Genomic DNA, 72,089 nt, shown 5'->3' with positions numbered 1-72,089 from the left:
TATATGTAAATGATTGAAATTGACCGGCCAACCGGTGAATGTAATCCTCCCTCGGTTCTTAAGGAGGACGTGAAATGCGAAAAGAGTGTGGAACGAGTGCACTCTAAACGCAAACGAAAATGGGCCAAAGAGCATAGATTCAGGCCTTGCAATGCATGAAAATGCAGACAGTGAAATCATTAGTGTGACATTATAGTATGAGGCAGAACAAGAATAAGGGGAACCAACTGTTGGAAATATGAGCAAGTTATTACGAGATTTAATCTGAATAATTAGAAGATAAATCATGACTACAGTAGCAGAGATTAAACTAATCATGCGAACTAGCATAGCAGATGAACAGATCACATCTAGGGCACATACTAGAAACATGAATTTTACCACGATCTCAAACAGGAAGGATAGAATCACATACGGTCCAGCGGGAGCAGCACCGCCGGCGTTGACGTTGTCGCCCATGTCGTCAAGGATGAGGTTGCCGAGGTCAGGGAAGAAGTCGTCGTTCACGAAGTCGTCGCTGCCAGCAGTCGCACGAGTGCGCTCCCCAAAAACCTGATCGCCCCTCTCCCGTACAGGATCACGAGAGGCGGGGTTCTGGAGGCCTGCTGTCCCTTCTCTCGATGCACGCCGAAAGGAGGGATGGAGAAGACTTGCTTGACGACGCAATGATTTGGAATGGTGGTGAGAAAGTGCGGGCTGGGCAGGTCGTGGGAGTAAACCCCACGTTCGAGTCGTCACGATCGAAAAGAATCGGAAACGGTTCAGTAATTAACGCGTCCATTAGTTATTAATTAATGACTCATTAATTTTTCCCGAGTAGCAAAAATATAGACAACGTGCATAGCTCTGTCCTCGGCTCGGCTCAATCCCGCAACGCGGCGCGGCGCGGCGCGGCGTGGCGAGCGAGGAGGAGGAGCGCGCGTGTAGGTCTCCTCTTCTCATGCTCATACAAGTGGTAAAAGAGCTCACCTTATAAAGAGGTGCAACTCTCTCTCAACTTCTGGGGTGGGACTAAACTTTAGCCTCACTCACTCCACTCACATGTGTGCATGAATGGGCCAAGAGAATTTCAGAATTTTAGTTGGGCTTTGGGCTAAAGGCCTACTAGCAAAATTCCAACAATCCCCCACAAAGTCTCATTGGCACATCTCATCATTTAGTTCCAAAACATTGTTTATATACCGGTGCTTAGTGGAGACTGTGAAGTTGAACTTCCACTTAGAGATTTATGCTACACTAGATCACAACTTGAATAGTGGACTATGCCTTGAACTACAAGTTTTCTGCGAGATTAGTTTCACACAAATTCTTGACCGATACTGGGCCGCTGTAAGGCTTCCCCGCGGGTGGAACGTATACGTCGTACTCCAGGGCCTTTTCATGAATTTATTAAAGAACACCCAATTCTCATAGACTGTGACGTTAACAGTCAAATTCATATAGGTGTGTTCCTCAGAAGATGTTCTGCAGGACAACATCTCTGCTTACCCGAATAAGCCACAATTGAAACACATTAAGATAAGTATCAACCTGCCATGCAGATCAAGAGAGTATTGCATCTTCATGTAGTCGGATAGTTAATATAGGGATAATCCCCTCTCAGCTGACCAACAGCTTGTCTCCCACTTCTACTTCACGGGATTTCCGATCACATAGAGTGGGTTACCACTATGGACAACTCATGCGGTGGGTCTCAAGCCCATCTCCATCGATGCATTATCTATCACGTTACGTGATAGACCCTTTGTGAAGGGATCTGGCAAGTTTTTCGATGTTTGGATATAATCCAACGTAATAACTCCGGAGTTCCTGAATTTTCCGACAGATTTTAGTCTCCTCTTCACATGTCTTGAGGACTTCATATTGTTGTCGGTGTCAAAACCGGCAGATCTCGGGTAGGGGGTCCCGAACTGTGCGTCTAAGGCGGATGGTAACAGGAGGCAGGGGACACGATGTTTTACCCAGGTTGGGGCCCTCTTGATGGAGGTAAAACCCTACGTCCCTCTTGACTTATTCTTGATGATATGAGTATTACAAGAGTTGATCTACCACGAGATCGGAGAGGCTAAACCCTAGAAGCTAGCCTATGGTATGATTGTATGTTGTCCTATGGACTAAAACCCTCCGGTTTATATAGACACCGGAAAGGGCTAGGGTTACACAAGGTCGGTTACAAAGGAGGAGATATACATATCCGTATTGCCTAGCTTGCCTTCCACGCCAAGTAGAGTCCTATCCGGACAAGAGACAAAGTCTTCAATCTTGTATCTTCATAGTCCAACAGTCCGACCAAAGGATATAGTCCGGCTGTCCGGAGACCCCCTAATCCAGGACTCCCTCGGTAGCTCCTGAACCAGGCTTCAATGACGATGAGTCCAGCGCGCAGTATTGTCTTCGACATTGCAAGGCGGGTTCCTCCTCCGAATACACCACAGAAGAATTTGAATACAAGGATAGTGTCGACCCTGCAAAATAAGTTCCACATACCACCATAGAGAGAATAATATTTACACAAATCTAATCTGCTGACTTGTTTTGGCAACATGACGTTAGGTCATGGCCCGGTGATTATTCGAACAGTTTCCTTTAACTAGCCCCGCACATAACGCGAGGCAGTTTCTTGACATGTCTTGTCAAAGCAGAGATCGTGTCCCCCTTATTACGGGATTCTCATCAATACGGGCGTGGGTAACCCAACCGCACCATCGATTACGGCGCTTGGGGGATAAGCGAGTTTTACCAGGCTAGCATGGGTGCATAGTTTCGGCCGCCCTTATAAAGGGACAAGGTTTAACCTTTTTCTACCCACGCCTTCTTCCTCCTTGCTCATCCATTCTTGTGCACTCGAGCTCCAACGCCCAAGCCCACATCCTTCCCCTCAACCTTCTCCAATCATGTCTGGAGCGGGAGGCAAATGGATGGCTTCCTCCATTACGGAGGAACACATCAAGAAGCTGCACGGAGCCGGATACTTAGCCGCGAATATCGCACATTGGCTGCCCGCTGCGGGGCAAATCGTTCCTACCCCTGAACCTCACGAGAGGGTAGTTTTCCTCCACCACTTCCTCCGCGGACTGGGGTTTCCCCTTCATCCATTTGTCCGTGGTCTCATGTTCTACTACGGGCTGGACTTCCACGATCTGGCCCCAAACTTCATCCTCAACATTTCGGCGTTCATAGTCGTGTGTGAGGCTTTCCTCCGCATCCGGCCCCACTTCGGCCTGTGGTTAAAGACCTTCAATATCAAGCCGAAGGTGGTGGGAGGCCAACAAGCAAAATGCGGCGGAGCCATGGTGGGCAAGATGCCCAATGTTATATGGCTCGAAGGCTCCTTCGTGGAGACCATAAAGGGGTGGCAATCAGCGTGGTTCTACATCACCGAGCCGCGCAATACCAACTGGTGGCTGCCCCCGAGTTTCGATCCGGAATCCCCACGCGGCTCACCTCCTGGAAAGAGAAGGGCCTGTCCTGGGGTTCATCGGTGGAGCTGGACGGACTCCAAAAATGTATCCAGAATATGGCAAGCAAGAAGCTCAAGCTTGTCAACATAGTCCAGGTCATGCTCATCCGCCGGATCCTCCCGTGTCAACAACGGGATTTCAACTTGTGGGAGTTCGACCCAGCCCAGCACCAGACTATGAGCGAGCTCTTCGACACGATGCACAAAGACGTTTGGAGGGTGCTGTTCAAGGGCGCCGAGGTCCCTCCCTCTCTCACCGAGGACCGCGGGCTAAGCGTGAAGCGCCGAGCACATTCGGTGAGGTCTATACATCCGGTAGGATATTTTATTTCCCCTAGCTTAATCATGTGCGGGGTCTGAGCTCCATGCCTTTGACAGGACTGGGTGGAGACGTCGGGGTAGATTAACTATCCGGCCCCTCTGCCTGAAGACACTGTGAACGCTCTCATGACGGAGATGCTGACTCCGTCTCCTTACAAGGTGCCGGAGAAGACCAAGAAGGCCAAGGGAACCCGAAAGAGTTCCCGACGCCATGTGTTATCAGACTCATCGTTCGATAACTCCGCGACGCACTCCTCCCCCGAAGACGAGGAGGTAGATGAAGATGCTCCCCCTCCAGTTGGGGGAGACAAGAAAAGGATGGCCGCCCCAACTGGGGGGCCGAAGGGTCCAAGAAGGGAAGGACCCTCCTTCCGGACTACTCCACCACCGCCGCCGAAGGCGAAGACGAGTGGCTGCTCAGGGCCAAGCCCCTGGCGAAGTCGTAAGTATTCGGATGCCAGAGTAATTCATACCATACCTTTATTGCACTGCTTCTCCTAATGCTGAATTAACATTATGCAGACCGCCACGAGCCCGTATCGACGTATCGTCGGACGGCTCCCTGGGCTCGTCAGATATGGATAGCGATCCACTTCCGACCGCCACCTCCCCTTGCCCTACGGAAAACACCGAGGTATTGTCTCAAGAGGCACCGGGTCAAGGGGAGACGGTCTCGGAGGTGCCTCGAGGCGACCTCCCGGATTCCGAGAGCAGAGGGAGCAAGGCTCCCGAGGGCTCCGAGTTCGGCCCTCAGCCGAACACCGCGCCGGAACCTCCGGTGGTTCCGGACTTAGGCAGGCGGCCTCCTTCGAAAAAGGGCAAGACGCCTGTGCCGGTGACCTCTGTCCATCCAAAGGCACCGGACACTCTGCTGGGAGCGCTTCGCAGCGCTTCCATCAACGAAGAGCACCGCACTATTATGAGTGCGGTGATCCAAAAGGTTCAGTCCGCCAAGAGCGGACTGACTGAAGCCTGTGCCAGCCTTTTGACAGGCTTTGAGGTAAGTATATAGGAAAAATATTACCACATAGACAGTATCCCCTAATGCTCTGTTCAGTGTTCATAAAGAAAAGCCGAACAGAGGATCAAACAATATCGCAGGAGTCTAATATAAGTATGTCTATATGTGTATGCAGGCTTCGCTGCTGGCCTCTGCCACACTGACTACGGAGGTCGCCGCACTGAAGCAGGACCTCGAGGGGTCCAAGGAAGAGCTCGGCCTTGCCAAGAAGCAGCTCGAGAAGAACAAAGGTAAGTAGTACCTAGTCTATGGATATATATAAAAAGAATGCGATTGCAAAATGACAGGATCATCGTAAATTTGCCAAGGGTCACGACCTAGGTGGCGACCCTGAAGCAAGCACTATCCGAGGACAAAAACAAAGCGGCCAAGGAGCGCAACGAGTGGGAAAGGCATGAGGCATGGGTGGGCGAGGTGTAGCAAGAGCTCCACGCTCTCGTGACGAAGCACGAGGCATTGGAGCTTGACTTGAAGACGCGAGAGTCCGAGCTTGCCACCGCCCTTGAAAGTGCAAAGAGTGCCAAGGCCAAAGCACAGAAGGCCCTCCAGGAGATTGATGCGATGAAGAAGATAGCGGCGGGTAAGGCATTCTATATGCAAAGCAAGCATGTGAAAGTGAATTACTTGTTACTTACCCGAATCCGGAGCTCTCCAGGAGCATTCGCAGATTTGCTGCATAGCGTGTCGGATGCCGCATAGTTTTACCAGGCCGAGGAGGGAAGCTCAACGGAGAAGCTGTTCTTGTCTTAGTATACTGGGACCGAACACCCGATGCCTCTGAGCGACCAGCTGAAGCAACTGGTCGAGCTGCACAAGGCGGCCGAACAGGCCATGAAGGGCTTTATAGTCCGGATGTGGCCTGGTGACGGCCTTCCCAACAGCTACTTTGGCCTGGTGAGGCGGCTTGTGGATGCCTGCCCACGGCTTGAAGTCATCAAGCGGTCCGTCTGCATCGAAGGTGCACGCCGGGCTTTCGCCCGTGTGGAAGTGCAATGGGCCAAGATGGACGCCGTGAAGCTGGTGAAGGAAGGGCCACCGCAGGGCAAGGAGCATCGCCACCCCGAGATGTACTATGAGGGTGTCCCGAAGGGTGCCCGTCTCGTAGCGGACGAGTGTACGAAAGATGTAATATTCGAGTAAACTTGCTCGCATGATCTTGTATTATGAAAACTTGTTCATATGCGCTATGCAACGCTTATCTGAATTTAAAATATTACCTTCTGTTCGGCTGTTTATCAAATCTGAGAGATGGCTAGTCGTCGGCTTCTGCCCCCATGCCACGAGTGCTAGGGTGTTCAGGATAAACCTGAGCACTCTTGTTCCCATTGTTGGGTCCTTTGAGGGAGGTGCTCAGCACAACGAACAAGGCAATCGGACCGTAATGCGTTATCACTCTCACTTAGCCATAGAATTCTATAATTTTAAATTTCGGCGAAGCCCCTAGTATTTGGAAGGCCGAATTCGGGGCGCGATACACGCCTTAAGCCAGACAGGGCCGACTCCTCGCTCTAAGCGGCATAAGTCTTTAGGGATTTGAAACCTCTCGAACAACGACCAGTCTCTCGCCTTATCATGACAGTCAGTGTTAGCTTTCTCTACTGAGGTGCTTAGCCCAGCAGAACCGGGGCACAATCGCAGTAGTTCTCCCAGTGCTACCTTAGCCGATATAGCGGAACGTAAGGTACCAAAACATGGGAGCCGGGCAAACCCAACTATTGACCCAAGACATGATTCGGAGCTGATGCATATAATGCTATAAGTTCGGGGTGCCGCACTGTCAAAAGTGTTCAGACTTCTCACGCCGTATTATGGGGTATGCTTAAGCCCCTAGCGTATTGGCCGTACCAGAGTGTATGGGTGCTAGATGTCGTGAATGAACATATATATAAAAAGGAGGAATGCAATAATAGTCTTAATGCTATGCATTGTTTATTCAAAAAGGTGCATTAAAGCAGAATGATACAAGTAGTGCGATAAGCAAAAAGTAGGACTGTTTGACATGTCCCTTCCAAGGGCAAGCTCAGGAATAGTATTAAAGCAAATATTTCACTCGTTATCATAATCCACCTAGGAGTTCCATGGTGTGACGTAGCTTTCTGCCTCCTTGGTTGCTGCATCATGTGTACGGCAATCATGCTGCCGGACAGGGTTTCCAGAGATTAAAGTCCTGAAAGAGAAAAATAACAAAGCGTGAAGCCCCTAGTGCGGTTTAAGCTGCGTATTGGGGCGTGCCGTAGTTGTGCCCCCCTCCCCTCCTGTGCCCATGGTATTTTTAATGCGTAATTATGTAGACGTGGCACGAATTTCGCCGTTTGGCTGGGGCCGGGGTGGGGGCCGCATTGCTATGCGAGCTCGGGACGTGCCAGGCGGTCCAGTTGCCGATTACTTCGGGCACGCTTGAAGTTGTCCGGGTCCATAATCACCGAACTAGTGGATTGCCTTAAGAGGCTGCTTTGCGCTTCTGCTGCGAGGGCTGCAGTGTGCTCCTCCATGCGGAGAGAGCGCTCTGTGTTTCCATTGACTATGATGACCCCCCGAGGTCCTGGCATCTTGAGCTTGAGATATGCATAATGCGGTACCGTATTGAATCTTGCAAATGCGGTTCGCTCGAGCAGTGCATGGTAGCCACTGCGGAACGAGACTATGTCGAAGATTAATTCTTCGCTTTGAAAGTTATCCAGAGATCCGAAGACCACTTCCAGTGTTACTGAGCCTATGCAATGGGCCTCTACACCTGGTATGACGCCTTTAAAGGTCGTTTTAGTGGGTTTGATCCTTGAGGGGTCTATACCCATTTTGCACACTGTGTCTTGATAAAGCAGGTTCAGGCTGCTGCCGCCGTCCATTAGGACTCGAGTGAGGTGAAATCCGTCAATGATTGGGTCTAGGGCCAGTGCGGCGAATCCGCCTTGACGGATGCTAGTGGGGTGGTCCCTGCGATCGAAGATGATCGGACAAGAGGACCATAGGTTGAACTTGGGGGCGACTGGCTCCAACGCATATACGTCCCTAAGCGCACGCTTCCGCTCCCTCTTGGGGATGTGGGTTGCGTATATCATGTTCACCGTCCGCACTTGTGGGGGGAACCTCTTCTGTCCTCCGGTGTTCGGCTGCCGGGGCTCCTCCTCATCATCGCTATGTGGACCCTTATCTTTGTTTTCGGCATTTAACTTGCCGGCCTTCTTGAACACCCAACAGTCCCTGTTGGTGTGGTTGGCTGGCTTGTCGGGGGTGCCATGTATTTGACACGAGCGATCGAGTATACGGTCCAAACTAGACAGGCCCGGAGTGCTTCTTTTGAATGGCTTTTTTCGCTGACCGGGTTTAGAGCCTTTGAATCCGACATTGACTGTCGTATCCTCGGTATTGTCGCTGTTAATGCGGCGCTTATGCTTGTTGCGACATGACCTGCCATTGCCGTCCTTGGTATCCAGAGTACCATGGTTCTTTGATATGTTATTACTGTGAGCCAGCCAGCTGTCTTCTCCCGCGCAAAAGCGGGTCATGAGGGTCGTGAGGGCTGCCATAGATTTCGGCTTTTCCTGGCCAAGGTGCCGGGCTAGCCACTCATCGCGGATGCTGTGCTTGAAAGCTGCTAGGGCCTCTGCATCCGGGCAGTCGATGATTTGATTTTTCTTTGTTAGGAACCGTGTCCAGAATTGCCTGGCCGATTCCTCTGGCTGCTGAATTATGTTGGAAATATGCCCTAGAGGCAATAATAAAAGCATTATTATTATATTTCCTTGTTCATGATAATTGTCTTTATTCATGCTATAATTGGGTTATCCGGAAATCGTAATACATGTGTGAATAACAGACACCAACATGTCCCTAGTGAGCCTCTAGTTGACTAGCTCGTTGATCAATAGATAGTCATGGTTTCCTGACTATGGACACTGGATGTCATTGATAATGAGATCACATCATTGGGAGAATGATGTGATGGACAAGACCCAATCCTAAACATAGCACAAGATCGTATAGTTCGTTTGCTAGAGTTTTCCAATGTCAAAGTATCTTTTCCTTAGACCATGAGATCGTGTAACTCCCGGATACCGTAGGAGTGCTTTGGGTATGCCAAACGTCACAACGTAACTGGGTGACTATAAAGGTAGACTACGGGTATCTCCGAAAGTGTCTGTTGGGTGACATGGATCAAGACTGGGATTTGTCACTCCGTATGACGGAGAGGTATCACTGGGCCCACTCGGTAATGCATCATCATAATGAGCTCAGAGTGACCAAGTGTCTGGTCACGGGATCATGCATTACGGTACGAGTAAAGTGACTTGCCGGTAACGAGATTGAACGAGGTATTGGGATACCGACGATCGAATCTCGGGCAAGTAACATATCGATAGACAAAGGGAATAGCGTACGGGATTGATTAAATCCTCGACATCGTGGTTCATCCGATGAGATCATCGTGGAGCATGTGGGAGCCAACATGGGTATCCAGATCCCGCTGTTGGTTATTGACCGGAGAGTCGTCTCGGTCATGTCTGCTTGTCTCCCGAACCCGTAGGGTCTAGACACTTAAGGTTCGGTGACGCTAGGGTTATGAAGATATGTATATGCAGAAACCCGAATGTTGTTCGGAGTCCCGGATGAGATCCCGGACGTCACGAGGAGTTCTGGAATGGTCAGGAGGTAAAGAATTATATATAGGAAGTGCTATTTCGGGCATCGGGACAAGTTTCGGGGTTATCGATATTGTACCGGGACCACCGAAAGGGTCCCGGGGGTCCACCGGGTGGGGCCACCTGTCCCGGGGGGCCACATGGGCTGTAGGGGGTGCGCCTTGGCCTAGATGGGCCAAGGGCACCAGCCCCTATAGGCCCATGCGCCTAGGGTTTCCACCATGGAAGAGTCCATGTGGTGGAAGGCACCCCTAGGTGCCTTGGGGGGAGGGAAACCTCCCCTTGGCCGCCGCCCCCCTAGTAGATGCCATCTACTAGGGCCGGCGCCCCCCCTGGCACCCCTATATATAGTGGGGGGGGAGAGGAGGGATTTTACACCAGCCCCTGGCGCCTCCACCTTCCCCCGTTACGTCTCTCCCTCGCAGTCTCGGCGAAGCCCTGCTGCTGTGACGCCCTGCATCCACCACCACGCCGTCGTGCTGCTGGATCTTCATCAACCTCTCCTTCCCCTTGCTGGATCAAGAAGGAGGAGACGTCTCCCGTCCCGTACGTGTGTTGAACGCGGAGGTGCCGTCCGTTCGGCGCTGGTCATCGGTGATTTGGATCACGTCGAGTACGACTACATCATCACCGTTCTTTTGAACGCTTCCGTGCGCGATCTACAAAGGTATGTAGATGCATCTAATCACTCGTTGCTAGATGAACTCCTAGATGATCTTGGTGAAACGAGTAGGAAAATTTTTGTTTTCTGCAACGTTCCCCAACAGTGGCATCATGAGCTAGGTCTATGCGTAGTTCTTCTTGCGCGAGTAGAACACAATTTGTTGTGGGCGTAGATTTGTCAACTTTCTTGCCGTTACTAGTCCTTTCTTGCTTCAGCGGTATTGTGGGATGAAGCGGCCCGGACCAACCTTACACGTACGCTTACGTGAGACCGGTTCCACCGACTAACATGCACTAGTTGCATAAGGTGGCTGGCGGGTGTCTGTCTCTCCTACTTTAGTTGGAGCGGAATCGATGAACAGGGTCCTTATGAAGGGTAAATAGAAGTTGACAAATCACGTTGTGGCTTTAACGTAGGTAAGAAAACGTTCTTGCTAGAACCCTAATTCAGCCACGTAAAACTTGCAACAACAATTAGAGGACGTCTAACTTGTTTTTGCAGCAAGTGGTTTGTGATATGATATGGCCAAAGTTGTGATGAATGATGAATGATCTATATGTGATGTATGAGATGTTCATGCTATTGTAATAGGAATCACGACTTGCATGTCGATGAGTATGACAACCGGCAGGAGCCATAGGAGTTGTCTTTATTCTTTTATATGACCTGCGTGTCATCAAGAAACGCCATGTAAATTACTTTACTTTATTGCTAAACGCGTTAGCCATAGTAGTAGAAGTAATAGTTGGCGAGCAACTTCATGGAGACACGATGATGGAGATCATGGTGTCAAGCCGGTGACAAGATGATCATGGAGCCCCAAGATGGAGATCAAAGGAGCTATGTGATATTGGCCATATCATGTCACGTTTATTATTTGATTGCATGTGATGTTTATCATGTTTTGCATCTTGTTTACTTAGAACGACGGTAGTAAATAAGGTGATCCCTCATACTAATTTCAAGAAGTGTTCCCCCTAACTGTGCACCGTTGCGACAGTTCGCTGTTTCAAAACACCACGTGATGATCGGGTGTTTTATTCAGACGTTCACATACAACGGGTGTAAGACAGATTTACACATGCAAACACTTAGGTTGACTTGACGAGCCTAGCATGTACAGACATGGCCTCGGAACACAGAAGACCGAAAGGTCGAGCATGAGTCGTATAGAAGATACGATCAACATGAAGATGTTCACCGATGTTGACTAGTCCGTCTCACGTGATGATCGGACACGGTCTAGTTTAACTCGGATCATGTAATACTTAGATGACTAGAGGGATGTCTAATCTAAGTGGGAGTTCACTAATAATTTGATTAGTTGAACTTAATTATCATGAACTTAGTCTAAATATTTTACAATATGTCTTGTAGATCAAATGGCCAACGTAGTCCTCAACTTCAACGCGTTCCTAGAGAAAACTAAGCTGAAAGACGATGGCAGCAACTATACGGACTGGGTCCGGAACCTGAGGATCATCCTCATAGCTGCCAAGAAAGATTATGTCCTACAAGCACCGCTTGGTGACGCACCCGTTCTCCCTGCAGAACAAGATGTTATGAACGCTTGGCAGGCACGTTCCGATGACTACTCCCTCGTTCAGTGCGGCATGCTTTACAGCCTAGAGCCGGGGCTCCAAAAGCGTTTTGAGAGACATGGAGCATATGAGATGTTCGAAGAGCTGAAAATGGTTTTCCAAGCTCATGCCCGGGTCGAGAGATATGAAGTCTCCGACAAATTCTTCAGCTGTAAGATGGAGGAAAACAGTTCTGTCAGTGAGCACATACTCACTATGTCTGGGTTGCATAACCGCTTGACTCAGCTGGGAGTTAATCTCCCGGATGATGCGGTCATTGACAGAATCCTCCAGTCGCTTCCACCAAGCTACAAGAGCTTTGTGATGAACTTCAATATGCAGGGGATGGAAAAGACCATTCCTGAAGTATTTGCTATGCTGAAATCAGCAGAGGTAGAAGTCAGGAAGGAACATCAAGTGTTGATGGTCAATAAAACCACTAAGTTCAAGAAAGGCAAGGGTAAAAAGAACTTCAAGAAGGACGGCAAGGAGGTTGCCGCGCCCGGCAAGCAAGCTGCCGGGAAGAAGCCAAAGAATGGACCCAAGCCCGAGACTGAGTGCTTTTATTGCAAGGGAAGCGGTCACTGGAAGCGGAACTGCCCTAAGTACTTAGCGGATAAGAAGGCCGGCAAAAACAAAAGGTATATGTGATATACATGTAATTGATGTGTACCTTACTAGTGCCCGTAGTGGCTCCTGGGTATTTGATACCGGTGCAGTTGCTCACATTTGTAACTCAAAGCAGGGGCTGCGGAATAAGCGGAAACTGGCAAAGGACGAGGTGACGATGCGCGTCGGGAATGGTTCCAAGGTCAATGTGATCGCCGTCGGCACGCTACCTCTGCATCTCCCTTCGGGATTAGTTTTAAACCTTAATAATTGTTATTTAGTGCCAGCTTTGAGCATGAACATTGTATCGGGATCTCGTTTAATTCGAGATGGCTACTCTTTTAAATCTGAGAATAATGGTTGTTCCATTTTTATGAGAGATATGTTTTATGGTCATGCTCCTATGGTGAATGGTTTATTCTTTATGAATCTCGAACGTGATGCTACACATGTTCATAATGTGAGTACCAAAAGAAGTAAGGTTGATAATGATAGTCCCACATACCTGTGGCACTGCCGCCTTGGTCACATAGGTGTCAAACGCATGAAGAAGCTCCATGCTGATGGACTTTTAGAGTCTCTTGATTATGAATCATTTGACACATGCGAACCATGCCTTATGGGTAAAATGACCAAGACTCCGTTCTCAGGAACAATGGAGCGAGCAACCGACTTATTGGAAATCATACATACTGATGTGTGCGGTCCAATGAGTGTTGAGGCTCGCGGTGGCTATCGTTATGTTCTCACCCTCACTGATGATTTAAGTAGGTATGGGTATATCTACTTAATGAAACACAAGTCTGAAACCTTTGAAAAGTTCAAGGAATTTCAGAGTGAGGTTGAAAATCAACGTGACAGGAAAATCAAGTTTCTACGATCAGATCGTGGAGGAGAATACTTGAGTCACGAGTTTGGCACACACTTAAGAAAATGTGGAATAGTTTCACAACTCACGCCGCCTGGAACACCTCAGCGTAATGGTGTGTCCGAACGTCGTAATCGCACTCTATTAGATATGGTGCGATCTATGATGTCTCTTACCGATTTACCGCTTTCTTTTTGGGGCTATGCTTTAGAGACTGCCGCATTCACTTTAAATAGGGCTCCGTCGAAATCCGTTGAGACGACACCGTATGAATTATGGTTTGGGAAGAAACCTAAGCTGTCGTTTCTAAAAGTTTGGGGATGCGATGCTTATGTCAAGAAACTTCAACCTGAAAAGCTCGAACCCAAGTCGGAAAAATGCGTCTTCATAGGATACCCAAAAGAAACTATTGGGTACACCTTCTACCTCAGATCCGAAGGCAAGATCTTTGTTGCCAAGAATGGGTCCTTTCTGGAGAAAGAGTTTCTCTCGAAAGAAGTAAGTGGGAGGAAAGTAGAGCTTGATGAAGTATTACCTCTTGAACCGGAAAATGGCGCAACTCAAGAAAATGTTCCTGAGGTGCCTGCACCGACTAGAGAGGAAGTTAATGATCAAGATACTTCTGATCAAGCCCCTACTGAAATTCGAAGGTCCACAAGGACACGTTCCGCACCAGAGTGGTACGGCAACCCTGTCTTGGAAATCATGTTGTTAGACAACGGTGAACCTTCGAACTATGAAGAAGCGATGGCGGGCCCGGATTCCGACAAATGGCTAGAAGCCATGAAATCCGAGATAGGATCCATGTATGAAAACAAAGTATGGACTTTGACTGACTTGCCCGTTGAGCGGCGAGCCATAGAAAATAAATGGATCTTTAAGAGGAAGACAGACGCGGATGGTAATGTGACCATCTATAAAGCTCGGCTTGTCGCTAAGGGTTATCGACAAGTTCAAGGGGTTGACTACGATGAGACTTTCTCACCGGTAGCGAAGCTGAAGTCCGTCCGAATCATGTTAGCAATTGCCGCATTCTATGATTACGAAATATGGCAAATGGACGTCAAAACGGCATTCCTTAATGGTTTCCTTAAGGAAGAATTGTATATGATGCAGCCGGAAGGTTTTGTCGATCCTAAGAATGCTGACAAAGTGTGCAAGCTCCAACGCTCGATTTATGGGCTGGTGCAAGCATCTCGGAGTTGGAACATTCGCTTTGATGAGATGATCAAAGCGTTTGGGTTTACACAGACTTATGGAGAAGCCTGCGTTTACAAGAAAGTGAGTGGGAGCTCTGTAGCATTTCTCATATTATATGTAGATGACATACTTTTGATGGGAAATGATATAGAACTCTTGGACAGCATCAAGGCCTACTTGAATAAAAGTTTTTCAATGAAGGACCTTGGAGAAGCTGCTTATATATTAGGCATCAAAATCTATAGAGATAGATCGAGACGCCTCATAGGTCTTTCACAAAGCACATACCTTGATAAGATATTGAAGAAGTTCAATATGGATCAATCCAAGAAGGGGTTCTTGCCTGTGTTACAAGGTATGAAATTGAGCTCAGCTCAATGTCCGACCACGGCAGAAGATATAGAAGAGATGAGCGTCATCCCCTATGCCTCAGCCATAGGTTCTATTATGTATGCCATGCTGTGTACCAGACCTGATGTTAACCTTGCCGTAAGTTTGGTAGGAAGGTACCAAAGTAATCCCGGCAAGGAACACTGGACAGCGGTCAAGAATATCCTGAAGTACCTGAAAAGGACTAAGGAAATGTTTCTCGTTTATGGAGGTGACGAAGAGCTCGTCGTAAAGGGTTACGTCGACGCTAGCTTCGACACAGATCTGGATGACTCTAAGTCACAAACCGGATACGTGTATATTTTGAATGGTGGGGCAGTAAGCTGGTGCAGTTGCAAGCAAAGCGTCGTGGCGGGATCTACATGTGAAGCGGAGTACATGGCAGCCTCGGAGGCAGCACATGAAGCAATATGGGTGAAGGAGTTCATCACCGACCTAGGAGTCATACCCAATGCGTCGGGGCCAATCAAGCTCTTCTGTGACAACACTGGAGCTATTGCACTTGCCAAGGAGCCCAGGTTTCACAAGAAGACAAGGCACATCAAGCGTCGCTTCAACTCCATTCGTGAAAATGTTCAAGATGGAGACATAGAGATTTGTAAAGTACATACGGACCTGAATATAGCAGATCCGTTGACTAAACCTCTCCCTAGAGCAAAACATGATCAACACCAGAATTCCATGGGTGTTCGATTCATCACAATGTAACTAGATTATTGACTCTAGTGCAAGTGGGAGACTGTTGGAAATATGCCCTAGAGGCAATAATAAAAGCATTATTATTATATTTCCTTGTTCATGATAATTGTCTTTATTCATGCTATAATTGTGTTATCCGGAAATCGTAATACATGTGTGAATAACAGACACCAACATGTCCCTAGTGAGCCTCTAGTTGACTAGCTCGTTGATCAATAGATAGTCATGGTTTCCTGACTATGGACACTGGATGTCATTGATAACGAGATCACATCATTGGGAGAATGATGTGATGGACAAGACCCAATCCTAAACATAGCACAAGATCGTATAGTTCGTTTGCTAGAGTTTTCCAATGTCAAAGTATCTTTTCCTTAGACCATGAGATCGTGTAACTCCCGGATACCGTAGGAGTGCTTTGGGTATGCCAAACGTCACAACGTAACTGGGTGACTATAAAGGTAGACTACGGGTATCTCCGAAAGTGTCTGTTGGGTGACATGGATCAAGACTGGGATTTGTCACTCCGTATGACGGAGAGGTATCACTGGGCCCACTCGGTAATGCATCATCATAATGAGCTCAGAGTGACCAAGTGTCTGGTCACGGGATCATGCATTACGGTACGAGTAAAGTGACTTGCCGGTAACGAGATTGAACGAGGTATTGGGATACCGACGATCGAATCTCGGGCAAGTAACATATCGATAGACAAAGGGAATAGCGTACGGGATTGATTAAATCCTCGACATCGTGGTTCATCCGATGAGATCATCGTGGAGCATGTGGGAGCCAACATGGGTATCCAGATCCCGCTGTTGGTTATTGACCGGAGAGTCGTCTCGGTCATGTCTGCTTGTCTCCCGAACCCGTAGGGTCTACACACTTAAGGTTCGGTGACGCTAGGGTTATGAAGATATGTATATGCAGAAACCCGAATGTTGTTCGGAGTCCCGGATGAGATCCCGGACGTCACGAGGAGTTCCGGAATGGTCCGGAGGTAAAGAATTATATATAGGAAGTGCTATTTCGGGCATCGGGACAAGTTTCGGGGTTATCGGTATTGTACCGGGACCACCGGAAGGGTCCCGGGGGTCCACCGGGTGGGGCCACCTGTCCCGGGGGGCCACATGGGCTGTAGGGGGTGCGCCTTGGCCTAGATGGGCCAAGGGCACCAGCCCCTATAGGCCCATGCGCCTAGGGTTTCCACCATGGAAGAGTCCATGTGGTGGAAGGCACCCCTAGGTGCCTTGGGGGGGAGGGAAACCTCCCCTTGGCCGCCGCCCCCCTAGTAGATGCCATCTACTAGGGCCGGCGCCCCCCCTGGCACCCCTATATATAGTGGGGGGAGAGGAGGGATTTTACACCAGCCCCTGGCGCCTCCACCTCCCCCCGTTACGTCTCTCCCTCGTAGTCTCGGCGAAGCCCTGCTGCTGTGACGCCCTGCATCCACCACCACGCCGTCGTGCTGCTGGATCTTCATCAACCTCTCCTTCCCCCTTGCTGGATCAAGAAGGAGGAGACGTCTCCCGTCCCGTACGTGTGTTGAACGCGGAGGTGCCGTCCGTTCGGCGCTGGTCATCGGTGATTTGGATCACGTCGAGTACGACTACATCATCACCGTTCTTTTGAACGCTTCCGTGCGCGATCTACAAAGGTATGTAGATGCATCTAATCACTCGTTGATAGATGAACTCCTAGATGATCTTGGTGAAACGAGTAGGAAAATTTTTGTTTTCTGCAACGTTCCCCATCAAATTATGTGGCTCAAGTCATCGGCATCTGGTGGTCGCACATAAGTGCCCTAAAAGTTGTCGAGGAATGTGGCTTCCAGATCTTCCCAATAGCCAATGGACTCTACTGGCAAGCTGTTGAGCCAATGCCGAGCTGGTCCTTTGAGTTTGAGTGGGAGGTATTTGATGGCGTGTAGGTCATCACCACGGGCCATGTGAATGTGTAGGAGGAAATCCTCGATCCATACCGCAGGATCTGTTGTGCCGTCATATAATTCTATATTTACGGGTTTGAAACCCTCTGGGATTTGATGATCCATTACTTCGTCTGTGAAGCATAAGGGGTGTGTGGCGCCTCTGTACTGGGCTATATCGCGACGCAGCTCGAATGAGTCTTGCCTGCTGTGTTCGGCCCGGCCGGACTTACTTTTACTGTATCCGGCGTGACGATTATCGTCTCGCATGGTGGCGCGCCCTCGTGATCCGTAGATCGATCTTGCGTGTTTTTCTTTGTCCTCCAATACGTCTCACAGGTCTGGCATATTTCCCCATGCCTTTTTATTTGAATGATGTCGGGGTGCGGGCTGAGCTTTTGGCTGGAATGTCTCTCTGTCGTGGCCACGAGGTGGCCGATCAGCCGCGTCATACGCCGGGGATGTAGGTTTTGGTGCTTCCTTCTCCAGTCGGGGTAGCAACCCGCGTTTTTGGTAACTCTTGGAGGGGTGTTCGAGTTTATACTCTTCGTCCGCCAGGACTTCGGTCCATCTATCAGCTAGCAAATCTTGATCAGCTTGAAGCTGTTGCTGCTTTTTCTTAAGGCTATTTTTCGTGGCTATAAGCCGGCGCTTGAAGCGCTCTTGTTCGACGGGATCCTCTGGCACGGCGAATTCGTCATCGGCGAGGCTTGCCTCGTCTTCGGAGGGGGGAATGTAATTATCATTCTCCGCCTCTCCATCTGCCACTCTCTCAGGAGGGCTGGCTCCTCCATCCTCCTGCTCTAAGTCTTGCTGGAGGGGATTGTTTTTATCTTTGGCACTGTCCGGAGTGCTATTATCTCCGATGCCGGTATCACCACTTTTGCCTTGGTGGGACTTAGAGCGGCGCCGCTGACGCCGGCGCTTGGGTTGCTTCTTGGAGGGGTCATCCTCCGTTGTCTCGTCGCCATTGCCTTCTTTGGGTGTGTCCACCATGTATATATCATATGATGAGGTGGTTGTCTAGTGCCCTGTGGGCAGTAGTTCCTCTTCGACTCCCGCATCGTCGTCCATACCGTCGATGTCTTCAGAGTCGAAGTCGAGCATGTCGGTTAAGTCATCGACAGTGGCTACTAAGTGGGTGGTGGGTGGGCGGCGAATTTCTTTGTCATCCGCATCTCAATCCTGCCGGGCGTAGTTCGGCCAGGATCCTTCTGACAAGGAAAGAGACCTTAATGAGTTCAGTATGTCGCCGAAGGGCGAGTGCTGAAAAATATCCGCGGAGGTAAACTCCATGATCGGCGCCCAATCGGATTCGATAGGAACGAGCGCAGGCGGTTCAGAGTCCATGGCCGAAGAAGGATCCGGCAGTTTGGTGACACAGCTCTTATGAAGGGTAAGGTCGATATTCGGCTCGATCGCCGCAGAGGGTGTGGCCTTCGTGACGGGGTTTGTCCACCCGTCCTTGGATGGCGAAACAGGCTCCGAATTGAGGGTCGGAGCGGCTGGCGGTGCGATCTCCTGAATACGATCCGATGGTAGAGCTAAATCGTACTCATCGTGACCGCGTGGCGCACAAGGCAGGGGCTCGAATCCGTCGAAGATCAAGTCTCCGCGGATATCGGCCGTGTAGTTTAAGCTTCCAAACCTGTCCTGATGGCCAGGGGCGTAACTTTCGATCTGCTCCAGATGGCCAAGCGAGTTGGCCCGCAGTGCGAAGCCGCCGAACACAAAGATCTGTTCGGCGAGAAAAGTCTCACCCTGGACTGCATCGCTATCGATGATCGTAGGAGCCATCAAGCCTAACAGCGACGACACAGAGGAACTCTCAATGAAAGCACCAATGTCGGTGTCAAAACCGACGGATCTCGGGTAGGGGGTCCCGAACTGTGCGTCTAAGGCGGATGGTAACAGGAGGCAGGGGACACGATGTTTTACCCAGGTTTGGACCCTCTTGATGGAGGTAAAACCCTACGTCCTACTTGATTTATTCTTGATGATATGAGTATTACAAGAGTTGATCTACCACGAGATCGGAGAGGCTAAACCCTAGAAGCCAGCCTATGGTATGATTGTATGTTGTCCTACGGACTAAAACCGTACGGTTTATATAGACACCGGAAAGGGCTAGGGTTACACAAGGTCGGTTACAAAGGAGGAGATATACATATCCATATTGCCTAGCTTGTCTTCCACGCCAAGTAGAGTCCTATCCGGACAAGAGACGAAGTCTTCAATTTTGTATCTTCATAGTCCAACAGTCCGGCCAAAGGATATAGTCCGCCTGTCCGGAGACCCCCTAATTCAGGACTCCCTCAATTGTCCTTTGAGTTGTTTATCTTGACGATCATAGTTTGATTATCACAGTTCATCAGGATAGGGGGTATTGCTTTTTCAATCATAGGTAAGTCCATCAAGAGTTCACGAAGCCACTTTGCTTCAACAGTGGCAGTGTCTAATGCTGCAAGTTCTGCTTCCATAGTTGACCTCGTTAAGATGGCCTGCTTGCAAGACTTCCATGAAACAGCGCCACCACCAAGTGTAAAAACATAACCACTTGTGGCCTTAATGTCATCAGCATCAGATATCCAGTTTGAGTCACTATAACCCTCCAGTACCCTTAGATACCCGGTGTAGTGAATCCCATAGCTCGCGGTGCCTTTCAAATAGCGCACAACTCTCTCAAGCGCATGCCAATGATCATCTCTCAGTTTTGACACAAACCGACTCAGCTTGCTCACAGCAAAAGAGATGTCAGGCCTCGTGGCACTCGCCAAATACATAAGCGAGCCAACAATCTGAGAATACCTCAGTTGATTTCTAGCAATCCGTCGGTTCTTTCGAAGCAACACACTAGCATCATATGGAGTTGGAGAAGGCGTGCAGTCGCTATACCCAAAACGACTCAAGACCTTTTCCACATAGTGAGACTGAAGCAGTGTGATCCCACCATTCTCATCTCTCAACAGCTTGATGTTTAAGATAACATCAGTTACTCCTAGATCCTTCATCTCAAAACAGCGAGATAAGAAATTCTTAACCTCCTTGGTTAAATCAAGTTTGGTTCCAAAGATCAGTATGTCATCGACATACAGACAAAGAATAACTCCTTCGCCCCCACCATAGCGATAGTACACGCACTTGTCACCATTGTTTACTACAAAGCCAGCAGCAGTTAATGTTCTTTCGAACTTCGCATGCCACTCCTTAGGAGCTTGTTTAAGGCCATATAAAGATTTTAATAACTTGCACACCTTTCCTTCCTGACCAGGTACTACAAAACCATCTGGCTGATCCATGTAAATTTCCTCCTTCAACTCTCCATTGAGGAAAGCTGTCTTAACGTCCATTTGATGAACGAGAAGACCATGTGAGGCAGCCAGTGATAGTAGCACCCGAATTGTGGTCAGTCTAGCCACGGGTGAGTAAGTATCAAAGAAGTCTTCACCTTCTTTCTAGGTATAACCCTTGGCCACAAGCCGTGCCTTGTACTTTTCAATCGTACCATCAGGTCTAAGATTCTTCTTGAACACCCACTTACATCCTACAGGTTTGCACCCATAAGGACGGTCAGTGATCTCCCAAGTACCGTTAGCTAAGATGGAATCCATCTCGCTACGAATAGCTTCCTTCCAGTAGTCAGCATCAGGAGATGCATAGGCTTCTGAAATAGTCCTGGGCGTGTCATCCACAAGGTACACAATGAAATCATCACCAAAAGACTTTGCAGTCCTCTGTCTCTTTCTCCTCACAGGAGTTCCATTGTCACCCTCAACAGGATTCTCAACGTGTTCCATCACAATAGTGGGTTCAGGAATTACAGCGAATTCCTCACTAGATGGAGTAGGTATCTCCTGATTTGATGAACTCGACATATCCTTCATAGGAAATATGTCCTTAAAGAAAGTTGCATCATTCGACTCCGTAATCGTACCAACATGCATGTCGTATACCTCTGATTTTATTATCAAAAATCTATAGCCAATGCTATGAAAAGCATAGCCTAGAAGAACACAATCCACGGTTTTTGGTCCAAGCTTGTGCTTCTTGGGAATTGGTATATTGACTTTCGCCAAACAACCCCAGGTACGTAGGTAAGAGAGTTTCGATCTTTTCCTTTCCCATTCCTCAAACGGAGTCATGGTCTTATGCTTTGTGGGAACTCGGTTTAGGACATGACACGCAGTCATTAGCGCCTCCCCCACCATTCCTTGGAAAGACCCGATGTGTCTAACATGGTGTTAACCATATCAGTTAGAGTTTGGTTCTTTCTTTCGGCTACCCCATTTGACTGAGGTGAGTAGGGAGGCGTCCTCTCATGGATTATACCATGTTCCGCACAAAACAGATCAAATTCATTGGAAAAATACTCTCCACCACGATTAGACCTAAGCCATTTAATTTTTCGATCAAGTTGGTTCTCTGCCTCAGCTTTATAGTTTTTGAAGAAAGTTAAAGCCTCATCTTTTGATTTCAGAAGATACACATAACAATATCTAGTGGAGTCATCAATCAACGTCATGAAGTATCTCTTTCCACCTTTTGTCAACACGCCATTCATCTCACAAAGATCAGAATGTATAAGTTCTAGTGGCGCCAAGTCTCTTGCCTCTGCAGTCTTATGGGACTTGCGAGGTCGCTTAGCTTGCACACATACTTGGCACTTAGAGCCTTTGACAGTAGAGATTTTCGGAATTAAATTCATATTGGCTAGCCGCGTCATGCAACCAAAGTTAATGTGACAAAGTCATGAATGCCAAATATCAAACTCATTGTTGTGGCAAACATTATTAGTAACTTTAGTGCAAATATCTAACAAAGACAGGCGGAACAAGCCTCCGCTCTCATAGCCTTTTCCAACAAATTGTCCATACTTAGAAATTACAACTTTATTGGATTTGAAAATCAACTTAAAACCATCTTGACATAAACGGGAACCGCTAACAAGATTTTTATTTATGAACGACACATGATGAATGTTCTTCAGACGCACAGTCTTCCCCGAAGTAAACTTTAGATCGACTGTACCAACACCTCGAACGATGGCATGTGACCCGTTCCCCATCAGCACGGGTGAAGTCCCTATTGCCTGGTAAGAAGAAAACATGGAGGCGTCAGCACAAACATGTACATTGGCACCGGTGTCAATTAACCAATCAGGGGATTGAAATACTGAAAGGATGGTAGGCAAAATACCGTACCCTGATTCCTTCATACCAATATCACCGATGACAACATTAGCGGACTTGCCGCTCTTCTCATGTCCGCGCTCCTCAAAGCGGTTAGGACACTTCAGAGCCCAGTGATTAGGATCACCGCATACATGGCAAAGTCCCTTCCCCTTCTTATGAGAATTCTTTTTGAAGTTGGTAGAATGTGATGGCTTGTTCTTTGTATTGAACTTGCCTTTGCCCTGAGTTTGGTTCTTATTGTTTTTGAACTTGTTGGGCTGGGAGTTCTTCTTCTGTACCATGTGGGCACTAGAAGCTCCCTCAGCAACTCGAGCACGTGTGTCCTTTGCTCTCGCCTTCTCTTCAACATCAAGAGTACCAATGAGATCCGCAACGGAAAACTCCTGTCTCTTGTGTTTCAGGGAAGTAGCAAAATTGTTCCACGAAGGTGGAAGTTTGGCAATGATGCCTCCGGCAACAAATTTGTCCGGCAACACACACTTGAAGTACTCAAGTTCTTTTGCAAGCGACTGTATCTCATGAGCCTGCTGTACAACAGAGCGCTCATCAGTCATCTTGTAGACATAGAATTGCTCCATGATGTACAACTCGTTGCCGGTGTCCGAGGAACCAAACTTGGCCTCGAGCGCAGCCCACATGTCCTTGTCATTTTCAAACGACATATACAAATCCACAATGGAATCATCCAGAACACTCAGAAGAGCGCCTTTAAAGAGAGTATCGATCTTCTCAAAAGCTTCCAGTTGTGCTAGATTAACATCGCCCTCAGGCTTGCCCTTGGTGGCGTCATAGCAGCCCATGGTCTGAAACCAGTAGACTGCTCTTGTGCGCCACCTCTTATATTGCGCCCCCTTAAAGGCAGGCCGCTTTAGATGCGCAACAAAACCACTCGGAGTAAATTGCCTATAATCAGGTTTTTGGATTGTTGGAAGTATGAGCAAGTTACTACGAGATTTAATCCGAATAATTAGAAGATAAATCATGACTACAGTAGCAGAGATTAAACTAATCATGCGAAGTAGCATAGTAGATGAACAGATCACATCTAGGGCACATACTAGAAACATGAATTCTACCACGATCTCGAACAGGAAGGATAGAATCACATACGGTGCAGCGGGAGCAGCACCGCCGGTGTTGACGTTGTCGCCCATGTCGTCGAGGATGAGGTTGTCGAGGTCGGGGAAGAAGTCGTCGCTGCCAGCAGTCGCGTGAGTGCGCTCCTCAAAAACCTGATCGCCCCTCTCTCGTACAGGATCACGAGAGGCGGGGTTCCGGAGGCCTGCTGTCCCTTGCCCCGGTGCACGCCGAAAGGAGGGATGGAGAAGACTTGCTTGGCGGTGCAATGATCTGGAACGGTGGTGAGAAACCATACGAAGCGACGGCGGCTAGTGTAGACGTCCGTCTGACTAGCTCTGTCCTCACGTCCGAGTCATCACGATCCAAAAGAATCGGAAACGGTTCAGTAATTAATGCGTCCATTAGTTATTAATTAATGACTCATTAATTTTCCCGAGCAGCAAAAATATAGACAACGTGCATAGCTCTGTCCTCGGCTCGGCTCAATCCGCGGCGCGGCGAGCGAGGAGGAGGAGCGCGCGTGTAGGTCTCCTCTTCTCATGCTCATACAAGTGGTAGAAAAGCTCACCTTATAAAGAGGTGCAACTCTCTCTCAACTTCCGGGGTGGGACTAAAGTTTAGCCTCACTCACTCCACTCACATGTGTGCATGAATGGGCCAAGAGAATTTCAGAATTTTAGTTGGGCTTTGGGCCAAAGGCCTACTAGCAAAATTCCAACACCAACTAATGAAAGAGTTGTATTACAAGTATCTATGCGTGCTGCCACGGGAATTGGAGCTGCTGAAAATACGTTTACAATGAATGTGCAGATCAGCAATATTATTGCAACTACCCTGATTGATAGTGGAAGTACTTCTGCTTTTATTTCTCCATAAGTACAACATCTCTAATTTAATGCACTCCCTCCTTCCATCTATATAGGGCCTAATGCGTTTTTCAAGATGACCTTTGATTATTGACAAGATTAATAATACATGACACGCATAATGTGAAAATTATATCATTGAAATCTCCTTTCACATACGAATTTGACGACATGCTTTGTGTAAGTTGCATGTCATATATTGTTGCTCTAACATTTGGTCAAAGTTAGCATCGAAAAACACATTAGGCCCTATATAGATGGAAGGAGGGAGTACGACGTTTTTACAGTTTAAATTGAACATCTTACATTAAGTTTCAGAGGAAGTAGGAGTAGTAAACAAGCTAGATTGCTCTCCTGCTTCTACTGCCAAAATTAAAGTATTGGTTGCTAGTGGAGGTGTTCTTTGGAGTGAATTCACTTGCTTTAATTGAAACTATCATATCCAGGTAGAGAATTTTATTGACACTTTCAGAATTCTAGTACTGAAGGATATGACATAATTTTGGGAGCTGGTTGGTTAAAGAGATATAGTCCAGTGGAAATAAATTAATATAACAATGGTGACGCAGATCACAAGCTTGGAGGGACAAATGATTACTATTGTTGTGGATGATAACATACCTCTATCCCCTCCAATACAAGCTACCAACACACCTAAAAAGTCACTAGAGCAAGCAGTATGTGGGCTGTTTTTGTACATTGTTGCTACATCAGAATTCAGAGGAGTCAACTTTCAAGCAACAGTTTCCACCAGTAATAGAGGAATTATTGGATTTATTACAACGATTTATTTCAGGAGCTCACAGAACTTTCACCTCCTTGTGACTGTGCTATACCACTTAATTCTGATACTAAAATCATAACTCAAAGAGCATATAGAATGCCACACCATCTTAAGGATATTTTGCAAACAATAATTAAAGAAATCCTGATAATTGGTGTTATACAGCTTAGTTGCAGTCCGTATTCTTCCCCTGCTTTGCTAGTGAAAAAATAAGGATGAAACTTGGAGGCTATCCATTGATTATATAAAGCTTAACTCTCAAATTATTTAAAACAAGTATCCAATCCCAATTGTTGAATATTTACTTGATGAATTGCAAGGACCAGAATTATTTTCCAAGATAGCAATGAGGAGTGGATATCACCAAATCAAAATGAGACCCGGGGATGTTGCAAAAACTGCACTTCTACTCATGTGGGGCATTATGAATATGTAGCGATCCCTTTTCGGCTCACAAATACCCTTGTCACATTTCAGTCCTTAATGAATGTAGTGCTAACTCCTTATCTACGAAGAATTGTAATTGTTTTCTTTGATGACGTATTAATATATAGTGTTTCTCCAAAAGAACATATGCAACATCTATCTACTATGTTTGAAACACTTATAATCAACAAGTTGTTTGCTAAACTGGAGAAATACTCATTTGCACATGATCAAGAGGAGTATGTAAGGTACATTATGTCTACCAAAGTAGTGGCTAGAGACCCAACTAAAATTCAAGCACATAATACAATGTCATGGATTGTTCTTAGTACACAGGTGTAGACTGTTCCTCGGCGGGCTTTGATGGATGCAAGACCATCATTCAATGCGACGCTTTCTGATCAAAGAACAAACATTGCAGCTAACCATCTCGTCCCTAATGGGAGGCTAAAAGTGGTCCAATAAAGCTACCACATGCGAAAATAGTTCAAAGTCGGATAAGCGGTAGCCTTGTGCTTCAATATTGGTTTGGTTTCTATGAAATGGAATAGGGAATCCGATCCGTGATCATCTTAAACAGGGAAAAGAATAGTACAAAGTAATATCTGCATTTTGCCTCGATACTCTGTTAACACCTACTAGTAGTAAGTGTTACTTCTGTTTCCTATCGCCATCGTCTCCTCTCACAGAGTTCTTTCTCAATGATCTCTCCTTCTTGACCTTCTCAATTACAGAATCCACTACGGAATCCATCTCTTTCTCTATCTCATCGACCTGCGTTGAACCAGGGAAAAAAGGTTAGTCCTTCCAAAAAAAGGGAAAAAGGTTAGTAATTCCACACATAAAAGGTCAAATATCTTGACATAGTAAGCACCACACATTTTAATTAATTTCCTCGAACCAAATAGAGATTAGTTGCCATGTAGTGCATTAAGATTTTCCCTTTAAAAAATACCATTGATCTTTTTCTAATTAAAAATGCCATTGAGCTTAAAACCGGGGAGTAATAAATCAGTAGGAAGTTAACCTAACCTTCTCGATTAGGGCCCCGGCTTTCTCCGCGTCCTTCTCAATTTCATCTGCAATGGCCTCGATCCTGGATGCTGCCTTTTTTACGTTATCATTACCGGGAAATGCTTCAGAGACATCGTCAGCAATTTTCTCAGCTGCCTCAGCCACTTTTTCGACCACCTCAATTGCTACTTCTGCCGTCTGCTCAACCTTATCTATTGTATGTGATTTACACACATGGAGTGAAGTTAAAATCAAGATGCACGCTAAGATCGACATAATTTGGGAGTATTATTTTCAGAGCAATGTTACTGTATTTTTTTCTTCCAAGTAAAATGTGTCATTTCATCATGAAAATTTTCATGCACATAAAAGGCATAAACATGTACTGATGTTAGAAAAAAATCATTTTTAACGATTTTTACTGTGTGACAAGCTTTTCATGAGTTTGCGAGGACAATGCTGGCTTGTATCTCCAAATGAATAAAATTCCTCTTAAAATTCTAACATTTCTATGCAATTGTGTCTAAATTTTGTCCTCGCGAAAAAACAATTTATAAAGAGGAAATGGCTAGGGTCTCCCTTTTGTGCTTTTGTGATCATTGTGAGAAAGGGTTGTGGGATCAGATCACTCTTGAGCACTAATATGGGACCAGAATCAGAATGATAAGGGCGGGCGTTGGCTGGTGCGTGCTGTCTGGTTTCAACCCGCTCCCCCCGCGTCGCCCCCGCTCGGGCGACTCGGGCGGGATTGCAACCCTAGCCGCCGGGGGCTCCCCGTCCTTCCATCCCTCCCTCCGCCGCCGCCGGCCTATAGCCTGGGGGCTGACGGCGGTGGCGGGGGCCTTCCCTCTCTCCTGCAGCATGGGGGCGGTGCGGAGCCCCGCGGCGTGTGGTGGCACGGCCGATCTAGCCTTGATGGCGTGGCGGGCCTGCCTTGACCGGCGGCGGCGCGGCGGCAGCCTCGGCCTAGGGTGGCGATGGTGGCGGGTGCGGCGGCCGGCCCTGCTTCGGGCAGCGGCCTTGGCTGCGTTCGGCGGCAGCGGCCGGGTCTGCAGCGACGAACCATCTGACCTCGGATCGGCGCTGACGGCATGGAGGGCCTGGTGGTTGGGTCAGCGCCATGCCTGGTTTGCCCTCCGAACAGATCTGATCTGACCGATGCGGCCTGCTCGATGTGCGGCGGCTCAGATCGACAGCCACCCGTGCACACGATGCTTGATGGAGGTTCTTCGGGCAGATCCGGGTGAAAACCTCGTTCTCGGCTTGATGCCAAGACCGGCATTGGCGGCACTCTTTTGTGTCATTACCTTCTTGAAGGCATCGTCGTGGAGAAACTCCAGACCTCTATCCGCTACCTCCGGGGGAAACCGTAGATCAGTAGATCGGATGACGGCGACGCGTTGATGTCGTTTCCTCCTTGGGAGCATCATTCTTGGAGGCGTACATGGGATCGAGGGACCAGTGGGCGGCTTTTTTGGTGGAGGTGATTCATCCTACACATTGATGACGGTGGATCTCGGCGGCGTGGCGCAGTGGACACTCAGTGCCCGATGCGCGGTGATGGACTCGCGCGGGAGGAGGTAGTTGTCTCGCGTCATGGTGCCGTCGATGGCAGAGTGGCCTGACAAGGTAGAAGCCTCAATATCAGCTCTGAAGACGGACCTGTGAAAGATGGCGGCGACGACACATGTGAGTGTGTCAGACCAGTTTATGCCCCAGACCCGGTATGTGGCTCGGCTGGGGCTTCTGGCTTTTGATGATAGGCTTAGGTGAGTGGTCTCGGTATTTGGCCCAGCTAGCACCCCTTCATCATATGGATATGAGTAGTGGCATATGTTGTCAAGATGACGGATTTAAGCATATTGTTGTAATACTTTGTAAGGTCCTCGAGAATAATTAATAAAGTGACCGTATGCATTTTCTAGATGCAGAGGCCGGGGGTCATCCTCCTTTTCTAAAAGAAAACTCTTTTTGGCAGTTTTATAGTTAGCCTCAGGTTGAGAAGTGCATGGATGAACCCGGGTACATATGAACCCATTTTGGAAAATACATTTTGCAATGTCAAAAAATTCTGAAAAATGGTGCACGCAGACATCTCCATATTCCATGTGTGTGCAGAAAGTTTCACAGAAAAACAACTTTTTTTGTAGCCTATGCAGAAGAGACAAAATTTTGTGCCGTGAAACGCTATTTAGAAATAGTAAAATTTGTCTTTTTTACTGAGACAAAATAAAAATACATTTTTACACAAAATTTTGTGCCGTGGACGTATCTTTGCCAACATGTATGCATATTTTTTAATAGAATTTTTGAACATTACAAAACACGTAAAAAATACATTTTTGAAAAGCGGGTGCAGATGCCCCTGTGTGCAGATCGTCCACTCTCGCCTCAGGCTTTCCTTCCTGGGGTGATCGCGGCCCTTTGCTAGGTGATCTGGACTTGTCGGAACAAGGTATGTTTGGAGCATTGTGTGGTTTGCTCACCTTTGACAATGGTGCTGTCTATGTGCTCCTCCTGATCTAATACTTGGATAGGACTGAAGAATGAGGGTCACAAAGGAATCCTGATGGGTGCCGAATGTGGTGCAGAAGGCGCGCGATGCCTAGGGCCCTTAGCCTCTCTGGACGGTACGGTAGTGGAGTACCTGGTACTGTATCAGTACCCGATTCGCATATCCTTTTCGGCTGTGTTGCTCTTATTAGCCGCTCTGGACGGTAGTAGCTGGTAACTATATCATGTTTTGGCACTCTGCCTCTTTTTCTATCTTCTGGGACTATGTTATTTCTGTTTTTTTAAGCCGAAACCATAGAACAATTGTTCTACAGTAATTTTCATTATAATAATATAAAACAGTATATGTACAAAGCAAAATAAAAGGACAAAGGACCTCTAAGAGGTGACTATCCAATGCTATGTTATTTCTGTTATGGAGCTAATGGAAAAGGTAGTAGCCCACAAGTGGATTTGTATTTACCTTCCAGGGCTCTCATCTGTCTGTAAAGAGGTACTGCGGCAAAGAAGACACCGACGAGCATCTTCACCCTGAGAAGCTCGTAGCTCGTCAATGTGTGAAGGAAATCGACAGCAGATTCAGAAATACAGTGCATGTTAACACTTTTGTACTCACCATGAAGGCACGTTGGGAACTGGGAAGTTTCCTCCTGCTCGGTCTCCGGAGCTTGGACCAGCTGCGGCTGCGGGGATCCTGAACAAAATAGGTCAAATGTTACGTATGTAACAATCTTGTAAGATACTGCCATCAACATACAAGCTAGTAGGAAGCTTAGACAGGGTGATCAGAACATCAGTACACTCACCGTGTTGCTCCTCTGGTCGTCGGCTGGACACGGTTGATGCCCCGCGACTTGATCGCCAAGCCGGCGAGGGCTTGCCGGCGACGAGGCGGTGCAGACACTAGTGAGCTCCGTCGTCGCCCAGAAACCTCCGGACTGCATGGCAAGGATCCGGAGGCCAAGGAGCTAACGACGATCGCCATGACTGGGATCTAAAAGGATAAAGGAGCCGGCTTTCTTGAGCGTTGAAGCTACTAGTAGTACATGAGTTTATACTTTATAACTTGCACGATCCGATCCGATCCGATAAATACGAATGCAGTGTGCATATCGACCATATTTATTTATAGTAAATGGACAAGGTGACAACCAATGCCACATCACTGGGAGATACTCCGTATATTTAACTGCATGCTGTCCTCGTTGTCTGACCGCACGCAGTCCGGCTCGACACTTCATCTCCATCTCTTATCATGGACGCCCTCTTGTATGGGCTCGCTATTAAGCTAACAATTTTATTTTATTTTGAGGTAACAATTGTGACCATAGGCTAGCGAAAGCAATCACGGAATCGTCAGCAAGGCCTTCTTTGCGAAGGGGGGAGGCAAAACCAAGCTGCTTCTTTTTTTCTTTTTCTTTTTTGAGGGAAACTCTTCTTCTTTTTTTGAAGTGGGGAAAACCAACCTTTCTTTTTTTTCCCGACGAAAACTTCCGATAAAACCAAGCTTTCTTTGATGGCGGAGTAATAACATTGACAAAAGACCAAAACTACTAACATGTTTGTCCGAAACTACTTCTGTTGTATGAGTAACATGTTTCTCAGAGCTGATCCGGATCAGATCTTCATCACCACCATAATGCGTCGCTCCTAACGTGTCTGTTACAACTGGCTCTGTCGCTATTTTATTGCCTATAAATGAGCCAGGTCTAGCTTCTGGTAAGTTCATCTGTGACGAACCTCTCTTTCTCAGATCAGATCGCACATGCAGAGATCCGGGGCTAGGTGTTTTGGCGCGCAGGAGAAGGGGATGGGAAAGCAGAGAACAAGAATGAGAGACAGGGAACAGTAGATGAGATTCAGAGTCTACACATTTGATGCCTGTCTCAGGTTACAGCCACGCATAGATAGCCACCTAGCCTAGCCCCCCCATAGGGCCACTACACCCCAGGCACACCGAACCACTAACCCCGCTGGGCCACCTCGGAGAACCTTCCCTGCCTGCTTTGTCACCTGCAGCTTCTGAGCACGGCACGGAAGATGCGAGCGTGACACAATCGTGCTAAAACTGAAGAATACTGGTCAGTCATCCTAGCCATGTCACCGTGCAAACCATCAGAACAGCAAAGCTCCCTTTTTGTAGATAGAAGCACATGATGACCATTAGTTTGGTTCGACACATGTGGTAAAAGAAGAATTCCCATCTCATGGTATTGGCATTGTCAAAGAAACCAGTTCAAATCGTCCATCCTCAACATTTTTCCCGGGGTTGACTGAAATCTGGAAGCAGAATGGACTATTCTTGCCTTGGTTCAGCAGGCATTTCATAAGAATGGGCCAGATAAGATGAAAATCAAGCTTTCTTTTGGTTCTCTTCCTTTTAGCAATGCCTATCTTGCCAGTGCCATCTAGCATCCCGGAAGTGCTTGAGCTGCCAGATTCACAAGTATCTACCAGCATGCAGTGCCGGCTATTGTAGCATTCGGACACATCATCTGCGCTAATATTAGAAAATAAAGCCTCTGCAACTTTATTCTTCACAACCACAGGAACTTGTCCAGTTTGGTCTTGCACATAGATCTGCAGATCGTGAAGATGTGTTTTTACTAATCTATTTTCAACAAAAGAAACTGTTTGAGGTTGGGTGCTAGAGATCTCTTACCATGAATGGTTTATATATCTGGCCAACAACATGGAGATACTTTGGATTATCTGGGCAATCAATTGGATAAGTACTGCCTCCATGAAGATTTCTGCAGAGAGTTTTATAAATCATGACAAGCAGAGCAATATAGATTTTAGGACATATAACTGATGAAATGTTGACAAGATGACATGCATGTGCATACTTTTGGTATAGAGGTAAACCACATAACTTGCATCCAGTAGTAATAAAATCTCTGACAATATCATTATGTCCATTCAAGGAATGTTTCTCAATGACTGATAATTGCCCCTTCATTTCAAGGCCAAGAGAACCCATTAACACAATTTTGCCAATAGATGCATAAATATTCAAATTACATGGTTTGCTCTGAGGTAGTAGTTCTGAGATGGACAAGAGGTCTGTCGAATCATTTTTCATTCTTTCTTTCCAATTCTTCGACATCACCTGCGGTCAATATAGGAGTTTTATCACTTACATATTATAGATTATTAAAAGAAAATGTTAATGTTATAAGTTATCCAAGAAGACGAGTTAAATAATCATGATCTACTTCTATCGATAGAGAACTTATGGAGTAAAACCATGAATGCTTTGATTGTGTCGTTCATTTATTAACATCAACATAACAGGTGTAATTGTGATGTAAGATGAAGGGAAAACACAGGAGTGACATGCAAAGGATTATTATGACCATCTTATAAACAAGCTCATGTTAATGAGAATCCGTCGTTTGAACCTTTAAGCGGAATGTAAGGGCAGAAGGAAAGAATTGGATATGTAGATTGCTACCTATCCAAATCACACTGAAATCGCACTGCCTTGGCAAATTTGTACCTGCTGATGATTTTCCGCACGAGTACGTTTGGTGTGTACGATCCACTCTGACACTCTTCTTAATTTTGATCTTGTAGCATTCCCGACTTTGCAATTAATTATGAATTCGTCAATTCCTAATAAAAGAGCCCATGTGTTAAGTTATCCAATAATACAGTTTCTTTTTCTTCTAGACACAATTATCTGCTCGAAAATAAATGTAGATGCTAACCTAAACATGAGCCCCACATAACAAGCAATATCAAGATAAAATATGCAGAGAGGAATATTTTTGTAAGATGGAAAGAACAATTAATTGGAAAGGTCTCGATTTCAAGAGCTGGCCAACGTTCAAATATAATGCCACCTTTTCCCATCAACAAAGCCCTTACCACTGTTAGTCTAATATATGTTTTCCAATTTCCTCAATAGTAAAGATGGTAAAAACATTATTGTGATTACTCCTGGGTCACCGCATTTTGAAGTAATACAACCAGGGCAGTGCCAGTAAAGACCAAAGAGCACCAGTGAATAAAACAAATGCAAACGCATACCTTCAGGTTGCACTAAATCTTTAGAGTTCATCAAAATTTGGACTGCAGACATCTGAGAAGCTCTTCCCTCCAAGCCATTTCTAAACTCTACTATCTTAATATCTGAAGCAAAAGAACGAGAACGTCTCACCATATGTTGTTACAGAGTAGATTGCAACTGAAAGCATTACACAGGTAAAATTGAGGTTAAAAGAGAGACCCCCCTCGGATCCTCAGTTCCTTACTCTGCAACAGTAAAACATCGCCAGCGATTATGGTCGAGCTTGTATTGTTGGACCATAGAGAGACGGAGAAGCTCGACCTCGTGTCGTCACCAACCTCTAGAATAACTCTGTTATACGTCCTTCCGGTCGCGGCATTTTGTTCCTGGGAAAGCAGAGGCAGGATTCTAAGCCTCGGACGACATGACCAAAGATGCGTCGACATCGTATCACTCTCTTTTTTTCCTCAATGAAGAAGATAATTATTCTACTAAGTGGAAGGAAATAGGATTGCTCGTTACCTGGTGGGGAAGGACACGGCGAACGGACGCCAGGAGCTGTACGAATCCACCGACGTGGCCGGCGGCCGCCGACAGGTCGATCAGCGGCCCGTACCAGCTCACGACTGCTGCCATTTATAGGTTCGCAGCCGCGCCGCCGGTGGGGTAGAGTGGGGTCTTCCCTCGGAGCGAACTGTGGCGGGAGCGGCGGCGCCGCCGCCGCGTGAGGTCGGGTGGTCCGCCTCCCTCCTCCCAAAAGGTCGCGAATATGTTTTTTTTTTAAGATAACTAGGGATTTTATTCAAAGTTCAACACCTCCGGAATACAAGCAATATCAGGGAGGATCCCTAGCCACACGTGGCGGCCCACCGGCAGAGACGCAGCTCCTTTTGCAACCGAGTGAGCCTCGAAATTATGTACTCTACGTTCAAAACGAAACTTAACTGAATTGAAAAAGTTCCTAGTAACTTGAATCTCCTGCAGAACCGACGCGTACACTGGCATTGCATGTTGATCAATGTTGGAGATCACTTCTAGACAGTCTGATGCAATCAGCAGGTCCTGCAGGTTCAGATCATTAGCAAGGGCAAGGGCCTCGCTGCACGCATGTGCCTCCAAGCTCGCCGGGTCAGTTAATCCCTCGATAACTAAAGCTGAAGCGCCAAGAAACATGCCGTTTTTATCTTGACACACCACGGCCGCCGCTCCCTTGTCACCCATAGTTGAAATGGCGCCGTCACAATTTAGTTTTGCTGCTTCTCCATTGGGTGGAAGCCATACCCGCGCTCTGGGAGCCGCCGGTGCTGGTGTTGATCGCGGTTTCTGTGCTTCGGCTATATCCAGCTCCTCCAAAAATCGCCTTATAAAGCACAGAGTTGACAGTGGACTTTGAAACTCATTGTCGTGGATTGACTTTCTGCGAGCCCACCAAATAGCCCACATTATAACAAGAACTCTCGTTAAGTCCTGCTGGGAGGTCGATTCAAACAGCCAGAACAACCATAGCCTTGCATCGGCATTTTGGTTTGAGATTACATGCTCCAGTAACTCCTCGTCCCCCAATGCCCAAACGCATCTGGCCATGCGGCAACTCAGCAGTGAGTGTCGCCAGGTATCTTCCACGGCTCCACAGATTGAGCAAGCCGGTGTGTCCGCCATGTTTCTTTCGTGACGGACTTGCCCCGTAGGAATTGATGTGTGTGCTAGCCTCCATACAAAAACCCTGATCTTGGAAGGAACCCGAACTTTCCAGAGCTGCGCCCACGAGCTTTTGTCTGCAGCAATGTTTGAGTGCCCCGGACGATGATCAAGACAGTCCTCCCTCTGTGCTTTAACTGCTGAAATCATTCGATAAGCCGAACGCACCGAGAAAACTCCCCTCCGATCGTAATGCCATGCCCAAAAGTCTTCCTGAACCCGTGTACTCAGAGGTATGTTCAGAATAACTTCAGCATCAGGAGCAATAAAATGCTCCATTATCACTTGCATGTTCCATGATCTGGTAGTGGAATCAATTAGCTCAGAAACAAGTGTTGGTGGAGTGGCCGACCTGGCACAAATTGGTCGAAGCTTGTAGTCCCTCGGAAGCCAATTTTGTTGCCAAATATTAGTATGTGTTCCCGACCCAATACGCTTGATGAGGTCGCGAATATGTTTTCCTTGCGCGCGAGGTTCCTGGGCCTCTGAAACAAGGCCCATAGCACTCGCGAAACCACCGCAAGTCCGGCCCACATAGATACAGTGGAGATTCTCCAAAAAAACAGACACGGTGGATGATCTTCTAAAAAAACATTTATTATTTGCAGATGACGGTCTGCTGTTTTTCAAGGCGAATGGTGTGGGTGCTAATGAGGTTTCCCAGTTGTTGGTCACGGGTCAGCGGATAAATTATGACAAGTCTTCTATATACTTCAGTAAGGGTGTCCCAGAAGCAGTGTGAGGTGAGATCAAAGTACTGCTAAACATCCCTAATGAAACTTTTAATGAGAGATATTTGGGTATGCCATCTGATGTTGAGAATTCAAAGAATGGGGCCTTTAAATATCTAAAGGATAGGTTATGGAGTAAGGTCCAAGGCTGGATAGAGCGCACAATGTCAACAGCGGGTAAAGAAGTTTTTGTCAAAGCAGTGGCTCATGTAGTACCAGTTTACTCCATGTCATGTTTTAAATTTCCTAGAGGTCTATGTGAGCACATAAACATGTTGATAAGGAAATTCTGGTGGGAAAGCAAGGATGGCCAACACAAGCCGCATTGGGTATCTTGGAAAGTTATGACGCAACCGAAAGGTATGGTGATTTGGGATTCAAAGATTTTGAATTATTTAATCTAGCAATGTTGGCAAAGACAAGCATGAAGACTTTTGCAACAACCAGAATCTTTGAGCGCCCATGTGTTGAAGAGCATCTATTTTCCATCTTCATCCATATTGCATGCAAATCTAGGTAGCCATCCTAGCCAAATTTGAAGAGCTATTATAGAAGGCAGAGATATCCTGAAACAAGGTTTGATCAATATTGGTAATGGCAATACAACAAGTATATGAGAGGATAATCGGTTGCCGCGTGATGAGATGTTGAAGCCTTATGATGCTTGGTTACTAACCCTCCGGCCCTGGTTGCCGATTTGATCGTTGCTACTTCCGCAACTTGGAATAGGCAGCGGGCACATGAGGTGTTATGCCAATGGATGTACCAATCATATTGGGGATACCATTGTGTACGAGGAACATGGAAGATTTATGGGGTTGGAACTTTGAGAGAAGCGGAGTATTTTCTGTACGGTCTGTGTATCGAATGCTAGTGGCGACTAAACAGGGGTGGGAGGCCTGGCTAGAGGGCACCGCTGGGTCATCAAGCACTACCAATGAGAATAAGGCTTATAAGACACTATGTAAAACACAAGTTCCTACTAAAATCAGAATGTTCCTTTGGTGTTTGTCGAAGCACTCAATCCCGACGGAAGACGTGAGAGCCCATCACCACATGACGAACTCTACCTCTTGCGGTTTATGTGGCTCGCCGGATTCATGGAGGCATTCGCTACTAGAGTGTGTAGTCGCTAGGTGTACTTGGGACCTAGTGGACGGCGAGTTATCCTAGCAGCTAGTCGCCATGACAGAACCCAATGCAAGGCATTCGCTATTTTCGCCGATGGATTCCCTCTCACACATGCAGTTCATTCGAATAGTTGTGATGTTACGGGCTATCTGGTCTTTGAGGAGAAAGGAAATTTATGAGGGCATATTCCAAAGCCCACAAACTACTCAAATGTTCATTGACAGGTTCATTGCAGAACTAGATATCCTAAAGGAATCAATGCAAACACATAACACATGTCACGTCCAATATGCGATTCTATCCTAAAGGAACTCGAAGGTCCCACCAAGGATAGAACCGCATATTGACACGCTTTTGCAAGGTGGACATATTTACATCATACCATTACATAATAGTTGGGGATACATGCAAAGGCACACAAATGCCACATGAATACATCAAACATCATACACGAGAACAACATCCGACTAGGGATGGAACACAAATAGAAACTCAAACGACATCCACCCTGCTAGCCCAGGCTGCCGACCAGGAACCTAACCCAAGATCGACGACAAAGAAGAAGAACTCCAAAACAAGTAAACATTGCTCTCACGTCAAGATCATCACATTACCTGTACCTCCAATTGTTGTTGTAGTAATCTGTGAGCCGCGAGGATTCAACAATCCCATTACCATGGATATCAAGACTAGCAAAGCTTAATGGGTATGGAAAGGATAAGTGGTGAGGTTGCAACAGCGGCTAAGCAAAGTATGGTGGCTAACTCACGAATACAAGAGTAAGATGAGAAACTACGCGAACGGTCGCAAACTAGTAATGATCAATAAGTGATCCTGAACTACTTACGTTCAAACATAACCCAACCGTGTTCTCCTCTCGAACTTTCCCGAAAAGAAATAGTCATGGTTACACATGCGGTTGGTGTATTTTAGTTGAGTTTACTTCAAGTTCACTACAACCGGATATTAACAAATTCTCATCTGCCACATAATCGCGGGCACGGCTCTCGAAAGTTTAAACCCTGCAGGGATGTCCCAACTTAGCCCATGACAAGCTCACGATCCGCGGAGATAATCCTCCATCTCTGGACCCTCCGATCGGACTCGGAATCCCGGTGCACAAGACATTTCGACAATGGTAAAACAACTCCAGCAAGACCTCCCGGCGTGCTGATACGTCTCCAATGTATCTATAATTTTTGATTGTTCCATGCTATTATATTATCTATTTTGGATGTTAATGGGCTTTATTTTACACTTTTATATTATTTTTAGGACTAACCTATTAACCCAAGGCCTAGTGCAAATTGTTGTTTTTTTTGCCTATTTTAGTGTTCGGCAGAAAAGGAATATCAAACGGAATCCAAACGGAATGAAACCTTCGGAACGTGATTATTGGAACAAACGGGATCCAGAGGACTTGGAGTGGACGTCAAGAAACGAACAAGGAGTCCACGAGGTAGGGGGCGTGCCTACCCCCCTGGGCGCACACTAGTAGAAAACTGAGCTTTATTACCGGTTCGTAAGGGCCTTTAGTGCCGGTTCTGCAACCGACACTAAAGGGTGGAGACTAAAGCCCCCCATAGTACCAGTTCGGCACGAACCGCCACTAAAGGCCCACCACATGGCGTGTGCTCCCGCCGTGGTATGAGGGACCTTTAGTACCGGTTGGTGTTACCAAGCGGTACTAAAGGTTTTTTTTGAAATTTTTGGGAATTTTTTTTTATTTTTTTATTTTCTGAATTATTTGATGATTTAGTCTCTAATCACCCCTCTTAACTGCTCATGTGTGGATCACTCATTCCAAATCATCTAAATTCCCGGCCGGTCACCCATCCTCTCACTCCCTCAGCCTGAGCACGCTTAACTTTGGAGTTCTATTCCTCCTACTTTCCAAGTCTGCACTTGTTATTTTCCTCACAAATGTAAGCTGTCAATCCTATTAACCCTCAGCAGTTTAGCTTGAGCATTAGGTTACACGTTTCACCGTTTGAGTTTGAAACTATTATTCTAAAAAACAGTAATTATTTAGTAACACTAATTTTTCTTGAATAAGTTTGACCATAGTTTGACCGTAATTTGACCAGATTTGACCAAAATTCAAAAAATTGAAATAATTATATTAGCAACACTAATATTCTTGAATAATTATGTACTAACATTAATACTTCTTGAATAAGTAGTTTGACCATAGTTTGACCAGATTTAACCAAAATTTTAAAAAACTGAAATTTGAGCATATCTTTTTTTCCTTTTGGAATTTGAAGATTCTAAAAAATTGCAAACAAGCCATAGGCTGTCAAAATCGGATGCGGATTTTCGTGTTGAACATTTTGATATATTATACGTTTTTTTCCGACATCGTATGCAAAAGTTATAGCCGTTTTACTTTTTCATAACACTTTTTTGCAAAACATGTCCAAATTTAAGTTTTTAATTTTCCTAACTAGTAGATGTAGTAATATAACTACATCTCGAAGAATTTTATTTTTTGAATTTTTTATCATTTTCTTTTGTTTTTTTCAAAACTGAAATGGCGATACACAGGGGGTGTAGAGTTTGAAAATTGCCCTATAGTCCCGGTTTGTGTCTTCAACCGGGACTATAGGTCAGACCCCTTTAGTCCCGGTTCGTGGCACGAACCGGTACTAAAGGTTAGCTCTTTAGTACCAGTTTGTGCCACGAACCGGGACTAAAGGTGATCGTGGGGCCTTGGCCTGATGCCAGCCTGCCATCACCCCTTTAGTACCATTCGTGCCACGAACCGGTACTAAAGGTTCAACACGAATCGGCATTAATGCATAGCCGTTCGAACCGACACTAATGGTACCTTTAGTACCGGGCCAAAATCCAACTGGGACTAATGTGTCTCAACATAGGTCCTTTTTCTACTAGTGGCGCCCTCCCCCCTCGTGGGCCCCTCGTGGCTCAACCGACCTACTTCTTCCGCATATATATACTCATATACCCAGAAAACATCCAAGAGCAACACGAACCCTATTTCCACCGCCGCAACCTTCTGTACCCAAGAGATCCCATCTTGGCGCCTTTTCCGGAGCTCCGCCGGTGTGACGCCCTTGATTCAATCGTACACTAATCATACATGCAAATGTGTACGATCAAGATCAAGGACTCACGGGAAGATATCACAACACAACTCTAGACACAAATTAAAATAATATAAGCTTTATATTACAAGCCAGGGGCCTCGAGGGCTCGAATACATAAGCTCGAATACACAAGAGTCAGCGGAAGCAACAATATCTGAGTACAGACATAAGTTAGACAAGTTTGCCTTAAGAAGGCTAGCATAAAAGCAACAACGATCGAAAAGGCAAGGCCTCCTGCCTGGGAGCCTCCTAACTACTCCTAGTCATCTGCGGTCTTCACATAGTAGTAGGCATCCTCCGGGTAGTAGTAGTCATCAGTGGCGTCGTCTGGCTCCTGGGATCCGTCATCTGGTCGCAACAATCGGGTATGGGGGAAAAGAAGTAGCAAAGCAACCGTGAGTACTCATCCAAAGTACTCGCAAGACTTACATCAGATCTAAACTAAGTATGCATCTGTATCAAAGGAAAGGGTTGTATATGTGGACTAAACTATAGAATGCCAGAAGGGAAGGGGAAAGCCTAGCCTATCAAAGACTAGCATCTTCTGGAAACCACCATCTTGCAGCAACAGGAGGGAGTAGAGTAGCATAAAGTAAAGTAGCAGTAATGTTATCAACCTCGGCCAGAGATCCTTTCTCGACTCCCTGCGAGAAAGCAATCCCAGAGCCATACTATCCAGTTATCATCTCATATCCAAGTCTCATCTCAAGTATCCAGTTCTAGTTGTATCGACCAGGATACAACTCCAAGTGTTCGTTACCGTAGGACAGGCTATCGATAGATGTTTTCTTCCCTGCAGGGGTGCACAAACTTACCCACCACGCTCGATTAACTCCGACCGAACACACTTTCCTGGGTCATGCCCGGCCTCGGCCAAACAATACGCCGCAACCCGACCTAGGCTTAATAGAGAGGCCAGCACGTCGGACTAAACCTATGCCCCCAGGGGTCATGGGCCATCTCCCCGGGAACTCCTGCACATTGCGTGGGCGGCCGGTGAGCAGACCTAGCTACCTCCTTCAAAAAGGTAGGTGCTTACCAGTCCAACCCGGTGCGCGCCGCTCGTTCGCTGACTTCTATTAAGCTTCGGCTGATGCATACGACGCAGAACGCCCATACAATGCCCACGTGATGGTTAGTGCTATTAGGCCAGAGGCCCCTCGGATCAAATATCCAAATCGTAGTGGATTAGGAGCATGCCGTAACGAGCAGAGACTCACGATCGATGTGACCCTGTGCCCCGTCTCGAGTACTTGTGGCAAGGGCTAAGAATGCCCGGCCACGCCTCGTAAGTATCTCGCGAGCACCTTCCAGGTCAACCCGACTCCACATCACTCGCTATTAAGCTCGCGCGGGTACCCCTCAGGGCTGACCCGTCTTAGTAACATGGCTCAGTGCAAAGTCATAGTAACCATAGTAACTGTGTGTCTAACACCAAGGGGAAAACCCGAGGAATCACCCCCGGTGAATTCCACTCGATGTTGTCCTCAAGGTGAACGTAAGAGGATCCACCCTCAAGGTTCACATTTGATGGGTTGCACAACAGAGCCGTAACGGAAGTGGTTAAGGAGGAAATCACCCTCGATGACCTCGACCGTGTAGCTACACTATAGAAATCTCATCGGGAGTGATGTAAGAGGTTCCACCCTCGGCACTCGATGGTAACTCTGCAGAGTCGTACAACTAGGGGGTGATGTGCGGTGTCGGGGCCTGGACATCGATCACGTTGATCGAGTCATCGAACATAAAGCGCGGCAACTGGCACAAGGTGGGGTCACTGATGGATCTCTAACCAACCTATACTAAGCAGTTTAGGATAAGCAGGTAAGGTATGAAAGCAGGTAACAAAAACAGGCTATGCATCAGAGTAGGATCATACATAAAGCAGTAGCAGTTCTAATGCAAGCATGAGAGGGAAAGAAATGGGCGATATCGGGATGCTCAAGGAGGGTTTGCTTGCCTGGAAGCTCTGTTGAAAAGGAAGAAGTGTCATCGTCGTAGTTGATCACAGGGGGGCACCGGTCTCGGGGTCTACCGGAGAGAAGAGGGGGAAGAAACAGTAAATACAGAGCAAACAATGCATCACAAGGCATAACATGGCAATAAGATGTGCCGGGTGTGACCTAACGCGGTAGGACGTGATACCGGCGAAGGGGGGAAACATCCGGGAAAGTATCCCCGGTGTTTCGCGTTTTCGAACAGATGAACCGGAGGGGGGAAAGTTGCGTATTCACTATGTTAGGGAGGCATGGCGGATGAACGGGCTGCGTATCCGGGTTTGTCTCGTCGTTCTGAGGAACTTTCATGTACAAAGTTTTTCCATCCGAGCTACGGTTTATTTTATAATTATTTTAAAAGATTTAAAACATTTTTAGGATTTATTTAATTAATTAAATTCAACATTATCCAGAACAGTGCATGCTGACGTTAGCATGACATCAGCAGTCAACGTTGACCGTTGCCCTGGTCAACCTCACGTGTGGGCCCGTGGGACCCACCTGTCATTCTTTGCTTAGGTTAACTAGGGTTAGGTTAATTAATTACTAGTTAATTAGTTGTTTAACTTAATTAAGTTAATTATTCCTTAATTAATTAATTAATTTTATTTTTATTTAAAATACGTTCTGGGCTAGGCCCACCTCTCATTGGCACATGGGGCGGGGCCCAGCTGTCATAGGCCCCAGGCCATAGCGGGCCGGGCAACAGGCGCTGGGCGCAGCCCGGCTGGGCACCCGCCAAGGTCGACAATGGAGGGACGGGCACTGGTCATGGGCGCTGCGAGGCCGGGCGCCTTAGGCGATAGGGACGGGCCCCGGCGAGGCGGGCGAGACGAGCGGCGGGGCTGGAGTCACGGAGCCGCGACAAGGCAGCGCGGCCACCGTAGCAGGGTGGAGGGGATGTAGGCAGCGCCGGGTATGACTGGGCAGAGGCGGGGCGGCAACAGCGGTGCCTGGAGCTGCGGGCGTCGGCGGGCGAGGCCGGACGAGAGCAGCAGGTGGCAGGCAGGGCGGAGGTGAGGCGGCAGGCGAGCGGGGCGGCGCTGCAGGGGACGGCAACGGTCACGGCGGCGACAGCGGCTAGAGGTGGGCGCGCAAGGGGGCGCGGCGGACGCTGCTATCGGGAGGACGATGATGCACGGGTACGTGCATCGGGCGCGGCCGGGTCGCACGGCGCGAGCGACGACCACGGCGGAGTACGAGGGCACAGAGGGGGGAGGAGAGGGGAGGCGCAACCGGCGCGGCGGCTCACCGCGAAGCTGTAGGGAGGGGTGAGGGAGTCCTGGATTAGGGGGTGTTCGGGTAGCCGGACTATACCTTCAGCCGGACTCCTGGACTATGAAGATACAAGATTGAAGACTTTGTCCCGTGTCCGGATGGGACTTTCCTTGGCGTGGAAGGCAAGCTTGGCAATGCGGATATTCAAGATCTCCTACCATTGTAACCGACTTTATGTAACCCTAACCCTATCCGGTGTCTATATAAACCGGAGGGTTGTAGTCCATAGGCAATCAACTCCATACACAACAATCATACCATAGGCTAGCTTCTAGGGTTTAGCCTCCTTGATCTCGTGGTAGATCTACTCTTGTACTACCCATATCATCAATATTAATCAAGCAGGAGTAGGGTATTACCTCCATCGAGAGGGCCTGAACCTGGGTAAAACAAAGTGTTCCCTGCCTCCTGTTACCATCCGGCCTAGACGCACAGTTCGGGACCCCCTACCCGAGATCTGCCGGTTTTGACACCGACATTGGTGCTTTCATTGAGAGTCCTCTGTGCCGTCACAATCAGGAAGGATGCCTCCTCCCGTCTTTAAAGACGGCGCCGTTGCTAAGGGAGCCTTGGCTGTCGGCCAAACCCTCCGGCTAGGTGGTTTCCTCATGACCGCCTGTTCGGCTGTTGCGCCGACGGTGACCTCTCGGGTCATCAAAAGCAACCTACACGTCAGCTCGGAGCTCGTCGAGCAGCTAGATCCAATGGATCTCTCTTCCATAAACAAGCTCTTGGATCACATCGCCGCCCTGGGGGTCGCTACGGATTACGACCAGGTTGGGCTTAAACCCGATCTAAGAGAAATTAACTCTCCCCAAGTCACCCACCACGTTGCGTGGTAGAGGCGCAGTGCGGCGACCCTTCATCTATTTTAAGGACTAGCTACGTCCGAATTCCCGACTCCTCCAAGCCGGATACCCGCGGAGAGGAGGATGTAACTCAAGACCTGAGCTTAGGATCAGGCAACGGGCTAGATTCGTTGGACAACATCCAAGAATCCGAACTTCAGAGTTCGGAAACTCTTCGGCCTCCGAATCTTGGATTGGGTGAGGTTTCAGATTCAACGACACCCGCCCACCCGAACATAAGCGATCTCTCCCAAATCAGGCAGAGGCCCGAGGAAACAGTACATCATTACTGGGCCAGATTCCTCCTGGTTATGAACAGGATAAAGGATTGCCGCGAGGGAGACACAATCTCTATTTTTTGCAGTAATTGCACGGACGAGGGAATCCTTAACGCCGTAAGCCATCGTGATATTACACGCTTCGCTGACTTGGCGTCCATAGTACAAAAATAGTGTGCGATGGAAAGCGCCTGGAAAACCGAAATAAAATTTTGGGACAATCCGGCCTTGAATAGTAATCCCGTCCGAACTAAGAGGGTGCATCATCATAGGACACCCGGGATAAACACCAAAAAGCCAAAACCCTCTACAGGGAATGGAATCGTACTGGAAAGGTGGCTTGATGGACCCTGTAGAATTCACAGTACAGAGGACGCCACACCAACTCACAGCCTTAGAGCATGTTGGATACTCCGGCAGGTGGCCAAAAACGGCGAGGACCTCTTAATCCTGGAGGCCGCAGAAAGCCAGCCCGAGGACACCAGTACCGTTCTCACAGTCTTCGAGACTTTCGCATCAAACAATATGCGAAAAAGAACACTCCGCAGCCTCGCCGAAGTCTATCAAGTTGCAACAATAAATCCATGGAGCGACACTGCCATTACCTTCAACGCAAGTGATGAACCTAGATTCCGAACAGCCCGAGCACCAGCCGCATTGGTCCTCAGTCCCATAGTGGACGGCTTTCGCCTCACCAAGGTGCTCATGGATGGAGGCAGCGGACTGAACCTCATTTATGAGGAAACCCTTCAAAAAATGGAAATAGACTGGAACCGCATCGAGCGAAGCAGCACAACCTTTAGAGGAATAATCCCCAGTCGGGAAGCGCGCTGCACAGGAAAAATCACACTAGATGTGGTGTTCGGCACGCCGGATAATTACAGGTCCGAAGAAGTCACGTTTCAGGTGGCCCCGTTTAAGAGCGGACATCACGCTTTACTAGGGCGGGAAGCATTCACAATCTTCCAAGCAATACCCCATTACGGGTACATGAAGCTTAAGATGCCCGGGCCGAATGGAATTATCACTCTAGCTAGTGATCCGGACATAGCACTCCGCGCCGAAAACAAGACGGCCGCATTAGCCCTTGAGGCACTATCCGAAGCCTTAGCGGCCGAGGAACTGACTGCGCTGCGCTCCACGGTTAACAGGGATGATGTGATACTCGACAAGAGATCCAAATCCACATCCTTCAAGCCAGCTGACGAAATAGTCAAATTCCAGGTCCATCCAACGGACCCCAATAAAACAGATTCCATCGGGGCACGACTGAACCCTGATGTAGACGCCGCACTGCGAGAGTTCCTACGAGAGAACTGGGACATTTTCGCCTGGCACCCTTCAGACATGCCAGGGATCCCACGCAGGCTGGCCGAACACAGCTTAAATATCCTAAAAGGATTCAAACCTGTCAAACAAGCCCTTCGGCGTTTTTCCGAACCCAAGAGACAGGCTATGGGAGAGGAGCTAGCCAAGCTATTGGAGGCCGGATTCATTAGAGAAATAAAACATCCGGACTGGCTAGCAAACCTGGTGATGGTACCAAAGAAGCACAAATCCTGGTGCCTGTGTGTCGATTTTAAAGACCTTAACAGGGCTTGCCCAAAGGATCCCTTCCCCCTCCCCCGTATCGATCAAATTATCGATGCCACCGCAGGACACGATTCGTTGTGTTTCCTCGACGCATACTCCGGTTACCATCAAATCAAGATGGCAGAATTAGACCAAGCTGCAACAGAATTCATCACACCATACGGCCCATTCTGCTTCAACACAATGCCCTTCGGGCTGAAAAACGCCGGCGCAACATATCAGCGCATGATCCAGACATGTCTGGCAAACCAGATCGGCAAAACAGTGGAGGCGTATGTGGATGATGTGGTCGTCAAATCAAGGCATGTCGAATCCCTAGTAAACGACTTGAGGCTTACATTCGATAACCTCCGACAATATGACATCAAGCTCAACCCAGAAAAATGCGTCTTCGGCGTTCCAGCCGGAAAGCTCTTGGGCTTCATTGTATCCGGTAGAGGAATTGAAGCAAACCCAGCCAAGATCCGAGCTTTTTCACAATTGGATGTCCCAAAGGACCTCAAACAAATACAAAAATTAACCGGATGCGTGGCGGCTTTAAGCCGCTTCATCTCCCGCTTGGGAGAAAAGGCACTACCCCTCTATCGCCTCCTTCGGCGCACCGAACACTTCGAGTGGACGGAGGCCGCCACGGCCGGACTTGATGAAATAAAAGCCATATTGGCAACAAACCCAGTCCTGGCCGCGCCGAACACCGGCGAACCAATGTTATTATACATTGCAGCAACACATCAAGTTGTCAGCGCAGTGCTCGTTGTCGAGCGGGAAACGGATGGACACAAATTCCCCCTTCAAAGGCCGGTCTACTACGTATCCACTGTCCTCACTCCATGCAAATCACGGTACCCGCATTATCAAAAGATTGCATACGCGGTATTCATGGCATCCCGGAAGCTACGACACTACTTTCAAGAGTGTTCCATAACAGTAGCCTTGGAAGTACCACTCAACGATATTATCAACAACCGCGACGCAACGGGCCGGATTGCAAAATGGGCCATCGAGCTTCTCGCGTTCAATATAACCTATAAGCCACAGCGAGCTATTAAATCGCAAGTTTTGGCCGACTTCGTCGCAGAATGGACGGAGGCCGAGCTCCCTAAAGAGTACAACACATATTCAAACTGGATTATGCATTTCGACGGCTCCAAAATGTTGGCCGAACTGGGGGCTGGCGTCGTCCTGATGTCCCCCACAGGAGACATAGTCCAATATGTGCTCCAGATCATGTACATGGATTCCAACAATGCAGCCGAATATGAGGCCCTCCTACATGGCCACCGGATAGCAGTATCCATGGGTATCCAGCGCCTAGAGGTACGCGGGGATTCAAACCTCGCGATATCCCAAATAAATGGAGACTTCGACGCCAAGGACCCAAAAATGGCAGCTTACCGCAACACCGTCCTAAGAATGTCAGCTCGGTTTGAAGGGCTGGAGTTTCACCATATAGCCTGAGAAAACAATCAAGCAGCGGACGTCCTGGCACGCATCGGAGCAAGACGCGATGCAGCCCCCCCAACATCTTTTTGGAAAGATTGTTCAAGCCATCCGTAGCATGGGAGGGGGAACCCGCAAATAACAGCCCGGACCCAGCCGCACCACTCGACGCCGAACAATCTGACACAATTGGAGGCTCTGCCAATGAAATTACACCTTCAGCCCACGTAATAATGGCGGTCATCGCCCCGTGGACAGAACCATTCCTAGCCTACCTTACTAGGCAGGAACTCCCGGAGGACCAAAACGAGGCCCGCTGCATAGTGCAGCGATCTAAAGCCTATAGAGTCCATGAGGGAGAGCTTTATAAGAAAAGCACTACCGGAGTCCTTCAAAGGTGCATCTCCGAAGAGGAAGGGCGGAACCTTCTGGCCGAAATTCATGCCGGACTCGGTGGTCACCACGTCGCTGCTTGGTCCCTTGTTAGCAAGGCTTTCCGTACAGGCTTTTATTGGCCGACGGCCCGGGCAGACGCTCAGGACCTAGTCCAACGATGCGCTGGTTGCCAACTTTTGCCAACCAAAGCCACATGCCACCCACCGCACTCCAAACTATACCCATCACCTGGCCTTTTGCGGTCTGGGGGCTTGACATGGTCGGACCCCTTAAAGGTGGGACCGATAGGAAAAAATACTTACTGGTCATGGTGGATAAATTCACCAAATGGATAGAAGCCAAGCCTGTTAAAACGGCCGAATCCGGACCTGTGATAGACTTCATATCCGGGGTTGTACACCGTTATGGCGTCCCCCACAGCATCATAACCGATAACGGTACAAACTTTACCGCCGACGAGGTAAAACTCTGGTGCAAAAACATGGGCATCAAGCTCGATTATGCTTCCGTCTATCACCCACAAACCAACGGCCAGGTCGAACGTGCAAATGGTCTTATCATGAGCGGCATTAAACCCAGACTGGTGCGGTCCCTCAAGGAATCTAACACGCACTGGGTAGAGGAGCTCGACTCCGTGCTATGGGGGCTGCGGACCACGCCAAATCGCACCACCGGATACACACCATTTTTTATGGTGTACGGCGCAGAGGCAGTTCTGCCCTGCGACATAATTCATGACTCACCTAGAGTGCGCATGTACGAAGAAAGAGAAGCCGAGCTCGATCGGCAGGACAACTTGGACGCCCTGGAGGAGGAGCGTGACGTGGCAAAAGCCCGTTCCGCATTTTATCAACAGCAGGCCCGAAGATATCAAAGCAGAGAAGTACGGGCCAAAAATTACAATGTTGGCGAACTAGTTCTACGCCTGCCGGATAAGAAAAAGGACAAACTCAAGCCCAAGTGGGAAGGTCCATTCATAATCGACCAAGTCCTGACTGGCGGGGCGTACCGCCTGCGAGATGCGTCGGATAACCGACTCGAGCCGAACCCGTGGAACGCCACCCGTCTCCGAAGATTCTATGCCTAGCGCCGGACTCTGTGTTCGTCTCCTTCCTCTGTCCATTTTTTGCATTTTTCTGTCTTACATTTCTCTCCTTCCCCTCTTTTCTTTTATAGCCCTTAAAGGCTCATCTAGTGACGCGCCACTCGCGCTCATTAAACCTGGGGGCTTCTTTAACAGAAGCTTATTTATACGGGCTTCACGCCCAACACATGCGTCAAACTTCCGCATGTACCTTTTTCTTCACCATTATATGCATCGATATGACTTAAGTTTTGGCCAAGCTGGGTTGCCTGGCTCCTGTGCTTACCCCTACGTTCCCGATTGTTCGTCTAGGCGGTAAAGGGAGCACCTCTGCGATTGTTACTGCCGGGTCAGCCGGATGTGTACCTCAGACTGGGTGAAGCCGAAAGCTAGCGTTCTTAAGGGAATATTCGGTCGGTGAGATAAAAGATGATCTTTTTACTCATTCTATGCGCCCCCAGATGCTTTTTTCTGCGTCTTTTTACGCAGTCCGGACATGCACTTTAGGGCATGCCTCCCAGCGAAAGGAACCCCTAACGGAACTATTCTCTCTGGAAGATGTTTCTTACTAACCATGTAATATAACATAACTAGTTGGGCACTTGTCTGATAAAGCACTAATGACCCCTACGCCTGGTCTCCACGCATACCACGGTTCTTATATAACCGCTATGGTATTCGGACACACTCCGGACCGTCAGGTCCCGAGGTTGAAGCGAAAAGGTCGGCAACGACAAACGATCTACAATCCGGCTAGAAGGCATTACACATGTCAATTCAAAATTACATAGTCATTCTGACTGATTGTATTCCTCTTCTATACCATCTAACAGGCTGTCTAATTTACAGTCCTGCTGGGAATACTTCGCGGCTAACTCTACTTGGCCGTATACTAAGCTTACAGGGATCTCCTTCCCGTCAGGCCCCACTGGTCCGACCTCGGCCATGTGGTTTGGGTCAGACTTCGTAAAACGGGTCTTCACCATGGCCCAGGCCTCCCTAGCGCCTTGTCGGAAGGCCGATATCTTCCACAACCGGAAGTGCCGCCGAGCTCCCTTCAGCTTCTCCGCAAGCTCTCCAAGGCCCTCGGGCATGGAGTGGGTAGGCCATAAGGCTTGGGCAACGCCTCGCATTGCCTGCCGAATTCGCTCGTGCAGTTGCATGAGTTCGGGAAGAAGGTCACCCGTAGAACCGGGCATCTCCTCTGAAGGACGACCTATGAGCATACCTACAGACATTACTCTGTTAGCCGACTTCCTCACTGAACTCTTTTTTCAAAGTTCGTTCAAGCACTTACTAAAAATGCCGTGTCGAAGCCGCTGATTCTCCTTCGTGGAGTCCGACAGCTGGCCACGAACATCTTTAAGTTCGACGTCCAGCCTGGTGTTGGCATCCTGAAGATCATTCTTCTCCCGCCTCACCTTTGTCAACATACTCTCACCGGCCTTTAACCGACATAAGAGTTGTTGCTTTTCCGGATCGAGTCCGGCGCCATCTGCAACATGATTTGTCAGATTTGCACCCACACCACACAATACTAATCTTTCGAAGTGTATCTTACCTGAGGGGGTCTCTTTGGGCTCCCCTGCTGCGGCTAGTGCGGCCTCTAGTTGGGCCTTGCACTTTTCCAACTCCTGGGACAGTACGGTATTCTTCTCTGTAAGAAGCTACATATTAAATGATCCTTAAATCAGTTGGTCTAACTGTTTCAAGTCTCGGGGGCTACTGGAATATATATATTTGACCAAAATTTTCTTACCCGTATGTCTTTTACATACTGCTCCGTGGCTCTGGCTAAACCATTTTGAGTGGCACGGAGGTACGTATCTCTCGAATTAAAGGCATCTAAAGCCTCTTGGGAGAAACAAGCGTCGCGTAGAACTGTCCGGCGACGCCTGTGGTTCATGGCACTCTCCACTTCAGAATTTGTGGCAGACAGCCTGTCTGCATCCTCCGTCGGAGGAGCGTCCGGTGCGCGCCTTGTGCTCGCCTCCGCTTCCTGGCCAGACATTGGAGCCTGGCTGGTCGAGGCGCGATTGGCAACCTCTTCAGATGTAGTCCGGCGAGGTCTCTTCGTTCTGAAGATAGCACGAACGTTAATATGCCCTGATAGAATAACACCAGAGAAAACAGAGGGTGCGCTATACCTTTGCGCCGGCATCTCAGTCCGGACTACATTCCTTTTTGCCCCACAGGGCCCTGCGGCCCCTCGTTGGCTAGCCGCCGCAGGTTCGGCCTCCTGCCTCGGAAATCTCCCCTGAAAAACACGGTTGTCGTCAAAAACACTGGAATACGTGAGAATGGAATCTCTCTCAAGGGAATGAGACTCCGGTTTCTGTCACCTGGGAGTCCGGGATTAACCCTATGTAATCAGCCGTGATGGCTACCAAGGTATTGTCCTTGCTTAGCTGATGGAACACCCCGTTGATAAGCTCCACCGATATGTCCGGATCCTTTTCGGAGTCCGGATCGAGGGACCGTTCTGGGTCCTCGGGCTGTGGGGGACGACTGTTTATATCCTTTATCTCCTGTCGCAGTTACTGCAATAAAGTCGTTAGACTACATATCTAACCGTGGGAATATCAAACAAATGGGCAGGCGCAATTATTCACTTACCCAACTTGGAGGATCGTACATAGTAAATCCGGCCTGCGGATTGACGCGGAGGAATTCCTCCTTTTCTCCCTTGTACAAAGAGGATAGGATCTTTACTAGGGCGGCAGCTAAGGCTGGCCCCTTACGACCGTAACGAGTGGCGTCATCCTCCCCGTTGAAATCCCACATGGGGTGGCCTCTATATTGAAGCGGCTGCACCCCCCGCATAATGCATGCGGCCATGACTCCAATCATGGTTAGTCCGGAATGAGCCAACAGTCTTATCCGGCCCATCAGGTAAAGGACGTCTCTGTCGCTTTCTCTCTGAGAGCTCCGTGGACGCCAGCTCAAGCGTTTCTTCAATGGAGCACTGTTGAACTCAGGGAGACCGACCCGGATAGGGTCCGGTAGCGGGACGTCATCTATATAGAACCATTCCGAAGGCCAGTCCTCGGACGCCTTCTTTGGGGTTCCGGATAGGTATCCGGTCCCGGCGATGCGCCATACTTCGGCTCCGCCCACTTGGTATATAGAACCCTTTTGAGAACGGGGCACCAGGCAGAATAACCTCTTCCACAGCGCGAAATGAGCCTCAACGCCTAAAAATAGCTCGCAAAGGGCGACGAAACCCGCAATATGCAATACAGAGGCGGGCGTGAGATTGTGCAGCTGGAGGCCGTAGAACTCCAGAAGCCTGCGGAGAAATGGATGAATTGGAAATCCCAGTCCCCTTATTAGATAGGGGACGAGGCACACCCGCTCTCCTTTAGAAGGATTGGGGGTGCTCTCCGCTTGTTTTCCGCCATTGTAGGTGGCGAGACCGGCTCGGACCGGGACCATGTACGCCCGAGGGAGAAATCCCTTGGCCTGAAGTGACGCTAACTTGCTATGCGGGACGGTGAAACTCTCCCAGTCCCCGGGTTTGGGACCGGAGGGGCGAGGGGAGGAGCTGCGACGGCTGGCCATGTTGGAATGGACCTTTGCTGGAAGCGCTATGATGATGACTCGCGGAGAGGAGAAGATGTGGTTTGGACCTAAATCCCCATCTCGTTAAATAGGCGGCTCGTTTATATGGCTAGGGGTATGGATGTAAGAACACGCCGGTTTTTCGCATTCATTTGAACACGTGGAAGACGACCATTATTGGGTGTAGAAGCCGAGGATCACTACGTTACAAAAATCGGACATTATCCTACAGGTACACAAGATTTGGAGAGGAACCTGCCTTGCAATGCTGAACAATCTGCGCGTCGAACTCATCGTCATTGAAGCCTGGTTCGGGGGCTACTGAGGGAGTCCTGGATTAGGGGGTGTTCGGGTAGCCAGACTATACCTTCAGCCGGACTCCTGGACTATGAAGATACAAGATTGAAGACTTTGTCCCGTGTCCGGATGGGACTTTCCTTGGCGTGGAAGGCAAGCTTGGCGATGCGGATATTCAAGATATCCTACCATTGTAACCGACTTTATGTAACCCTAACCCTATCCGGTGTCTATATAAACCGGAGGGTTGTAGTCCGTAGGCAATCAACTCCATACATAACAATCATACCATAGGCTAGCTTCTAGGGTTTAGCCTCCTTAATCTCGTGGTAGATCTACTCTTGTACTACCCATATCATCAATATTAATCAAGCAGGAGTAGGGTATTACCTCCATCGAGAGGGCCCGAACCTGGGTAAAACAAAGTGTTCCCTGCCTCCTGTTACCATCCGGCCTAGACGCACAGTTCGGGACCCCCTACCCGAGATCCGCCGGTTTTGACACCGACAAGGGGGCAATGGGTTCGAGGCAGGGGGTGGCCGGAGTCCGCAACGGCGAGGCGAACGACATCGGGGACGGAGAGGTCGAGGGCGGCGTCCAGCAAGGTCCGGCGAGGGGGGAAAAGGCCTCCGGGCGACAGTGGCGATGTCGTCAAGCGGCGACAGGGGAGGACACGACGCCCAATTCAGGGAGGGAATGGAGGAGGTGACGCGGCTGGGGCGACGGTGACGGGGCGCGGTCGGCGAGGTGGCGCCAGTGTAGAGGCGCCACAGGGCGCGGTCGGCGAGGTGGATGGCGCCCCCGATCCAGATCGGGATCGAGGGGTGGGGCAGACAAGGGAGGAGGGATCAGGGAGTGGGGATAGTGGTGGGGGGTTGTGCGCTAGGGTTTCTGGGCGCCAGGGGGGTTAGTAGGGGGGTTGGGCCGGCCTGGTGGGATGGGCCGAAGCCCAAGGGGAGGACAGGGGCTCTCCCACCCCTTCTCCTTTTTCTTTCTTTTTTAAATTAAAAAGAGAGAGGAAATGATTTATTTGAGCATCCAAAGGATTTAGGAAAAATATGGGACTTGGCCCATTAATTCCTCCACATTTTAGGTATTGCCACAAATAGTTTGGAGGCAAGAGGAATTGCCTAGGAATTTTGGAAATTGGGAATGACATATCTAAATGCTACTGGAGCACTAATTAATTTCCAGAGGTAATTTGGGAACTCCAAATATTTTGGTTTTAACATGAAAAATACTTAGAGAATATTTGTCATATTGTGAAATATTTTGATTGCATGAAAGAAGAATCAAATATTTGACATGCAATTTGAATTTGAATCAGATTTTGGACCAGTGGCATTTTGGCATGATGATCATGATGACATGACCTTTATTAGGGGGAGATTACTGTAGTGTGATGCTGGGGATGTTACAAGTCTCCTCCACTACAAGAAATCTCGTCCCGAGATTTAAGTGGGGAAGTAAAGGGTAACTTTAGGTGAACTGACCCTTATAGGGTTAATTGTCTGGTGAACAATGAAGTGAATGAGGCAGAAGTATCTCTCAAGTTGAAACTTAATAAAACATCAAGAGCAAAGTATGAAGGTACAATAGGAAGTTTCAAGCGGATGGACAAACGATTGATACCTGAACCGAGTGTGAGAATGGAGTTTAGAGCATCGGGAATAGATCACCTCTCGGAAGGTGGCTCGTGACATGATACGAAGCCAAGCATGAGGAATAACCTTAGAAATAGGGGGTACAGGAGAGTCGGGTTTCGATCCTATGGAACTGTGGGTTATGGGCCCACCATGTGGGCTAAAAGTAGGAAGGGTGCTGGCATCTTGCACGGTTATGATAGCAAGGCATGTCAGAGGGTAGCCTGTCAGTTATGTCGGCAACAATGTTGGTACCAAGGGCGAGGGACGAAGAGAACCATTATCCTGCTCGTTGAATGAGGCGGGCCATTAGGCAAAGTTCTCGTCCATCGGTGGCTACCGGAATATCATCAACAATAGTAACAGGGTCTTACTGACAAAGTGATACAACGAGGTGTTTACATAAGCAGGGAAATATTACTCCTTATATAATATAGATCACAATAAGGTTTAAACAAACCAATGAAAAGGAAAATGTAATTGTTAGATTAAACAGAACAATGAAAAGGAAAATGTGTTTGAACACATATTTCAGGGGTATATCCTTCCCAAGGACAAGCAGAGCATGGTATCCATGACAGGATGGAATTTTAAAACCATTTAGGTAAGGGGAATGAAATTTCATGACATTACCCATACAACGGTGTTTGGATAATTGATAAAGAAGATTTCGTATCGTGCTTCAAATGTTCCTATTGGAGTTTGGATTACCACAGACATGCTTCGAGATAGCATTGACATGGTTTCAAGCAAAGGTCGGACTTTGGATACACCAAGGATCCATCGGGAATTTCTAGAACATATCATGTTATTTTATCAGGAAAAAGATGAGGAGGTGACCGATGGGTTCAGTAGCAATCCATCGACATGTCAACAAGGATGTATTTCCAAAATTATATGAACCAGTTTGTGTTGGGGAAGGCAAGAATGTTATCGATGATAACATAAATCATCAAGGGGAAGGATTGTATTTCTCATCATGAATTCGATTGATATCCTAGAAAAGCTCAGAATGTTGATGATGATCATGACAAATTTGTCGAGATATTTCATGAAGAGGTAATCGATTGGCGATGACATTCAGTCAAAGGAATGATGAAGCAAAAGGTTATTGGAACCATGGGTACGACACGAGCACAAAGTCAAGCTTGTTGTTCGAGGTGGAATGCTAAGATGAGGAAGATCGACGTAAGCTTAGCTCACCGTCGGAAGTTGTTCCGGGCATAAGGACCAGGTAGCACAGTTAAAAAGTTGACATGATAAAAATATAGCCGATCAGGCTAGGAATGATGTGATGGGGTATAAAGCTTCCCAGTATCAAGTACTATGTGTAATGCTAGAAGGTAAATCGAAGTAGAGGTTGGACGGGGGAATGATTTGCAGAGGATAAGTAATTGTAACTTACCCAGTAAATGGGATCAAGGAGGAAATATGGTCGGGACCATAACTGCAAGGGATCCAATTTACGATACCGGAAGAATATTCAAATGATTAAATATCCTTGCAAGGAGCTTTCATGATAAGTCCCACACCGTGTCCGTGGGCATGAACACAAGGTTCAAGGTCGACTCCCACTTCTACAATGCATAACCTTTCATTTTACTTCTCGCTCTTGATGAAGTTGTAGTTTTAAAATTTTATATGATGAAAAGCCAGTAGAGTATAACCCGCACAACTTTTGAGTTCACACAGATTAGGGAAGGCATAGGTTCAGGTCACTGGGGCATCTTATGAACATATACCACAAACTTCACGAGTAAATAACTCAAGCTCGAAAGTAGAGCATGGTTGAGGAAGCAGAGGATACAATTTACCAATGGCATTATGTATCCAAGGAAAGGCTCACAAGGTCATTGAATATGAAGGACGCTGTCGGATAAAACCCAACAAAGGATCTGGTGGTTCACAAGGGATCTGATGTGAGCATTAGTACTCAACCAGAAGAACAAAGAACGCAAGGATATCGAATTATAGAAACAACTGACTAACTCAGAGCTCAAATGTAAAGGAGTTATGATTTCAAAATCAAGGGATCAGAAGCAAGTACTCTGATTAAGAATGGATAACTTGAATAGACTTAGGAGTGCATTCGATGACAACTTGATTGGTCGAGGACCAGCTCATGTTCAAAATGACGCCTGAGCCGGAAGGATGAATTCTAGGATCTGGTTGATGATTGCGAGAAATCACAACATATTGAATCAACAGACTCAGAATGATAATGACAATGAATGCCAATAAGATTACTGGACTTATGGGATTAATCATAATGCAGGCAAGCAAGACTTTCCAAAGCAATAGGTTGCAGAGGGTTCTTGAAAGATCGAATAGTATTTCGAAGACTTTTGTGAAACACATGAACAACTGGGAAAAACAAATCCTCGATATGTGGGAGGATTAGTTTGTAGGTGTATTCAGGCGACAAGGAACTGCAAGGCAGTGAGCACAAAGGATTCTCGGAACAACGACGAGTATTTCGGGGGATCTTGTAATAACAACAGCAGCTGGGGACGAATGTAAGAATGGCAAGTGTATGTAGTTATCCATAGGGGTTGACGGTGGAAGGGAATTGCCATTGCAATGAGCACAAGTTATCGGGATAACATTGAAGAGTATCTTCGGGGTCTTCTGTTGAACCAAGCCATCATCTGGAATGAAGGGGCTCTCTGGGAGGAAGTGGTTACTGTTGGGGAACGTAGTAATTTCAAAATTTTCCTACGCACACGCAAGATCATGGTGATGCATAGCAACGAGAGGGGAGAGTGTGATCTACGTACCCTTGTAGACTGACAGCGGAAGCGTTAGCACAACGCGGTTGATGTAGTCGTACGTCTTCACGGCCCGACCGATCAAGCACCGAAACTATGGCACCTCCAAATTTTAGCATACGTTCAGCTCGATGACGATTCCCGGACTCCGATCCAGCAAAGTGTCGGGGTAGAGTTCCGTCAGCACGACGGTGTGGTGACGATCTTGATGTACTACCATCGCAGGGCTTCGCCTAAGCACCGCTACAACATTATCGAGGATTATGGTGGAAGGGGGCACCACACACGGCTAAGAATATGATCACGTGGACCAACTTGTGTCTAGGGGTGCCCCCTACCCCCGTATATAAAGGAGCAAGGGGAGGAGGCCGGCCGGCCCCTATTGGCACGCCAGGAGGGGTCCTCCTCCTAGTAGGAGTAGGACTCCTACTAGGAGGGGGAAGGAAGTGGGGAGGGAGAAGGAAAGGGGGCGCCGCCCCCTCTCCTAGTCCAATTCGGACCAGGGGGGAGCAGGCACGCGGCCCACCCTGGCTGCCCCTCTCTCTCTCCACTAAGGCCCATATGGCCCATTACTTCTCCCGGTAGGGTTCCGGTAACCCTCCGGCTCTCCGGTCTTCTCCGAAATCACCCGGAACACTTCCGGTGTCCGAATATAGCCGTCTAATATATCAATCATTATGTCTCGACCATTTCGAGACTCCTCGTTATGTCCGTGATCACATCCGGGACTCCGAACTAACTTCGGTACATCAAAACTCATAAACTCATAATATAACTGTCATCAAAACCTTAAGCGTGCGGACCCTACGGGTTCGAGAACAATGTAGACATGACCAAGACATGTCTCCAGTCAATAACCAATAGCGGAACCTGGATGCTCATATTGGCTCCTACATATTCTACGAAGATCTTTATCAGTCAGACCGCATAACAACATACGTTGTTCCCTTTGTCATCGGTATTTTACTTGCCCGAGATTCGATCGTCGGTATCTCAATACCTAGTTCAATCTCGTTACTGGCAAGTCTCTTTACTCGTTTCATAATACATCATCTCGCAACTAACTCATTAGTTGAAATGCTTGCAAGGATTATGTGATGTGCATTACCGAGAGGGCCCAGAGATACCTCTCCGACAATCGGAGTGACAAATCCTAATCTCGAAATACGCCAACCCAACATGTACCTTTGGAGACACCTGTAGAGCTCCTTTATAATCACCCAGTTACGTTGTGACGTTTGGTAGCACACAAAGTGTTCCTCCGGCAAACGGGAGTTGCATAATCTCATAGTCATAGGAACATGTATAAGTCATGAAGAAAGCAATAGCAACATACTAAATGATCGGGTGCTAAGCTAATGGAATGGGTCATATCAATCACATCATTCTCCTAATAATGTGATCCCATTAATCAAATGACAACACATGTCTATGGTTAGGAAACATAACCATCTTTTATTAATGAGCTAGTCAAGTAGAGGCATACTAGTGACGTTTGGTTTGTCTATGTATTCACACAAGTATTATGTTTCCAGATAATACAATTCTAGCATGAATAATAAACATTTATCATGATATAAGGAAATAAAATAATAACATTATTATTGCCTCTAGGGCATATTTCCTTCAGTCTCCCACTTGCACTAGAGTCAATAATCTAGATTACACAGTAATGATTCTAACACCCATGGAGCTTTGGTGCTGATCATGTTTTGCTCGTGGAAGAGGCTTAGTCAACTGGTCTGCTACATTCAGAACCATATGTATCTTGCAAATCTCTATGTCTCCCACCTGGACTATATCCCGGATGGAATTGAAGCATCTCTTGATGTGCTTGGTTCTCTTGTGAAATCTGGATTCCTTTGCCAAGGCAATTGCACCAGTATTGTCACAAAAGATTTTCATTGGACCCGATGCACTAGGTATGACTCCTAGATCGGATATGAACTTCATCCAGACTCCTTCATTTGCTGCTTCCGAAGCAGCTATGTACTCCGCTTCACATGTAGATCCTACCACAACGCTTTGTTTAGAACTGCACCAACTGACAGCTCCACCGTTTAATGTAAACACGTATCCGGTTTGCGATTTAGAATCGTCCGGATCAGTGTCAAAGCTTGCATCAACGTAACCATTTACGATGAGCTCTTTGTCACCTCCATATATGAGAAACATATCCTTAGTCCTTTTCAGGTATTTCAGGATGTTCTTGACCGCAGTCCAGTGATCCACTCCTAGATTACTTTGGTACCTGCCTGCTAGACTTATAACAAGACACACATCAGGTTTGGTACACAACATTGCATACATGATAGAGCCTATGGCTGAAGCATAGGGAACATCTTTCATTTTCTCTCTATCTTCTGCATTGGTCAGGCATTGAGTCTTACTGAATTTTACACCTTGTAACACAGGCAAGAATCCTTTCATTGCTTGATCCTTTTTGAACTTTTTCAAAACTTTGTCAAGGTATGTGCTTTGTGAAAGTCCAATTAAGCATCTTGATCTGTCTCTATAGATCTTAATGCCCAATATGTAAGCAGCTTCACCGAGGTCTTTCATTGAAAAACTCTTATTCAAGTATCCCTTTATGCTATCCAGAAATTCTATATCATTTCCGATTAGTAATATGTCATCTACATATAATATCAGAAATGCTACAGAGCTCCCACTCACTTTCTTGTAAATACAGGCTTCTCCAAAAGTCTGTACAAAACCAAATGCTTTGATCACACTATCAAAGCATTTATTCCAACTCTGAGAGGCTTGCACCAGTCCATAAATGGATCGCTGGAGCTTGCACACTTTGTTAGCTCCCTTTGGATCGAAAAAACCTACTGGTTGCATCATATACAACTCTTCTTGCAGCAATCCATTCAGGAATGCAGTTTTGACATCCATCTGCCAAATTTCATAATCATAAAATGCGGCAATTGCTAACATGATTCGGACAGACTTAAGCATCGCTACGGGTGAGAAGGTCTCATCGTAGTCAATCCCTTGAACTTGTCGAAAACCTTTTGTGACAAGTCGAGCTTTGTAGACAGTAACATTACCGTCAGCGTCACTCTTCTTCTTAAAGATCCATTTATTCTCAATTGCTTGCCGATCATTGGGCAAGTCAACCAAAGTCCATACTTTGTTCTCATACATGGATCCCATCTTAGATTTCATGGCTTCAAGCCATTTTGCGGAATCTGGGCTCACCATCGCTTCTCCATAGTTCGTAGCTTCATCATGATCTAGTAGCATGACTTCCAGAATAGGATTACCGTACCACTCTGGTGCGGATCTTACTCTGGTTGATCTACGAGGTTCAGTAGTATCTTGTTCTGAAGCTTCATGATCATCATCATTAGCTTCCTCACTAATTGGTGTAGGTGTCACAGAAACTGGTTTCTGTGATGTACTACTTTCCAATAATGGAGCAGGTATAGTTACCTCATCAAGTTCTACTTTCCTCCCACTCACTTCTTTCGAGAGAAACTCCTTCTCTAGAAAGTTTCCGAATTTAGCAACAAAAGTTTTGCCTTCGGATCTGTGATAGAAGGTGTATCCAATAGTTTCCTTTGGATATCCTATGAAGACACATTTACCCGATTTGGGTTCGAGCTTATCAGGTTGAAGCTTTTTCACATAAGCATCGCAACCCCAAACTTTCAGAAACGACAACTTTGGTTTCTTGCCAAACCATAGTTCATAAGGTGTCGTCTCAGCGGATTTTGATGGTGCCCTATTTAACGTGAATGCGGCCGTCTCTAGAGCATAACCCCAAAACGATAGCGGTAAATCAGTAAGAGACATCATAGATCGCACCATATCTAGTAAAGTACGATTACGATGTTTGGACACACCATTACGCCGTGGTGTTCCGGGTGGCGTGAGTTGCGAAACTATTCCGCATTGTTTCAAATGTACACCAAACTCGTAACTCAAATATTCTCCTCCACGATCAGATCGCATGAATTTTATTTTCTTGTTACGATGATTTTCAACTTCACTCTAAAATTCTATGAACTTTTCAAATGTTCAGACTTATGTTTCATTAAGTAGATATACCCATATCTGCTTAAGTCATCTGTGAAGGTGAGAAAATAACGATATCCGCCACGAGCCTCAACATTCATCGGACCACATACATCTGTATGTATGATTTCCAACAAATCTGTTGCTCTCTCCATAGTACCGGAGAATGGTGTTTTTGTCATCTTACCCATAAGGCACGGTTCGCAAGTACCAAGTGATTCATAATCAAGTGGTTCCAAAAGCCCATCAGTATGGAGTTTCTTCATGCGCTTTACACCGATATGACCCAAACGGCAGTGCCACAAATAAGTTGCACTATCATTATCAACTCTGCATCTTTTGGTTTCAACATTATGAATATGTGTGTCACTACTATAGAGATTTAATAAGAATAGACCACTCTTTAAGGGTGCATGACCATAAAAGATATTACTCATATAAATAGAACAACCATTATTCTCTGATTTAAATGAATAACCGTCTCGCATCAAACAAGATCCAGATATAATGTTCATGCTTAACGCTGGCACCAAATAACAATTATTTAGGTCTAATACTAATCCCGAAGGTAGATGTAGAGGTAGCGTGCCGACCGCGATCACATCGACTTTGGAACCATTTCCCACGCGCATCGTCACCTCGTCCTTAGCCAATCTTCGCTTAATCTGTAGTCCTTGTTTCGAGTTGCAAATGTTAGCAACAGAACCAGTATCAAATACCCTGGTGCTACTGCGAGAATCAGTAAGGTACACATCAATAACATGTATATCACATATACCTTTGTTCACCTTGCCATCCTTCTTATCCGCCAAATACTTGGGGCAGTTCCGCTTCCAGTGACCAGTCCACTTGCAGTAGAAGCACTTAGTTTCAGGCTTAGGTCCAGGTTTGGGTTTCTTCTCTTGAGTAGCAACTTGCTTGCTGTTCTTTTTGAAGTTCCCCTTCTTCTTCCCTTTGCCCTTTTTCTTGAAACTAGTGGTCTTATTGACCATCAACACTTGATGCTCCTTCTTGATTTCTACCTCCGCAGCTTTCAGCATTGCGAAGAGCTTGGGAATAGTCTTATTCATCCCTTGCATATTATAGTTCATCACGAAGCTATTGTAGCTTGGTGGAAGTGATTGGATAATTCTGTCAATGACGCAATCATCTGGAAGATTAACTCCCAATTGAATCAAGTGATTATTATACCCGGACATTTTGAGTATATGATCACTGACAGAACTGTTCTCCTCCATCTTGCAGCTATAGAACTTATTGGAGACTTCATATCTCTCAATCCGGGCATTTGCTTGAAATATTAACTTCAACTCCTGGAACATCTCATATGCTCCATGACGTTTAAAACGTCGTTGAAGTCCCGATTCTAAGCCGTAAAGCATGGCACACTGAACTATCGAGTAGTCATCAGCTTTGCTCTGCCAGACGTTCATAACATCTGGTGTTGCTCCAGCAGCAGGCCTGGCACCTAGCGGTGCTTCCAGGACGTAATTCTTCTGTGCAGCAATGAGGATAATCCTCAAGTTACGGACCCAGTTCGTGGAATTGCTACCATCATCTTTCAACTTTGCTTTCTCAAGGAACGCATTAAAATTCAACGGAACAACAGCACGGGCCATCTATCTACAATCAAACATAAACAAGCAAGATACTATTAGGTACCAAGTTCATGATAAATTTAAGTTCAATTAATCATATTACTTAAGAACTCCCACTTAGAAAGATATGCCTCTAATCCTCTAAGTGATCACGTGATCCAAATCAACTAAACCATGTCTGATCATCACGTGAGATGGAGTAGTATCAATGGTGAACATCAAAATGTTGATCATATCTACTATATAATTCACGCTCGACCTTTCGGTCTCCGTGTTCCGAGGCCATATCTGTTATATGCTAGGCTGGTCAAGTTTAACCTGAGTATTCCGCATGTGCAACTATTTTGCACCCGTTGTATTTGAACGTAGAGCCTATCACACCCGATCATGACGTGGTGTCTCAGCACGAAGAACTTTCGCAACCGTGCATACTCAGGGAGAACACTTCTTGATAATTAGTGAGAGATCATCTTAAAATGCTACCGTCAATCAAAGCAAGATAAGATGCATAAAAGATAAACATCAAATGCAATCAATATAAGTGATATGATATGGCCATCATCATCTTGTGCTTGTGATCTCCATCTTCGAAGCACCGTCATGATCACCATCGTCACCGGCGCGACACCTTGATCACCATCGTAGCATCATTGTCGTCTCGCCAATCTTATGCTTCCACGACTATCGCTACCGTTTAGTGATAAAGTAAAGCATTACAGCGCAATTGCATTGCATTCAATAAAGCGACAACCATATGGCTCCTGCCAGTTGCCGATAACTTGGTTACAAAACATGATCATCTCATACAATAAAATTTAGCATCATGTCTTGACCATATCATATCACAACATGCCCTGCAAAAACAAGTTAGACGTCCTCTACTTTGTTGTTGCAAGTTTTATGTGGCTGCTACGGGCTTAAGCAAGAACCAATCTTACCTACGCATCAAAACCACAACGATAGTTTGTCAAGTTGGTGCTGTTTTAACCTTCGCAAGGACCGGGCGTAGCCACACTCGGTTCAACTAAAGTTGGAGAAACTGTCACCCGCTAGCCACCTTTGTGCAAAGCACGTCGGGAGAACCGGTCTCGCGTAAGCGTACGCGTAATGTCGGTCCGGGCCGCTTCGTCCAACAATACCCCCAAACCAAAGTATGACATGCTGGTAAGCAATATGACTTATATCGCCCACAACTCACTTGTGTTCTACTCGTGCATATAACATCAACACATAAAACCAAGGCTCGGATGCCACTGTTGGGGAACGTAGTAATTTCAAAATTTTCCTACGCACACGCAATATCATGGTGATGCATAGCAACGAGAGGGGAGAGTGTGATCTACTTACCCTTGTAGACCGACATCGGAAGTGTTAGCACAACGCGGTTGATGTAGTCGTACGTCTTCACGGCCCGACCGATCAAGCACCGAAACTACGGCACCTCTGAGTTTTAGCACACGTTCAGCTCGATGACGATCCCCGGACTTCGATCCAGCAAAGTGTCGGGGTAGAGTTCTGTCAGCACGACGGCGTGGTGACGATCTTGATGTACTACCGTCGCAGGGCTTCGCCTAAGCACCGCTACAATATTATCGAGGATTATGGTGAAAGGGGGCACCGCACACGGCTAAGAATATGATCACGTGGATCAACTTGTGTCTAGGGGTTCCCCCTGCCCCTGTATATAAAGGAGCAAGGGGAGGAGGCCGGCCCCTATTGGCGCGCCAGGAGGAGTCCTCCTCCTAGTAGGAGTAGGACTCCTACTAGGAGGGGGAAGGAAGTGGGGAGGGAGAAGGAAAGGGGGGCGCCACCCCCCCTCTCCTAGTCCAATTCGGACCAGGGGGAGGAGGCACGCGGCCCACCCTGGCTGCCCCTCTCTCTCTCCACTAAGGCCCATATGGCCCATTACTTCTCCCGGTAGGGTTCCGGTAACCCTCCGGCTCTCCGGTTTTCTCCAAAATCACCTGGAACACTTCCGGTGTCCGAATATAGCCGTTTGATATATGAATCTTTATGTCTCGACCATTTCGAGACTCCTCGTTATGTCCGTGATCACATCCGGGACTCCGTACTAACTTCGGTACATCAAAACTCATAAACTCATAATATAACTGTCATCGAAACCTTAAGCGTGCAGACCCTACGGGTTCGAGAACAATGTAGACATGACCAAGACACGTCTCTAGTCAATAACCAATAGCGGAACCTGGATGCTCATATTGGCTCCTACATATTCTACGAAGATCTTTATCGGTCAGACCGCATAACAACATACGTTGTTCCCTTTATCATCGGTATTTTACTTGCCCGAGATTCGATCGTCGGTATCTCAATACCTAGTTCAATATCGTTACCGGCAAGTCTCTTTACTCGTTTCATAATACATCATCTCGCAACTAACTCATTAGTTGAAATGCTTGCAAGGCTTATGTGATGTGCATTACCGAGAGGGCCCAGAGATACCTCTCCGACAATCGCAGTGACAAATCCTAATCTCGAAATACGCCAACCCAACATGTACCTTTGGAGACACCTGTAGAGCTCCTTTATAATCACCTAGTTACGTTGTGATGTTTGGTAGCACACAAAGTGTTCCTCCGGCAAACGGGAGTTGCATAATCTCATAGTCATAGGAACATGTATAAGTCATGAAGAAAGCAATAACAACATACTAAATGATCAGGTGCTAAGCTAATGGAATGGGTCATGTCAATCACACCATTCTCCTAATAATGTGATCCCATTAATCAAATGACAACACATGTCTATGGTTAGGAAACATAACCATCTTTGATTAATGAGCTAGTCAAGTAGAGGCATACTAGTGACGTTTGGTTTGTCTATGTATTCACACAAGTATTATGTTTCCGGATAATACAATTCTAGCATGAATAATAAACATTTATCATGATATAAGGAAATAAAATAATAACATTATTATTGCCTCTAGGGCGGCCGGTGAGCAGACCTAGCTATCTCCTTCAAAAGGTAGGTGCTTACCAGTCCAACCCGGCGCGCGCCGCTCGTTCGCTGACGTCTATTAAGCTTCGGCTGATGTATACGATGCAGAACGCCCATACAATGCCCATGTGATGGTTAGTGCTATCAGGCCAGAGGCCCCTCGGATCAAATATCCAAATCGTAGTGGATTATGAGCACGCGATAACAAGCAGAGACTCACGATCGATGTGACCCCGTCGACGCGTCTCAAGTACTTGCGGCAAGGGCTAAGAATGCCTGGCCACGCCTCGTAAGTATCTCACGGGCACCTTCCAGGTCAACCCGACTCCACATCACTCGCTATTAAGCTCGCGCGGGTACCCCTCAGGGCTGACCCGTCTTAGTAACATGGCTCAGTACAAAGTCATAGTAACCATAGTAACTGTGTGTCTAACACCAAGGGGAAAACCCGAGGAATCACCCCCGGTAAATTCCACTCGATGTTGTCATCAAGGTGAACGTAAGAGGATCCACCCTCAAGGTTCACATTTGATGGGTTGCACAACAGAGCCGCAATGAAAGTGGTTAAGGAGGAAATCACCCTTGATGACCTCGAACGTATAGCTACACTACAGAGATCTCATCAGGAGTGATGTAAGAGGTTCCACCCTCGGCACTCGATGGTAACTCTGCAGAGTCATACAAATAGGGGGTGATGTGCGGTGTCGGGGCCTGGACATCGATCACGTTGATCGAGTCATCGAACATAAAGCGCGGCAACTGGGACAAGGTGGGGTCATTGATGGATCTCTAACCAACCTAGACTAAGCAGTTTAGGATAAGCAGGTAAGGTATGAAAGCAGGTAACAAAAACAGGCTATGCATCAGAGTAGGATCATACATAAAGCAGTAGCAGTTCTCATGCAAGCATGAGAGGGAAAGAAATGGGCGATATCGGGATGCTCAAGGAGGGTTTGCTTGCCTGGAAGCTCTGTTGAAAAGGAACAAGTGTCGTCGTCGTAGTTGATCACAGGGGGGGCACCGGTCTCGGGGTCTACCGGAGAGAAGAGGGGGAAGAAACAGTAAATACAGAGCAAACAATGCATCACAAGGCATAACATGGCAATAAGATGTGCCGGCTGTGACCTAACGCGGTAGGTGGTGATACCGGCGAAGGGGGGAAACATCCGGGAAAGTATCCCCGGTGTTTCGCGTTTTCGGACAGATGAACCAGAGGGCGAAAGTTGCGTATTCGCTATGTTAGGGAGGCGTGGCGGACGAACGGGCTGCGTATCCGGGTTCTTCTCGTCGTTCTGAGCAACTTTCATGTACAAAGTTTTTTTTAAAAGATTTAGAACATTTTTAGGATTTATTTAGTTAATTAAATTCAACATTATCCAGAACAGTGCATGCTGACATCAGCATGATGTCAGTAGTCAACATTGACCGTTGACCTGGTCAACCTGACGTGTGGGCCCGTGGGACCCACCTGTCCTTCTCTGCTTAGGTTAACTAGGGTTAGGTTAATTAATTACTGGTTAATTAGTTGTTTAAATTAATTAATCAAATTAATTAAGTTAATTATTCCTTAATTAATTATTTAATTAATTATATATTTTTATTTAAAATATGTTCTGGGCTAGGCCCACCTATCATTGGCACATGGGGCGGGGCCCAGCTGTCATAGGCCCCAGGCCATAGCGGGTCGGGCAACGGGCGCTGGGCACAGCCCGGCTGGGCACCCGCCCAGGTCGATAATGGGGGACGGGCGCCGGTCATGGGCGCTGCGAGGTTGGGCACCTTAGGCGATAGGGACGGCCCCGGCGAGGCGGGCGAGGCGAGCGGCGGGGCTGGAGCCGCGACAAGGCAGCACGGCACGACGAGGCCAGCACGAGCACCATAGCATGGTGGAGGGGATGTAGGCAGCGCTGGGCACGGCTGGGCAGAGGCGGGGCGGCAGCAGCGGCGCCTGGAGCTGCGGGCGTCGGCGGGCGAGGCCGGACGGGAGCAACAGGCGGCAGGCGGGGCGGAGGTGAGGCGGCAGGCGAGCGGGGCGGCGCTGCAGGGGAGGGCAACGGTCACGGCAGCGACATCCGCTGGAGGTGGGCGCGCAAGGGGGCGCGGCAGACGCTGCTATCGGGAGGACGGCGGTGTGCGGGTACGTGCATCGGGCATGGCCGGGTCGCATGTCGCGAGCGGCGATCGTGGCGGAGTACGAGGGCACGGAGGGGGGAGGAGAGGGGAGGCGCAACCGGCGCGGCGGCTCACCGCGAAGCTATAGGGAGGGGGTAGTGGGCTAGAGGCGGCGGGAGGGGGGGGGATAGCCGGAGTCCGCAACGGTGAGGCGAACGACGTCGGGGACGAAGAGGTTGAGGGCGGCTGGCGGTGTCAAAACTGGCGGATCTCGGGTAGGGGGGTCCCGAACTATGCGTCTAAGGTGGATGGTAACAGGAGGCAGGGGACACGATGTTTACCCATGTTCGGGCCTTCTTGATGGAGGTAAAACCCTACGTCCTGCTTGATTGTTCTTTATGATATGAGTGTTACAAGAGTTGATCTACCATGAGATCTGAGAGGATAAACCCTAGAAGCTAGCCTATGGTATGATTGTCTATTGTCCTACGGACTAAGACCCTCCGGTTTATATAGACACCGGAGGGGGCTAGGGTTACACAAGGTCTGTTACAAAGGAGGAGATATACATATCCGCATTGCCTAGCTTGCCTTCTACGCCAAGTAAAGTCGCATCCGGACACGAGACGAAGTCTTCAATCTTGTATCTTCATAGTCCAACAGTCCGGCCAAAGGATATAGTCCGGCCGTCCGGAGACCCCCTAATCCAGGACTCCCTTAGTAGCCCCCGAACCAGGCTTCAATGACGTCAAGCCCTACACGCAGTATTGTCTTCGGCATTGCAAGGCGGGTTCTTCTCCAAATTTTGAAAGTTTGTTAAGTAGTGTCCGGCCCCATAAATGTTGGACCTCTTGGCTTCCGCGCCCAATAAGGGCTATCTTCCACGCGTCGAACGAATATGAGGAGCCAAGGCGTTTTTACATTCGCCCCCCTAGCCAAATAAATAAATTGTCTATTAAAGGGATGGGGATTCTTAGATCCAATCCATACCATCCTCCCATAGTGAGAATCCATCGGAGCGCGCTTCGGAAAAATCCACTCCAACATGGCCGACCACCGCAGCTCCTCCTATCGCCCCTGTAGCCCTAAGCCCGGTGATTGGGAGAGGTGTTCTATCTCACACAGTCGATTAGTCGAACTGCAGACTCAGGGATTTCTCCCTCCAGCATATATGGTTCCCGTCCGAGCCGGGCTCGCCACCTATAATGGCGGGGAGCAAGCGGAGAGCTTCCCCAGCCCCTCTACGGGGGAGTGGTGTCAGGATCCCGATCCTAAGTCACACCGATCTAGCATGTAACACTTCATATCACTTTGCGGCCTCACGCACGGTATTCCCACGGGTGCCACCTTACCTAGCCCGGGACCGTTTGCGCCTTTTGGCTCACGTATATGATAGTGTCGCTAGCATCCATATGACAGAGAACCCGGGCCGACATGACTAGTCTTGAACCCAAAGTGGCACTAACTTACGCGGACAAGCATACATGAAACAACATCGAACATGTCGGTCATCAGCGTGTAAATCTGGGCTGTAGCAACTGGGATAACAGGACTCCGGGAACCCGGGCTGTAGCAGGCTAGCAGGACTCCGGAAGTTACCGCGTGACATTTCCCCGAAGGGACAGACACAGGAACGAAGTGAATCACATGCCGGCCAGGCTAAGTGTTCTGGAGCAGTAGTACTAGGCTAGCAGGACTCCGGTAAACCGGGCTGTAGCAGACTACCAAGGCTCAGTGGAAACACCAGACTACATTTCCCCATAAGAGAGGCTACCAAGGATAAACAACTAGATTGTCGGATCCCACACATACCAAGCATTTCAATCATACACACAATATGCTCGATATGTGTAAATACAACATGGCATCACAACAAGACTCTATGACTCAGAGTATTTATTCATTAGGCTCCGAGGAGCCAAGTATTACAAGCATGGGTCTCATGACCCAACATACAGAGCATACAAGCAACAAGCACATGCGGAAGCTTAACCTGTCTGAGTACAGACAACTACAAATGAAGAAGGCTGAGAAGCCTGACTATCTACAAAACCCTGCCGAGGGCACAAGATCGTAGCTGAGGTATCAAGCTAAACGTCGAAGTCCATGCGGAACTACTAGCGAGACTGAAGTCTCTCTGCAAAACATAAATTAAACAAACGTGAGTACAAAAGTACTGAACTAGACTTACATCAGAACTAGCTACATATGCATCGGCATCAACAATGGGATGGTGGGGTTTAACTGCAGCAAGTCAGCTTTGACTTAGTGGCTAACCTGAACTACAACTGCAAGCAACTCTTTTGAGGTGGTGCACATGAGTCCACATATTCACCAATCAATACACCACTATGTATCCGCTCCCGTCTACCTACGAGAACGCCATCCATAGCACTCACGCTTATCTTGCGAGTTTTATAGTATCCACTTCAAGTTATCTATGAACTGTTATAGGTAACCCAGAAGTCCTTTACCGTGGACATGGCTATTTGAATAGACCATTTATAACCCTCCAGGGGTATACTTCGTCACACATGTTTCCACCACTTAGCATCTGCACACGACATGTGCTCGGCAGACTTCAAGCGAAAGCCGACGTGGGTGTAGACCACGACCTGACTAACCGCACAAGTATCTAGTCCAGGTTTATCGCCTATTCGGGTTCCATCCGCAAGGAAATCCAGCTGGGGTGTCCTCAATGGCCCCAAACGATGTGTACAGCGTCCCGAGACGCCAAACGGGCGCCCGGCATACCCGGCCACGGTGTATCTACCGCATCATAGCCCACCCCTAGGGTCAGCGCTACGCACGGCCGCCAACACATATCCTACAAACACCAGAAACTAGTTTCAACTCCTGGACAGAGGACAAGGGCGGTTAATAAGTTGAGCGGGGTCATATTTCAGGGCCCAACGTGTGGTAGTAGCTGTTTCATGGATCACAAACACAGAACTCAGTTCCTGAGGACGGTTTCAGTGAGACAACCCACCACGTACTCCTACATGGCCTCTCACCACTACCTTTACCAAATCATGTTCGCACACTTACCTCACACACAGTAGGACATGTTCATCACCATTCCAATTCATTCCCGATGAATCAGACCCGACTCAACTCTAAGTAGTAGCAGGCATGACAAACAAGCATGAATGAGTAGGCCCATCAGGGCTCAAACAACTCCTACTCATGCTAGTGGGTTTCATCTATTTACTGTGGCAATGATAGGTCATGCAGAGGAAAAGGGGTTCAGCTACCGTAGCATGTAACAGTTGAATCATTGTTGTCCTAATGCAGTAAAATAGAGCAGGAGTGAGAGAGTGGGATTGTATCGGAATGAACAAGGGGGTTTTGCTTGCCTGACACTTCTGAAGATAGTAATAGCTCTTCATCGGTGTCATCGAACTCATCGTCGGAACCACGTTTGCTGAGAGGGGACAAAACCGGCAAACAAGGAAGAAACACAATGAATGCAATGCAACAATATGATGCATGCTCATGACATGGCAATATGTTGTTGATTGAACTAATGCAACTAGCAACCATATTAAATGAAGTTGGTTTGAACCCCAGGTTCAAATTCAAACCCCATGTAAGGCATTTCAAATGCCATTTATTCAAATTGTCTTATACAACAACTTTAAGTTGTTCAAACATGCATGAAAATGGTACAGATGGATAGATTAGATTTTTCTGATCATTTTTCATATATAACTTATTTCATTCTGAGCTACGGTTAAATTTCTATGATTTTCAGAAGTTTAGGACATTTTCTGCAATGTCCTGAATTAAATTAAATCCAGAAAATAGCTTATTGCGTTAGCATGACATAGGTGTGACGTCAGCAGGTCAACTGGGTCGGCCAGGTCAAACCTGACCTGTGGGACCCATACGTCAGTGTCTCAGGCTGGTTTGGGTGGATGACAGGTGGGACCGGTCAATGTTGGCTTGACCAAAGTCAAAGCTGACACGTGGGGTCCACACAGATTAGCACTAATCTGAACAGGAAGTTAGATTAAACTAATTGGGCTTGGGAACCCACATGTCATCGACACAGGCACTAACTAAACGAGTTTAGCGCCTAAGCTAATGGCGCCACGTCCGCTGCCGGCGTTTAACGGCCGGCGACCTTAGATCACAGCGGCATCCGCGTCGGGATTGCACTACTGGCCATGGTTTGGGTGTGGTTGGGTTCTATGGAGAGCTAGGGCTGAGCCGCGTCTGTGGGTGGTGGAGCTGGACCAGATGGTCGCCGGAATCAACGCCGGCGAC

At 47.6% G+C, this 72,089-nt stretch overlaps 2 protein-coding genes across 2 annotated transcripts; both read right to left on the bottom strand.

Moving 5' to 3' along the window:
* Positions 1 to 25,995: 25,995 nt before the first annotated feature.
* Positions 25,996 to 30,327, bottom strand: LOC123189364 (uncharacterized). The gene is made up of 5 exons (XM_044601762.1): positions 30,062 to 30,327; positions 29,872 to 29,949; positions 29,719 to 29,786; positions 26,760 to 26,953; positions 25,996 to 26,501 (listed from the first exon to the last, which is right to left on the bottom strand). Exons 1-5 carry the CDS (start codon positions 30,238 to 30,240, stop codon positions 26,379 to 26,381), a joined length of 642 nt encoding a protein of 213 aa, XP_044457697.1. The 5' UTR covers positions 30,241 to 30,327; the 3' UTR covers positions 25,996 to 26,378.
* Positions 30,328 to 30,788: 461 nt separating this feature from the next.
* Positions 30,789 to 34,060, bottom strand: LOC123189363 (uncharacterized). The gene is made up of 7 exons (XM_044601761.1): positions 33,793 to 34,060; positions 33,515 to 33,656; positions 33,291 to 33,392; positions 32,758 to 32,873; positions 32,105 to 32,367; positions 31,918 to 32,008; positions 30,789 to 31,835 (listed from the first exon to the last, which is right to left on the bottom strand). Exons 1-7 carry the CDS (start codon positions 33,904 to 33,906, stop codon positions 31,461 to 31,463), a joined length of 1,203 nt encoding a protein of 400 aa, XP_044457696.1. The 5' UTR covers positions 33,907 to 34,060; the 3' UTR covers positions 30,789 to 31,460.
* Between the last annotated feature and the right edge of the window lie 38,029 nt (positions 34,061 to 72,089).

This window comes from Triticum aestivum, chromosome 2A, assembly GCF_018294505.1.
Source record: "Triticum aestivum cultivar Chinese Spring chromosome 2A, IWGSC CS RefSeq v2.1, whole genome shotgun sequence".
Lineage (NCBI taxonomy): Eukaryota > Viridiplantae > Streptophyta > Magnoliopsida > Poales > Poaceae > Triticum > Triticum aestivum.
This window is presented reverse-complemented; position numbering and strand designations above follow the sequence as displayed.

Excerpts from the sequence above, each read along its gene's own strand:
- LOC123189363 (XM_044601761.1), bottom strand. The coding sequence starts at position 33,906 with ATGGCAGCAGTCGTGAGCTGGTACGGGCCGCTGATCGACCTGTCGGCG. Across the intron at positions 32,009-32,104 it reads GGTTTACCTCTATACCAAAA|AAATCTTCATGGAGGCAGTA; the intron begins GTATGCACATGC and ends AACTCTCTGCAG. Across the intron at positions 31,836-31,917 it reads AGATATATAAACCATTCATG|ATCTATGTGCAAGACCAAAC; the intron begins GTAAGAGATCTC and ends CACGATCTGCAG.
- LOC123189364 (XM_044601762.1), bottom strand. The coding sequence starts at position 30,240 with ATGGCGATCGTCGTTAGCTCCTTGGCCTCCGGATCCTTGCCATGCAGT. Across the intron at positions 29,787-29,871 it reads GTTCCCAACGTGCCTTCATG|GGTGAAGATGCTCGTCGGTG; the intron begins GTGAGTACAAAA and ends CGAGCTTCTCAG. Across the intron at positions 26,502-26,759 it reads CCGGGGCCCTAATCGAGAAG|GTCGATGAGATAGAGAAAGA; the intron begins GTTAGGTTAACT and ends GGTTCAACGCAG.